The sequence below is a fragment of the Vigna angularis genome, chromosome 11, assembly GCF_016808095.1.
Source record: "Vigna angularis cultivar LongXiaoDou No.4 chromosome 11, ASM1680809v1, whole genome shotgun sequence".
NCBI lineage: Eukaryota > Viridiplantae > Streptophyta > Magnoliopsida > Fabales > Fabaceae > Vigna > Vigna angularis.
In genome coordinates this window covers 5,494,284-5,547,188 of record NC_068980.1, presented here as the reverse complement: position 1 = coordinate 5,547,188, position 52,905 = coordinate 5,494,284, and the positions used below count along the sequence as shown (strand labels likewise).

The 52,905-nt window shown below is 33.8% G+C and overlaps 5 protein-coding genes and 1 non-coding gene across 18 annotated transcripts; 5 read left to right on the top strand and 1 right to left on the bottom strand.

Moving 5' to 3' along the window:
- Window positions 1-762: 762 nt before the first annotated feature.
- LOC108334246 (protein TIC 100) lies at window positions 763-6,899 on the top strand. 2 transcript variants are annotated; one of them, XM_017569982.2, is made up of 12 exons: window positions 763-785; window positions 917-1,561; window positions 1,672-1,743; window positions 2,628-2,717; window positions 2,839-3,012; window positions 3,189-3,279; window positions 3,653-3,715; window positions 3,813-3,879; window positions 4,500-4,603; window positions 4,694-4,820; window positions 4,898-5,673; window positions 6,298-6,899. In XM_017569982.2, exons 2-12 carry the CDS (start codon window positions 942-944, stop codon window positions 6,691-6,693), a joined length of 2,580 nt encoding a protein of 859 aa, XP_017425471.1. In that variant the 5' UTR covers window positions 763-785; window positions 917-941; the 3' UTR covers window positions 6,694-6,899. The 2 variants fall into 2 exon arrangements, with proteins under 2 accessions (XP_017425471.1, XP_052726680.1); XM_052870720.1 differs by having other exon boundaries at window positions 768-1,561.
- Window positions 6,900-10,786: 3,887 nt separating this feature from the next.
- TRNAM-CAU (transfer RNA methionine (anticodon CAU)) lies at window positions 10,787-10,858 on the top strand. The gene has a single exon. It is a non-coding gene; the product is annotated as a tRNA-Met (tRNA).
- Window positions 10,859-12,999: 2,141 nt separating this feature from the next.
- LOC108334189 (actin-related protein 2/3 complex subunit 1A) lies at window positions 13,000-22,335 on the top strand. Of its 4 annotated transcripts, none has more exons than XM_052870639.1 (15): window positions 13,000-13,177; window positions 15,153-15,238; window positions 15,637-15,713; window positions 15,819-15,937; window positions 16,553-16,622; window positions 17,773-17,842; window positions 18,267-18,340; window positions 18,426-18,468; window positions 19,412-19,493; window positions 20,013-20,101; window positions 20,212-20,297; window positions 20,521-20,584; window positions 21,463-21,569; window positions 21,793-21,848; window positions 21,955-22,335. In XM_052870639.1, exons 1-15 carry the CDS (start codon window positions 13,108-13,110, stop codon window positions 22,011-22,013), a joined length of 1,152 nt encoding a protein of 383 aa, XP_052726599.1. In that variant the 5' UTR covers window positions 13,000-13,107; the 3' UTR covers window positions 22,014-22,335. The 4 variants fall into 4 exon arrangements, with proteins under 4 accessions (XP_052726599.1, XP_052726600.1, XP_017425381.1 ...); XM_017569892.2 differs by having other exon boundaries at window positions 13,003-13,177; window positions 15,843-15,937; XM_052870640.1 differs by lacking the exon at window positions 15,637-15,713 and having other exon boundaries at window positions 13,001-13,177; window positions 15,196-15,238; window positions 15,843-15,937.
- Window positions 22,336-24,811: 2,476 nt separating this feature from the next.
- Window positions 24,812-26,036, top strand: LOC108333508 (uncharacterized protein At4g22758). The gene is made up of 2 exons (XM_017568974.2): window positions 24,812-25,520; window positions 25,684-26,036. The coding sequence occupies exons 1-2, from the start codon at window positions 25,145-25,147 to the stop codon at window positions 25,872-25,874; spliced, it is 567 nt and encodes a 188-aa protein (XP_017424463.1). The 5' UTR covers window positions 24,812-25,144; the 3' UTR covers window positions 25,875-26,036.
- An 8,420-nt stretch (window positions 26,037-34,456) lies between these two features.
- Window positions 34,457-37,534, top strand: LOC108333092 (histone deacetylase HDT1). Its single transcript, XM_017568425.2, has 10 exons — window positions 34,457-34,608; window positions 34,922-34,995; window positions 35,074-35,291; window positions 35,497-35,519; window positions 35,609-35,647; window positions 35,733-35,902; window positions 36,650-36,730; window positions 36,842-36,932; window positions 37,077-37,200; window positions 37,287-37,534. Exons 1-10 carry the CDS (start codon window positions 34,596-34,598, stop codon window positions 37,345-37,347), a joined length of 894 nt encoding a protein of 297 aa, XP_017423914.1. The 5' UTR covers window positions 34,457-34,595; the 3' UTR covers window positions 37,348-37,534.
- A 2,295-nt stretch (window positions 37,535-39,829) lies between these two features.
- LOC128193320 (splicing factor U2af small subunit B-like) lies at window positions 39,830-42,777 on the bottom strand. 9 transcript variants are annotated; one of them, XR_001832637.2, is made up of 6 exons: window positions 42,232-42,777; window positions 42,066-42,147; window positions 41,807-41,933; window positions 41,022-41,466; window positions 40,192-40,247; window positions 39,830-40,101 (listed from the first exon to the last, which is right to left on the bottom strand). XR_001832637.2 is itself a non-coding variant. In XM_017569569.2 (5 exons), exons 1-4 carry the CDS (start codon window positions 42,553-42,555, stop codon window positions 41,040-41,042), a joined length of 960 nt encoding a protein of 319 aa, XP_017425058.1. In that variant the 5' UTR covers window positions 42,556-42,777; the 3' UTR covers window positions 39,830-40,904; window positions 41,022-41,039. The 9 variants fall into 9 exon arrangements, 5 of the variants coding, with proteins under 5 accessions (XP_017425058.1, XP_017425059.1, XP_017425061.1 ...); XR_001832638.2 differs by having other exon boundaries at window positions 39,830-40,038; XR_001832635.2 differs by having other exon boundaries at window positions 40,192-41,466.
- Between the last annotated feature and the right edge of the window lie 10,128 nt (window positions 42,778-52,905).

The following is a 52,905-nucleotide window of genomic DNA, read 5'->3' as shown; positions in this document are numbered from 1 at the left end:
GGTATAATGTGTAGTTTAAATTACATATTATAAAATGTGAAATATAAATTTGAGGCTAAGAATGAGCTTATCCTTTAAATATGTTGGAAGGTGACATTGAGATTTCACAATAATACATATTCTATGACACACTTCATTTTATAATAATGGAAGTACTTTTAGCATATATAGAACATTAAGTGGTCTTGCAAACTGGAGACATGGTAATGAAGAAGTTGCAAAATGTTGGATTGTTTTGTTAGGAGATGGAAAGAATGGAGAAATGGAGGTGTGTAAAGTGTGAGAAGGGGGTGAAGGAAGTGGATGCATAAGGGAGATGAGAAGTGAGAAATTAGGATTTTGAATATTTTTTTAATAAAAGACAATAAATACATTCCACTAATGTTATGGGGGTGCAGGAAGAAAACATGGGCATAGACTTTAGAACTGTAAGACCCATATAGTGGCCCAGTGAGAAAACCAAGAGGAATAAATTTTACTTTTGTGTTTTCGAAAAGAAACTTGATGCGTGGTTTTAAATTATTTTTTTAAATCTAAGAAAAATTATAAAAAATATAAAATCAATTCGGGCGGGAAGTTTACTGAAAAGAATCAACTTAATTTAAGTTATTTCATTTTTAAATTAAGTGGAAGCTATTAAATAGTAAATTAGAACATTATCCATAATAAAATAATGAAAGTAAAACCAAGCCTTCATATCAGATTGAGTTTATAGAATTGACTTCAACCGATTATATGTCTAAAATGAGATGAAATAATGAAACGACAGAGAAGGGTGTCGTATGGTAAGAACCCTCTTTCTCTTTTGTTTGCCTCTATCGTCGTTTGTAACGATAGGTAGCTGCTGGTAGGATTCATGTAATGTAAATGTGTTATCTCCTTCACTCACTCAGTAACTCACCTTATCCTTTCGCAGTACTCTCTAACCGTTCCCTTCCCAAATGGCCAATGACGAAGACCAACCGCAAGGCTCTCCTTCGGCCAATGAGCCCCAAAACGCCGCCTCCTCCGACTCCGATTCCGACTCCGACTACGAATCCGACTACTCCTACGACGAGGCGGAGGATGATGCCTTCCGCCGTGCCTTCGAGTTCCGTGACGACGAGGACGACGAAGTGCCGGAGGACGACAAGCGCAACAACCCAGAGGCCAACCTCCAAGACTTCAGCCGAGCGCTGGAGAGCCCGGCGGTGAAGGAGCTGCATGAGGAGCTGGACCCCTTGATTGCGGAGGAGGAAAACCCTTTCGACTTCCCCGAGGACCCCGAGAACTGGACCGAGCAGGACCTTCGCGAGCTTTGGGCGGATGCGGTCCCTGAAATTGGCGGCACAGGGTGGGACCCTGCTTGGGCCACTGAGGAAGAGTACAACTACGTTAACGAACAGCTTGCGGAGGGAGAAGACCCTCCCATTGCGCCGTTCTATCTTCCTTTCCGCAAACATTACCCCCCAATTCCCGATAACCACTACGACATTGCCACTCCCAAGGATACTATCGAAGAGTTGGATAGGATTGAGGAGTTCCTCAAATGGGTTAGCTGCGTTTTCGAAGATGGTAGCACGTATGTGTATCGTTCTATACTGTAACACTTACATGATTTTTTTTATGTTCACTTTAATGTGCTACATGTATGTTTGTTGCTGTTGGATAGATTATGCGTTTCTTTTTCAGCTATGAAGGGACCGTTTGGGATGACTATGCTCATGGGAAAGGAGTTTATATTTCGGACGATAGATTGATCAGGTTTGTCTTTACTCCGTTGAGGTGTTTCTTCTAATGGTGTGTTTGTTTTTTCATTGAGTTCCGGTGAACTCGAATGTCGTGAGTTATGGATTCTCGTTGTAGAAAACTATAATTAAGTAAAACTAACACACTAGGTGATGATAATGCCGGTGGTAAACTAACATTATATATGTGTTTGTGTGTGTGTGTGGATTCAAGCAATGTGATTTGAAAGAGGGGAGAATTTTGTCTAGCTTTTTGTTGTGCCGTTGGTCTGATGAGACAAAGGTATAACGGTTTTAATATTGGTTTGTGGCTAGAATTTCAGCCACAGTGTCAAGATTGTTGGGGTTACTAATGGCAATTGCAGCCACATCAGCTGCATTATTATGTAATTTCTCACAACAAGGATAGAGACGAATCCATAGCCACAATGTAAAATTCCCAGTTAACGTCAACACAGAAAAGCTGACTTGAAAAAATGGTGAGGTTGGCTGGTACCCTTTTGTTAAATTTGTAGGCATATGCTGTCTGTCATGCTTCTTTGTGAAAAACCCATTCAATGACTTGAAGCATTAACAGATTTGCCTTGGAAATTTGTGGGAGGTGACAATGACCAATTTTTTGGTATTTTGTAAGCAAAGACACTCTAAGTTCAACAAATTTCTATTGCCAACCTCAAATTGAGGAATTCAATTTTCACTCTTCAGGCTAACTGGGTCTGATGGCCATGTTTTTAGGGTTCTATTGCAGTCTATGACTCCCTGTTAGCTAAGTATTTCAGTTAGGGCCAGCATACCCATTTTCCCATCAGACAAATTAGCTCTTCATTTCTTGACATGTCCGTTTTCGTACAACTATTTTTTAAGGTCATTGATTTTCTGCAATGTATTATCTTTTCATAGGTATGAAGGTGAATGGTTTCAAAATGATGTAGAGGGTCATGGTGTACTTGAACTTGATATACCTGTCATAGAGCCTGCTCCTGGGTCCAAGTATGTATCTTTCTTTGAATTTCCCTGTTACATCTTAATGAAGTCTCAGATTGTGGCACAGTTTGAATATACATTCATTTTCTTGAGAACAAACTTGGGCTGCTTTTATCCATGCCCTCAGGCTTGAAGCAAAGATGCGAGCTGAAGGAAGGATTATAGCTAGGGATTATATGTCCCCAGAAGACAGAGAATGGCTTGAGAAGGATGTTGAAGATATGTATAATCTTGCAGATGGGGAGTATGAAATCCCCTATTATGAGAATGAAGAATGGATAAAGCAATTTGGAAGCAAGCCGTAAGTTTAATTGTCTATTTCTATTTAGTCTTTTGACTTTGAATCACTTTATAATCTTTAAGATAAGTGCCACTTTGCAATCCTTCTCTCTAGAAATTACTTGCATTGTCTCTTTATATCTCTCCGAGAACATTATTATTACAAGTACCAAAAGAGATTTTATATTTTGTGTCCAGGGAGAAAGGTCGATATCGTTATGCTGGTCAGTGGAAGCATGGCAGGATGCATGGATGTGGTGTATTTGAAGTCAATGAGCGTGTCCTACATGTGGGTGAATGGATTATACAAAATTTATGTTTCAACTTATTAACTATAGTCAACCTCTTGCCAATTTTTACTGAACTAGGCAGAGAAATCTGGACTCTGTAGTTGGAAACTAATTCCACAAATAACATGTTTTGCTTTAGTTTCCTGGAGTGTCCTACATTCCTTATGCTTATTGAGACCGTTATTTTTATCCAACATACTTCAATTTTGTGTTTATGGTGTATTATCTACATTATTCGGTTGATTTTTGCCACTTAATTAATTGGGGGAATTGCAGGGTATCTCAACATAAGGGATGATGTCATTTTTTTTTTCCAACACGCTTATGAGTAGACCTACTTTCTTTCCGGTTACATAATTTGTGTGCATGCAGGGTAGATTTTATTTTGGAGAATATGTGGACGAGTTTGAGGGATGTGATGAAGAAATTTCAGGGGTATTTTTTCATAACTTTTTCTTCTCTGTATAATGAAAAACTAATAATGAAGACCTGTGTCAATATCTTGATCTTTCTGATATTCTGTGAATTTCAGATGCATGCTGCTATAGCAGAAGTTGCTGCCGCAAAGGCTCGCATGTTTATTAACAAACCAGATGGAAGTATGTTATTGTTTGACCTTTTTGAAAATATTGGAAAACCTTATATGCATTTGTTTAAGTGGTGGGACCGGTTGTGGAGTGTCTCTGATTTTGGGTTTTGCCATTTCTTTGGTTGGTAGATCCATTTATTAGTGCATGTGCTATTGATTTAGTCATTAAATTTCATGTTCTATTCTTTCTTCTTTTTACATCTTATCACCATTTAGCATATGTTTGGCTGATATTTTATTATTAGAAAACCATTGTTTATTTTTCATAACTCCCTAGAAGCTGAAAAAAGTGGGCAATTTATTTTTCTAAAATTATTTCAGCTTAGTAAACAATTTTATATTTTAATACCAATTAAGATTTAGGAAAGGAACACTTATTGCAAGTGTTTTTTGTTTCACAATTTGTGCCTTCTGCATCATGATATAAAGATCGTGACCAAGTGTAACTTCACACTGCAAATATGTATGTCATTTGATTCTCCTTTTTGCCTCTAGACAAATGTCTCATCTAGTAAGTATGTGTTATTTTGGAATGGAAGTGTTTCCCCCCTCTTTTCCTGACTGGCGTGGTGCTGATTTTATTTTGTTTATCATTATTTGTTACACATCGTTTAACATTTTGTTTTGCAGTGGTTAGAGAAGAGAGAGGCCCTTATACTGATCCACAGCATCCTTACTTTTATGAAGAAGACGATGTGTGGATGGCACCTGGCTTCATTAATCAGTTTTATGAAGTGAGGCTTATTGGCAATGTTTTATCCTAATATATTGCTTATTGTCATCTTATGCAAGGAAGTTGAAACATGCATATGATTCTATCTCAGGTCCCTGATTACTGGAAAGTATACGTGAAGGAAGTAGATGAAGAAAGAGAAATGTGGTTGAACTCTTTCTATAGAGCTCCTCTGAGGTTACCCATGCCAGCTGAACTTGAGCACTGGTGGTCAAAAGGTATTTGTTCTTCCTGCTTTTCTATATGAACAAGTACAAAAGTTCTTAATTGATTCTTCCTTCAAATGCTTGGTCAGAGGAGAATAGCGAGCTTCCTGAATTTGTCCTTATTAATAAGGAACCAGAGCCTGATCCTGAAGATCCTTCAAAGCTTATATATACTGAGGATCCTTTGATCCTTCATACACCAACTGGACATATTATCAATTATATTGAGGATGAGCATTACGGCATACGTTTATTTTGGCAGCCACCCTTGAAAGAGGGTGAGGATGTTGATCCTGAAAAGGCTGTATTCCTGCCCCTTGGCTATGATGAGTTTTTTGGACATGAAACGGATAAAAAAAAGGAGAGCATATTGTTGCGTATTTTACTTGCAATTGAAAATGCTTGCAAGCCATGGCTTGATAAGCTGGATAAATGGACTGAAGAGCAGAAAAAAATCAAGGAAGAGGAAAAGAAAGAACTTGAGGAAGATCTTGAACTGCTGGAAGCTGAAATTGGACTAGAAGAGGCTGTTGAGGAAATGGAAAGGTTATTGCGCATAAGAGAGAAAGAAGAGGAAAAGAAGGCAGAGATGGGTTTGGTGGATGATGATGAAGAAGATGGTGACTATGATATGGCTTCCGTACCCAAACAAGGTGAAGAAGCTCCTGCAAAGGTGGAAGAGGAAGCTCCTGCAGAGGTGGAAGAGGAAGATGATGATGATGATGAAGACGAGGATAATAGTGCACAATCAAGTTTCGGGTCTGTTGACCAGGGACAGACAACAAATCAGCCGAAAGGAAAACCTGGGAAATCTCCATTTTCTACATTGTCACTTGCATTTGCTCGTAGTAGCCTTATCTCCACTGTGAGTTATTCCGAAATTTATTTAATGCAAGTATTTATACATGACTGAGTCTTGTATTCTAATTATATGCTCTTTTATGTATACCCTGTTTCCACTGAATAGTCAGGGAGCTGCGTTGTTCATCATACAAAATAAAACTATAATTTTCTCCTTTTGGACATCATTAAGTAATGGATTTATAAGACAGTTTTATACTTCATTTTATTATTCTTTGATAGAACAATTTAACAAGTTAACTGATATTATCTCTTCTCAGATACCACCCAGATATATATTTCAATGAGTTCATTCTTGAATAGTAGAACTACCCGAGTATTGAAAAATCTGGCAACCATACTCTTGTAAATATTTCTCATAGTTTTGAATAATCAGATAAAGTGTGATAAGAAATATGGGATAACTACCCCGAGCTCCCTTGGGACTAGCGGTAATTACAGCTAATGATGGTGTATTTGCTAATGTGGTTGCACCACCTTGTCTGGGAGCAACAATACATTTGTGCTATTTTGGTCATTTTAACTCTACTTCATTTCAATGTTTATGGGAGAAACTTGTTTGCTTGACTAGTTTGAATTTAAGACAAACAAGTTCATGAATGTTTTTCTCTCTCGGTTGGTTTATCAGGTTCCATCCAAGCTGCAACAATCATTTTCGTTCTGGAACATGGGAAGATCGAAACTAGAGTCAGGTCCTCTTCCGAGCATTGATCGCTCCAGTAATATGAAAACAGTTTGTTCAGTCAGTTTCCGTCCTGTGACCAGCCAGAAGGGTAGGTTGAAGACTCTGGGGAAAACTCATGGGAAAGTGAAGGAAATAAGCTCTTTAAGGGGGAAATTTCTTGAGGTGCACTCTCAGACTGGATCACATTCATGGGCTTCTTCAAATTCCATAAGCAACTTACAGAGACGAAGGTCGAGTAGTGACAGGTGGTTGCATGCAGCACCTGAGAGGGATTTAGACAGCATACTGTCTTTACATTCATCTTTGTATAATTTTGAACAACGTAGAGAGACTGTTTGATGATCTTGTTCTGTCCATTTTTCCCAAATAAGAGAGCTTTACTTGAAATACAAGTTTTGAAGGCCTTCTTGTATTTTTTGCCCTTTCTGTACCAAAAAGAAGCACACGTAGGATTTTTGGGAGGGAAGAGACATTAAAACTGTTGATGTATTTTTGTATGAACGTCGTTCTAAATCTGAAAATCATCTAGTGATAGAATTGTCGAATGGTGTTTGCATTTACTTTTTAATTTTCATCGAGTTTTTACACCGTTAAGATGCTGAGATCCCGGAAACCGCGCCACAAGTTTATTGTCTATTCTAGTCCCCCCATCTTTAACCATACGTTATAAACTATTCATAAGAACAGAGTTTAGATATAGTTTTTCGCATATTTTAATGAGTGTTTTCTATTTAGAGCTAAATCTTTTGTTTGATAACTAACTTGTTTGATTTTAAATATGAAAGTTTAATTACTAGTTTCTTCTCTATAAAAATTACTTTACTGATTAAACCGAAATTATATTTTTATTAGGTGGATTGCGGGATAAAATTTTAGTGTTTATTACATAGAATAATATTAAAAAAAAGCAAGTAAAAGATTCTATTCAAATTGTCCTATTCACACTATTACTATTTGCCACTTAAATTTGGTATGGTATTCTAGTTTTAGCAAATTAAAATTTGCAACTGGAAAGAGTTTTACAAGTTCATTATAATCATTCACGATAAGTCCATTTCACGGGGTAATGTAAAAAAATAAAAGGTAGTTATTTATCATCTAATTTGTCCACATGTATGAGAAGTTATTACCTTTTATTATATATCTTTTTAAAAGATAGTTGTTTTTTAAAATAAAAAATAAAATAAAAGATAGTTGTTACTTAAAATAAAAAATAAAATAATAAGTAATAATTACTCATTTACATTTATATGGACCATAAATAATTACTTTTTTATATTAAATTTTAAAATTATTAAAATACCCTTAGATTTAAAGTTGGTTTTTTTTAATAGGAACTTTTTTGTAACCTAAAACTTAGTAAACTTTGTTAAAATGTATCAACTAAAAAATTCCTTACGTAAATTAGTAAACCCTTATATAATATTTTAAATTGAGTTTTTATTAATTTTTTAATGAAAATAATGAAGGTAATTTATTGTTTTACATACAGAATAATATCATTTATATATTAACCACATAAACAACCTCATATATTTTAACACATGAATATAAATAAACAAGATAACAATTCCATCACATAATTAACAGAAAAATTAAAATATAAATATTTAATTAAAAAAATAGGAAAAATAATTTTGAATATTCAATTAAAAATATTTAAATTTATAAACTTATTTAAGCTTATAACTTTTAAATATATTATTTTCGTTTCTCAAAATTATTACTCGATATTTCTTACTAATTGCTTAACACATAAAAATTTAGTAACTTATATGTTACTACCTGTGTACATATTTGAACAAGTCATTCACGGAATAATATACTCATGAATCATGCTATGCTATTTCACAGTCTCATTTTCAACAAACACGATACCTACGAGTAGAAAAATAATCAATATTTAACTTGAAGGACCTAATAATGGATAATTAAATTTTAAATTATTGAATTTTATGCAAATAAAAAATGTCACTCAAAGGAAACTTTACACACAACATGAACAACAATATTTTTGTATGAACAATATAATATATCTGAGAATTTAATAAGAGAAAATTGGTAAGTTCTTTTCCTTGTTTAGGTGACAAACTAGTGTTTAAATGCATCACATTTTATTTACTAGTCCAATTAAAGTACACAACATTTTCATCATATTAACTTGAGATTTAAAAAATTATCATTCTAAAAATATTTATTCTAAACCCGAAAATTCGGTTCTTAAAGAAAACTAAAATCACATATAAAATGAAAAGAGAAACTAAATTTTTAATTTAACTCTAATTTATTAAATATAAACATTTGCCCACTAATAATACATAGAAGTTAAATTCTTTATATTGTTGTGTTGCTTGTGTTTTTATCTAAAATGCATATAGAAATATTTTAAATCCTAGATATTAGTAAAAATATTAATAGATTTGTCCTACTAATTCAAGTTTTTTGTCGAATTGGATCGATCTTCAATCAAAATTAAATGAAATTTGACTAAGTCGATCATCATAACCAAAATTCTCTAAATTTAATCTAATCGGTTTCTATTGAAATTTGACCGTATTCATATAACAAAAATTTGGTGAAATTTGACCAAGTCAAATCTAACTAAAATTGACAAAGACAACTTTAATTGATATTTGACTAAGTCAGCTATAATGAAAAATTAACCAAATTCAATTGAATCGATCACAACCAAAATTTGATTAAATTCAATCGAATTTGATCGAGTCAGTTCTAATTAAAATTTGATTGAATTCGGTCAAATTTTAATTATAATGAATTGTTTTGTTGTTTAATCTCGTGATTATGGTTGTTATTTTGAAATTTGAGTGTATTTTTCTTTATTCATTATATTTATTCAATTTCTGCAACTGAATTTAAATGTAAGAGAATATGTTTGGAATACAGTATTAGAATCTCATTCAATAAAATTTATCTACATTTAATATATTTTCAACCACTGTTAAATCTCTTTATATTTTGATGACACTTTTCGAACATGTCAAGGAATAAGATGTATTACCTACATTTCCCATGTTTTAAATGCTTTAGTCTTGAAGACTAATACAACAAAAACTTTGATGTAAAATGTCCTTGTTATTTTGCTGGAATATTCGTTTTGATTATTTTCGTGGTTATCATAAATATGTCTGGACTTGTAAAGAATACAGACCTTTATCGTTATTCTGTCTTTTTGTTTGTTTTAAGAGTAGTTGTTTAAGTTATTGTACTAGAGGTATCATTCTTCATTTTCTTTTTCTTTTTCTGTTTTTACTTTTATATTTTCTATATAAAGGTTTGGACAATCCTATTATTATTTTTTACTTCATATTCGTTATTACTTATGAAAAAAAATATCTTTATTCTAAATATGTTAGCTTCTTCCTTCTTCAAAAATATTTTGTCCTTTTTATTGCGAGAATTTGAATTCTGTTATACGTGATTTTCTTCTAATTTGATAATTTCTTTATTTATTTTTACTGGAGTCCTTTTTTTTTTTCTGTCTTCGTAATTACAATTTAAAGTGTGTATATTTTTGAGTATCATATTCTTGAAAAATACTAGTTTACCTTAGTTTGATAGAAAAACTTATTCCAACTTTTCTCAAAGAGTTTTAACTTCTAAAGTTGTTTTTTTACATAAAAAAGCATATATTAATCATGTATTCATATCCCAACGATCATATAGCTCCATCGAATCACATACAATGAGAAAAACATCACACGCATGCCAAAAACTTAAAATGACTCAACGAGAAAACAAATGTTGAACTTACTCTTATTACAAATTTGATGGGATAAATTTGTATTACTTCTAGCAAAGATTCATATAATATACTATGATCTTCAAAGAAGTGAAAGTAAGAAATAAATCTATAATAAATATAGAGAAATGATATAGAATATATTTTAGAAAAATAGTAGCTTTTATAAAATAAAATTTGATTAATTAATTTTTTTAATACGATCTTTTGATAATAAAATAATTAAGTGTTGCTTATAAAATTATTTTGATTTTATTTTTATGGTCTTTAATTCTAATTAATTTTTAAATTTTTTTTTTTACAGCTTGGGCTTTTCTAACATATTAAAGTTAATTAATATACATTAAATGTGAACATTTGATTAATATTTTCTTCTTCTTTTATAATGATTAAAATATAAAGAAAGAAAAATATTTTAAATAATTACGTTGAATTTGAAATTAAGGTGGGTTATCCGTAAGATGAGATAAAACTATTGAAGTACAATATGTTTATTTAAAGAAAATAAAGTTTAAGGATTCCTAAAAATAAATTAAAATTTAGGGTGTGCGCTTATAAGAAAAATAGACCTCAAAATTATTGTCAATTGCTTTTCGCAAAAGTAAATTCTTGGTTCTCAGTTTTGGCCGGTTTTCATGAATTTGAATAATTATTGCGAACTGTATTTTAATAATCAGAGTGGCGCAGCGGAAGCGTGGTGGGCCCATAACCCACAGGTCCCAGGATCGAAACCTGGCTCTGATAATGAGTGGCTTCTGCAATTTTTTTTGTATAATTTCTTTTATGTAATTTTATTAAAAACCTTAATGAATTTCTAATAAAAACTGGTACCTACATTACACACCACAGAAAATGTCTTTTATTTTAATTTCTAAAAAATATTTTTCTTCTTTTTTTTTTTCTCATAATTCCTTCCTTTTCTTTCTTTGATGGACTGTTTATGTTGATCTTTTTGTTTCTTAGACATTATAATATATTTATCCTTCTAAGGACATTTTAAATTTGTTGTCTTTAAAATTATTAATTTTGTCATATTTTCAACTATAAAACTTTAGCCATAATTTGATATTCACTTTGAGAAATACGTATCTACAAAATATAAGTCAAGAAAGAAAAACTAAAAAAACTATTTTTGTTAGAGAATTCTCACCATTATTAAGCGTTTATATTCAAAATGAGTATTTAAATTTTAAGAGAATAATTTATTTTTACGTCAAAATTAAAACATTTTATGATAAAATATGTTGTAAAATAATAAATTAAAACTTCAATTTTTTTATTCTAAGAGATTAACTAGATAACTTAAAATTAAATAAATTCAAATATTTTCTAAGAACAAATAATTTGAAATGATTCACATCCTTAAATTTATGTAATTGGTCTGTATATTATTTATTGAATTAAATTTTAGTTAAAACATTGTTAGCTTACCTAATATAAACGTATTATTGGCTTGATTGAGGTTTGAGTGTCAAAATCTTAAATTTTTTTTTATAAATATTGAAGAAAGTTTATTTCATACTAAAGTTGTCTGCGATTATTATTTTGACTGACACACCATTCATTAAAGTTATCTTATTTATCATATTAGGTGAGAATTATTCCTCATTTCTCATTTTCTTAAGGTAAGATTGTCTTGATCAATATTAACCTTAATAATGTTCTTTGATTGACTCAAAACATTTTTTTTAAAGTGAGTTTTTTTTTATTAGTTGGAGTTTCTCACAACAAATATTGAATATAGATATTTTTTGACAATATAGGTTGAAATTACTTCTCGATCAACATTAGCTAAAATTTGTATGACTAATATTAGAAGAAGTTTTATACTGATGTCAAAGATATTTTTTACATTTTTTATTGATGTTAATAAGAATTATTTTTTGTTAATATTATTATTATTGCAAATCATTGTCATTTTTATTAATATTAGTTCATTTTTTCCCAATGATTATTAGGGAGATTATTTTTTTAGTAAATATGAGCTGCATTTTTTTAATTGATTTGTCATTAATATCCTGGTATTCTTATCGTTGTATATAGTATTTTTTTATTAATAACACCACTATTAATATTTATTAGTATTTTTTAAGAGTGGTAAAGTTGGTTGGGTCAAACAGCGATCCGTCAACCGACAAAAAATAAGTCACTCTAGTTAAATGTCAGATAAATTTTTACATTAATAATTTGTCTAAATGAACACATTTAAATTTAGTAAATTTAAATTAATAATTACCGTATTCAAATAAACTATTTAAAAATAAAACAATTTAAATTTAATGTAGTTGAATTTGTTTATAAATTATGAAATTCTATATATAAACATAAGAATTACAGTCTAATAATCAGGTAACACCAACAATATTGTAGAAATTATTACAGTCTAATAATTTTCCATTCAAATTAAAAGAAATAATTTTCAATTATATTTGAGAGAGTGAGATGTTAAGATTCAAAGTGAGGTTATTTTTTTCTTAAATAAAAAGAAATAAGATGAATAATATATAGAAACAAAACTTACAAATTAATTATCTTACAGTTGAAGATGGTATTTTAATTTCTTAAATAAAATATCCGATATTTCTACTCTAAAATACCCAACAAAAAGAATTAATCACTAAAAGTAAAATATTTAATAAGAAAAAATTTAAAGTAAATAAATAAATACATAAAAACAAGAAATACTAAGAAAATAGTGTCAACAAAATATTGAAAATTGTTACTAAAAAAAATTATTTAAAGAATGCAAAAATCACGTTTGATAAAAAAAAACAATTGAAATGAACAAATAACCAATAATGCATAAGCTTTATATCTTTAAAAAGTTATAATCAAACCATTTTTTAAGTTTGAAGTAAACTAATTTTTGAACAAAATATTAATGAGTAATTCATACTCAAACAACCCCTAACTAACCCCGTTCACTTCACTCCAATTCACCGCCAGATCTCGTTCTATTCTGTTTCACTCACTGCACAAAAGAAAGAGAAATAATGGCGGTCATGGCGGTTCACCAATTCGCGCAATGTATCACTTGCCACGCCTGGAGCGCCGATCAATCTAGTAATTACTCTCTCTCTTTCTCTCTATATATATATGTTTGAATTTCTTTATTTTTTCAGTTTGGATTCCGACAAATTCACTGTTTCGAGAGAGAACAGAGCACCCTTTCGCTTTTTCTTTTACCAATTTTAGGGAATCCGATTCGGCGATGGTTTGAATTTGATATGTTCTGTTCGTCTATGGAATCTGGAGTTTTCTGATTTTGCAGATGCGATTTTGATTGGATCTGATTTTATGTTTTATTTTGAGTTTTTTTTTTTATTATTTGAAATCGAACGGAGGCTGTGGTTTGTGGAAATTAGAAACCTTCTGCACGAAGATTGTTCGATAGCGAAGCTGATAATCACCACGTGTGGAGTGTTGATGTTTTCTTTGCTTGAATTAGGAAGCTTTTTGTTCCTGAAGCTTGGACAATTGTTCATTTTAGTGTGTTTAATTTCCTGGGGAAATTGTGTAACTTTTTTTATTGTTTTGATGATCAGTTTGAGTAATTTCGTTTGTGATTTGAATTTGTTTGAGTTTTGCGCAAACAACTGCTTTGTGATGGTGGGAGAATGGTATTGTTTACGAAGGAAAATATACTTGGTTATATTATTGTGAACCTCGGTCGTGGGTGTATAGAAAACTTGAGCGAGAGTTACTAAGTCACTCTTATTATTTTGATATATTTATTCTTAGAAAGAGTTTTAGATCAACTTAATTTTACAAAACCGGTTTATAAGAGAGGATTGCATCATGCTTATACACTCTATTTTAGTCATACCATTAGTCTATATGCGATTTTCAACATACTTCTCTTACGCCAAGGATTGGACATTTTGAGTGTTAGACTAGATATTAAGAGGTAAGTCCACTACTTGCCTAATAGTGGATAACATGTTAAACCTAGCAACAATTGCTAAATTATGTTCTGAGACCATCTTGAAAAGGGTTCATGTCTAACACAATTTTACAAAATTAACTTGTAAGTTTAAACTTGGATGTCACTCATATTTGATTTTAGCCATACCACTAGTCGCTGCGAAGTCTCCAATATCTATCATTTTCCTGTTTGCTTTAGAATATGGAAAACCCTCCTTTTCGTTCCTATACAGTCATTTCTTTTTTACTAGCCTGTGATTGTCTCATCTACCCTCATGAGCTCAAGTCCATTGGTTGCTCGCAGTACCTATGGTCATTCCCAGCATTTACCAGTATTTCTGGTCACTGAGTCTTGTGTTATCTCAACCATGCATTTCCTATGCCCATCCGCACATTCTATTCTCTGGTGACCGAATCACATGTTGTCATTCAACCCCCCACTGTTCTATTCTTTTTGACTGTGACGTATTAAATAAGAATATCACTTTGCTTTTGAATATATATATATATATATATATATATATATATATATATATATATATATATATATATATTACTATATTTTTTTTTTGACAAGGGGTATAGTCGCCATCTCATAATCTACTATCCTTCTATAGCACCTTTTGTGGTTGACCTTTCCGTGTTACAGTCCAAGATTGACAGCTATGCTCATGACGTGTGTAATCGAAATATTTTTGGACTTGGAAGTTTGATCTCAACTAGCAAGATTATAGTGGGAATATTTTCTGACATTTAGTTCCTTGTTGCTAATGCATTAATATTAGGAAATTTATTCCAAGTTGCTGTTTTGGACCAAATTGGTAATTTTGTCTCAATACATAATAATTAATTGTTATAAAGCTCGTCAAACGGTGGATATAATTTAAGACGCTTCAACATTTTCCTTTCTCATGCAAATGTAATTCCCGACAGGACTTTTCCATGAATATGATATGCAAACATTTTAACATTTCATGTATCAGTATATTCTAAGATTAAGAGTACAGTTTATGGGTCTTACGATAACAAATCTATTTTTTATTGTATTTAAGGCATATTATTACTGCCTTTGTTGATTCTTCAAATATTATAATATGTTTATCTCCTTCTGTAGTGGTCGCTTTATGTCCAAACAATAATGAAGTGCACATCTATAGGTTGGTTGAAGACAAATGGGAAAAGGTGTATGTTCTTCAAAAGGTAGTATGCTAATATTCCTCCTTTTGTTTCTTTTAAAATAATGTTATTAATTATGTACTTTTGTTTGTGGCTTTGATCACAGTAATAAATATGTAAGACTGATCTTTTTGATGCTTAGTGATTAAAAAGTTAAATTCGACTGTCAGAAGTGATTGGAATGGCAGTAAGAATGAAGGCAATTTTCAAACTATAAGTTGTACTACATTTGTGGTGCATATCATATTGTTCTTTGAACTACTATACGAGTCTCCAGTAGCATTTGATTTTATTTCCATGAAGTCAACTCTGATGCCAATAATATAATGATTTTTTTTTCTAATCCAACTCTGTTTATGGTGGATTAACTAATTTGGTTGGAGATTTAGTGAATAGTTTCATTTCTTGGCTTTTTTTCTCAGCATGATCAGGTAATTTCTGGAATAGACTGGAGTGCAAGATCAAATAGAATAGTTACATCATCCCATGATCGGAATTCGTGAGTGCCTGTGTGATTTAGAACATTAAACTTGTCGTCCTAGGTCTTGGTGACTTTTTAACATTGCATTTTTTATATATACACAATACATAATAACAAGTTTAGATGCAAACCACGTGTTCTTTGTAGATATGTCTGGAACCTTGAACAATCAGAATGGGTGCCAACTCTTGTTATCCTTAGATTAAACCGTGCTGCTCTTTGTGTTCAATGGAGTCCAAAAGGTATTTAGCATGTTGCCGTGGTTCATTTTCTATATGCTTGTCTTCTTAAGTAGATATACGTCTATATCCATGAAACTTCATACACGGAAAATAATTACTCCAAAAGTTATGAGTTGTCTGCCTTCTAGAGTTAGAAAATAATTACTCCGAAAGTTGTTAGTTGTCTGCCTTTTAGAGTTAGATAAGCAATTTTTTGTTTCCAAGTCATCCCATAATTTAAATACATGTTTACGAGTAAAAGCTTTTCTTCCTTCACAACCCCTTGCACGATTAGATTGCAGTTAGTGTCTGTGTTGGAAGAAGTAATGACTAAGAGGCTATCATAAGCCAACTTTAGTTATGGCCTTGTCGTGCATGTCTGGTGCAATTTTATACTTGATCAAATTTTTACCCTCCCAAGTCTTGGGTGCAATGTTAATATTGGAGGTTTGATCCTCCAAGGTGCCACTTCCGTCCTTTCTTACTCAAGTGCTTTCACCTTCTTTCCAATATCCTTTTCTTTTGTGGTTTTCCTATAATAATTGTCTAAACCTTTTTTGTTAACTATTTTGTAATTTGTTGTTAAAAAAGTTATATGTTATGGTTACGATTCATTTCCAATTTTTGTTTTGGCAGAAAACAAATTTGCAGTGGGGAGTGGAGCCAAAACTATTTGTATATGCTACTATGAGCAGGACAACAACTGGTTTCTCTTTCTTTCGTTGCACTTTATTTCCCTGCTTCTTTAGCATCTTGGCTACAATAAAAAAGAAATGTATTTAACATGGTTATTTTCAGTGTTTTAACCTCGTTAGATGCGTTTACCTGCAGTTTGACTTCCCCTAGTAACACCACCATGACTAATAGTTTATTTATTTGTAAAGAGAAGCGGAAGCTCAAAACTAGCAGTAAAGAGAAATTTCTTAAATGTGAATTAGATGGCTTGTATGGTTAAAGGGGAAATGGAAACTTACCCAATAAGTTTACAATTTTTCAACTTCTAAAGAGAATTTACCGAGTGTGTCATCGTTAATGCAGTGAGACCCCAAAAAAGAAAAAACGTTTTTTAAATTTGACACTTCAACAGTGTCTGACACATCTTGTATATATGTTGTATTTGTTAGGACATGGAGAGTTTGTGAAAGGAGAAAGGTGAGGAAGAGTACTTAACGGCTAAACAGTTAAGTGGGCGGGGAAAGGGTCTTTATAAAAGGACCTCTTTTATTGTTTTGAGGAGAGGGTTATGATTCTTGAGTGTGTAGACCGGTTCAGAACCTGGTGAAGGAGGTTAAGCTCCTGGTATCCCATTGTATTCTTGATTCTTTTGATGTGAATACCATACAATTATTTACCCAATTCTTGCTTTGAGATTACTGAAGTGTGTGACTGAGTGAGATAGTTAGGATTCTTACCCAGATTCCTAACAGTAGTATCTGTGTCAGCATCAGACATGGGGACACACATTGAATTGAAGAGCTATGTCTCTGCTTCATAAAATGTCTTGGTCGTGTCCTTAACTTGTTCATAAATCTTGCCTTTGATAATATTTAATAATTCAAATTGGTGGAGTATGCTACTTTCTAGTTAATTTGGGATTTAAGTTGACGTTAGTTAGAGTTGTTTCTGTAATGTATTTTTCATTTTTTTATCTTGATATTATTTTAGCAATTAGCATGTTATATGACTCAATCCAATTCATTGCTTTCATGAGGAAGTTGGGTTAAAAAAATTCCTAAACCCGGCCATTCCTGTGGACACACAGTTGACATAATTGGAACATCGAATTTCATAATAGTTCATGGATCTTTCTTTTCTTTTCATTGTTTATTCATTTTATATTTGTATCTGCTTTGCAGGTGGGTCAGCAAACTTATCAGGAAAAGACACGATTCTTCAGTGACAAGTGTTTCTTGGCATCCAGATAATGTTAGCCTGTCTTTCTCATAGATAAATTGATATTCCGAGTGTTTGTTTTTATTTTATAGTAGCTACTGAAAGCCTTTTTTGTATACCAAGTCAGCTCTAAGTTGCATTTGCTTGGCTAGCTGAAGAATTCTATAATTTGGCTTCTTCTTTTTCATATGGCTATATTTGTTGATTGCTATTATAATTTATATGTTATCCTATATTTTAAGTATATGCCATTTATTTATCTCCTGTATTCTAAATTCCTTTTTCCTCTATTGTTTTACCCAAAAAACGTATTGGCCTGTTAAATTATTAGTTTCAGGCTCAAATTTCAGATAGTTGTGTTTTTCATGACATTGATAATTGTGTTCTGAAATATATTTTCTATGTGATGTAAAAAAAAATCCTATGCACAACATCTTTGTTTTTCTTTGAACTGCAGATTTTTCTTGCGACAACATCTACAGATGGGAAATGCCGAGTATTCTCCACCTTTATTAAAGGCGTTGATGCAAAGTATGATAAAAGGATCTTTGACTGGAGCCGACTTTTTCTGTTTATGTTTTTATATCATTCAAGTTTAAATGTTGAATTGGTACAGGGATTCAAAAAAGGGTACTTCATCAGATTCAAAATTTGGAGAGGTTCAATTTTAACTCTTATTCCACCTAAGATTTTTTTATATTTATGATCTACTTAATGTAAAATAAATTTGCATACATGTTGCAGTAAATACATTTCTTGTGAAGCCTGTTAAATATCCTATGGACGTATTATTTACCTGTTGGTGATTGTAAAGTTGAAATGATATTTAAAAAGAAGACTTTGTGAAGGTTTGATGTCTGGATTTATATATTTTAGCATACTGATCAGTGACTGAATGCAGCTGAAAGAATTGATTTGTATAAGATTATAATAATGAACTGAATATCTAATTAGCTTTCTTGTCAACATTTTTTCTTCTATCTCTTATAAAACAGAAGAAAATAGAGATATGGTTAGGAATAAAAGAGGGAAGTAACCTAATACCGAACGGTAAGGAAGGGCGAAGTGAAGCCGAACGGTTCATGAGAGGAGAAGTGAGGCCGAACGGTTCATGAGAGGAGAAACCAAACATTAAGGCAAGTGAGGCCGAACGGTAAGGACGGGGAAGTGAGGTCGAACGGTAAGGACGGGGAAGTGAGGCCGAACAGAGGGACAGGGGAAGCTAGGCCGAACGGTGTGAGAGGAGAAGCCGAACGGTAGAGGCTGACTGTTTTACCACTTAGGAAGAGGTGCGAGAATGAGATACTATAAATAGTCTTTCTGTAACTCTATTAAGGGGGTATTTTTCTTTTGGGTAAAGACTAGGCATATTTGCCAGTGGAGGAAGATAGGCTTCCTTGGGGGGAGATTACACTTGTAATTTTCATACTTTACAGAATTAATAAAATACTTATACATACATTTATCTTGTGTTAATTGAGTGTTGAGGTGAGAAGAGAGTATAGATTAGGTTATCGTCATAAAGTAACCTAACAGATATGAAATGAAAAGACATGTTGGCTAAGTGTATCTTGTGCTGATACTGTTTTTGTTGTCCAACAGCTCATTGTTCAGCTTGATCTCTCGTCATCTTGGACATTTGGAGTCAAGTGGTCACCAAGTGGCAATACTCTAGCATATGTAGGTGAGGAAATTCTTTCCTCTGAATGGTTACCCTCTGCTAGCTTAAGATTGTGACTGCAAGTTAGATGCTTTTGCTGAGGTTTAGTTATCATCTTTATGTTTTAATTAAAGAAGAATTTTATAGATAAATTTTTTGGTACTATCAGGTATTCATGGCACAAATGTTTTTATGGACACATTATATTAAAATAAAATATTGGGCTTCTATGTAAAATCACGGAATATTCTGAAATTATTTTATTTTATCAAGTCACGTTGTGTCTTTTACTTTTGAGCATGTTGAGACAGAGAGAAACAAGAGAGCATAGGTTAAATTTCGTGTGTCCAGACTACGACAGAGCTATTGAATCTACAGGGCAAAAACATATTTACAAAATATTGAGCACATAGTTACAGAATATTTAGTTACACTATATTAAGCTAATAACACTAATAGAATCAATTTAATTAATCTTAATATCCACCATTATTATATTTACAATGTTCTAACAGACCAACTATAATTGTTAATTTTATACAGGTCATAATTCTATGATATATTTTGTTGATGATGTTGGTCCTTCTCCTTTGGCCCAAAATGTTGTGTTCCGTGATTTGCCCCTCCGTGATGTGGGTCAGCATCCACCCTGTCTATCTATTTTTAGTTTTCCATTGTTTTTTTTTTTGCTTATTGACTAATATTTTTGGAACTGGGGGAACATTATATGACATGTTTTCAGGTACTATTTGTTTCTGAAAGAAAAGTGATAGGTGTAGGATTTGATTGCAACCCAATGGTTTTTGCGGCAGATGAAAGAGGAACTTGGTACGTGTAAATTCAGATATTTGTGTTTTTGAATTATCCTATCGTGACTTTGTCCAATTTGTATGCTGCAGTATTTCCACTTTCTAATCGAGCTAGAATTATTGTGTTTTTTAATCTCTACATAATGACTCTTTTAATTATCTTTCTAGGTGTAGGAAAAGTGTTTGTTTTGTCTCCTCATTTATTTTTACTAATATTTGAATTTTTTTTTTTTTATCTATAGGAGTTTTGTCAGGTATCTGGGAGAACGGAAAGCAGTATCTTCTGCATCAAGATATGGCTCACAGGTAACTGAGATTCTTGCAAAAGATTATTCAGTATTTAGCTATGAGAAACGTGAATCTCCTGCTGGAAATCAATTTCATTAATAGTGGTGGCTAACTTGAAAATACTGATGGAGTTGGGGCATGGCTAATAGAGAGAATTCCTTGTCCTCCTACGTTCCTAACGCAATTAGATTTTGTCAACTTGGAAAGATCAAACAAAAATGTGAGCAAAAAATTATGCTGTCAGCTTGAGGGAATCATAACTTCCATTTTGATGTCTGATGAAGATACTCTCATCGTGCCAGCATTTAGCTGAACCCCACAAATTAATAAAAGAAAGTTGCTGTTTTAACCTACCAAGGAATATGCATAAGAATCTCTACTTGACATAGTTTTATGAAAATAAAATTTTAATTTCGAGAAAATGGGAAAGTACAATTTAGCAGAGGATTTAGAATGGAACCAACTGCTAAAATGAGTATATTAGAATGTTGTTATGGTAAATTGTAACACAAGAGCTGTGAAAGGTTAGTCTTTTAAAATCTGCGACATAAAACGAACTGATCCAACCACCTTATCTGGTTTTCTGTGTCATCTACTCGTATTAATGCATCAATTCTAACTTTTTAATGCTATACCGGAACAAAAAAATAGCGTCGGTCATAATTTGCAAATTTGTTTATTTAGAGACAAAAAATGTAATTAAGTATTTTCCTCGTTATCTATACCTCATTGTAATGTGAACTTTGACAGCTGAATCAAGCTTAAAGATAGGTTAGCACAAGGTCATAAGTTGTAGGCTTGTAGATATTTCGTTTATTCTTTGTAGTATTTCTGTATATGCTAATAACTGGAGGTTTACTCTTTCCTTCATTTCTCAAATTATGTCTTTTAATCAGTTCTCTGAAGCATTTGGGAAGTTTTATGGTCAATCAAAGCATGGAGTGAACAACGATGCAGTTGAAACTTCAAGAACTCGTGGAACTGTTCATGAGAACTGTATAAAGTATGTATCTTCTTCATGAACTGTACTTTCTCGAAATGCGATTGGTTATGTTACATATTTTCTTCGTAAAATGCTAGTTTTCTCAATTCTACAATATTGTAGCGGTTTCCATTGTTCTGTTCAATTTTTATGCCTCTACTGCCTGCAACACCATGACAGTGGGATTCAGGCAACTTAGTTCATATAAAATGCTAACGACTGGGTTGATTTTTGGCCTCTATAGTTGTATTATACCTCTTGGGGATCGTGGAAAAATGATTAGGCGTTTCAGCACATCAGGTTAGCGGAGAATGATGATCGTCTGAAATTTTTGTTATTTTTTTGTGCTGATAATGTTAGTCTCGAGAAGGCTGCTTTTTCTAATGCTTACACATTGAATATACAGGATTGGATGGAAGAATTGTTCTATGGGATTTGGAAAATGAGCAAGACCTGTTAGAATAATAAGCTGATCAGTAAATCGTCACATCTTCATGGTAAAGCATCTGAAGTTGATTGTTGCATGAAGCATTATACCTTGTAAATTAATTTGGGTATGAGGGATTTAAGTGATCTCTTGTCATTATAATGAAGACTTGAAAGTGTCAGATATTTCAGCCCCTAGAGTATGTCTGTAAACTCTACCTCGATGTTAACGTATTCTCTTATTCAATATTCTGGCTGTTGTTTTCCATGCAATCACTCTCCGGAAAGGATATATAACCAGTAGTATTCTTGCAAAGGAATATCAGTTTTATTGTTAGAGGACTTAAATGTTTTTCCTTTATTCTATACGTGATAGACATTTTCATTTGTTCCATATTTAAAGTGGTTAAAGTTTTCATCGTAAAACTTTTATTTCTCATAAATCCTTATGTAAAATGGAAGTTTGTCCGTTAAGTATAATTTTCAAATTACTTTTTTGTACTTTTAAATACAACAATTTTTTGGTTTGACTTTATTTTTTTTGTGTTTTCTAAATAAGTATTAATGGCTTTTACTTTAGTCTTTGCTAAAGCTTTTGTGATTTTTAGACTGACTTTTTTAGTTTTAGTTATTTCAGTTAGTGTAGTTAGTTTAGCAATGACAACTAACAAGATAAAGAATAATAATTAAAATAATTAAGACGATGAAGACGAATTTAAATTAATATAGTTATAATATTTTTAACCTCATTTGGCTCATGTTTTGTGTAAAATTTATACTATCCTTGATAGAGGATGCTTACTAAATTAAATGTATACGCAAAGTTGTCAATTTTAAATTCACAACGTTTATCCAAAGTAGTAAACTTGAATGTAAAGTAAATTGGCTAAAAAAAGCATAACATATTATTAATATTAAAATTTTACATATATAAAATAAACTAATTTCCCGTAAACATAAAATTTTGAAAATCATCCACTCAATAATTTTACAATGTAAAAAACCTTATTCTTGAAGTTATTCATTAAAGGATTTAAACTCAAGATATCACAGTTTAATTCCTTTATACTAAAAATCATTTTATTTATTTATAAAGAGTTAAAAATTTTAGGTGATGCTGTTTCAATTTTTTTTATTGCATTGTTTGTTGCTTAATGAAAATGATCAAGACTAAGTTTCTCAAGGAAACTTTTAGAGAGTTGCTCCCTCCACCACCACCAACCACTCCCTACACCTCCCCATACCTTATTTGCCCTTCTATAAAACGGATGTCAACATCCGTTTCACCTTCAACGGATGTTGACATCCGTAACATTTATTTACATATTTTATATTTTAGTTTATTATTTTTATTTAAAAAAAAAAAACTTCAACGGATGTGGTTACATCCGTTAACGGATGTGCCACATCCGTTTAATAGATTTTTAAAAAGTTTTTTATTTATTATTTAAATAATAATATATAAATTAAAATAATAATAATTATTTTATTAAATAAAATTAATTTATAAATAATTAAATAATAATTTTTAAAAAATTAAATAATATTTATATATTAATTTAAAATATAAAAAATTAAAAAACTAAAAATTAAAAAACATAAAAGGCAACGGATGTGACGACATCCGTTTTCATATATTTATAAAAAAAAAATTAATTATTATTTAAATAATAATACATAAATTAAAATTAATAATAATTATTTTATTAAATAAAATAAAATTAATTTATAAATAATTAAGTAATAATTTTAAAATAATTAAATTATATTTATATATTAATTTAAAACAAAAAAGATAAAAAAATTAAACTAAAAAACAAAAATGCAACGGATGTCACGGATGTGGCACATCCGTTTTAATATATTTATAATAAATTTTTTAATTATTATTTAAATAATAATACATAAATTAAAATTAATAATTATTATTTTATTAAATAAAATAAAATTAATTTATAAATAATTAAGTAATAATTTTAAAATAATTAAATAATATTTATATATTAATTTAAAACAAAAAAAATAAAAAAACTAAAAGCTAAAAAACAAAAAAGGCAACGGATGTCGCCACATCCGTTAACGGATATGGCACGTCCGTGAAAGTATTTTTTCTTCAACGGATGTTGACATCCGTTGAAAAAAAGAGATGGGGTGTAGGATATTTTAAAATATAAAGGATAGTTTTAGAGTTTTAAAAAAATGTGGTAGTGGATGGAGCAAAGTGGGGGGTGGTGTAGGGAGTAATCCTCAAACTTTTATAATAGGATTTCGCAAGGTACTGTGATGTAGTAATCTACACTGTAGATCTTGTATACAAATACCCTTCTCCTGATAAGTTAATTATTACTTTTATGCATACAAACACCATCTAGATAATAAAAAATAATTTATGCCTTAAATTTCAACGTACCAAACTATGCTACTACACTTTAAATTACACACTTTTTTTTATTATGATTTAAAATGGTTTCTAGACCCTACCCTTGTCCGTATCCATCGTTCAGGAGGAACGAAGTTTCCTCATATTGGCACGTTCTTTTGGTGGGAGCGGTTAGACATATTTTCTAAAAAAAATTAATAAAAAATTGATATATATAAATTGTTTACATTTACTTATATTTTCTTATATTTTTTTTCTTCTACTTTTAAAAATATAAAGATTTTTTTTTATAATCATTATACTTTTACATGTAAAAGGAATACTCAAATTTCATTTATTTATTATTTGAACAGTAAAATATACCTTCCACACATTATCCCCGCCACGTGTCGGCTATCCCATTCTCACATCTCAACTTGAAACCCACAAACCACGGTGGAAACAGTAGAAAACCTCCAGAACATGTTACAGCCAGTGAAGTCTTGATCTTAAAAAGCCCTTTTATTCCGTTTGGTTAAAGTATAAATTGGCATCAAAGGAATCCAATCCCACTCTTCAAATCCCTCCTTTCATTCTCCCTTGTTTGGCTCATTGTTACACCTCTCTCGTTATGATAGCTCCCGGTCGGCGTCCACCGCCGATTGAGGTTAACCAAAAACCCAACAAACACAACGTTATACAGCGCAGCCAAACGTGGTGGCAACCATAACGAGCATCTAAAATTCCCACTCTGCCCTTCATTTCTCTGTTTATTTTTTTTCCTGGGCTGCTATCCGGTGAGGTTAGGTCCATGCCAGCCCCCAAGAGCAGCCGCAACGGCCAGTCCGAGAGTCACCGGCGGAGAAGGACAACCTCCTTCCATGGCCAGGCCGCCGTGTCCGTCATTCAGCTCCGCCGTCGGAGTTCGGTTTCCGACCTCCAGTCCCTCACGAGCATCGCCGGATCGGCGCCAGAGTTTCCTCCGAGACAGCCGCCGAAGATGCTGATGAAGGTAGCCGTGCCGAGAAGCCTCTCGCCCGTGCAGGTGCTGATGACACCGGAATCCACCGTCGGCGACCTCATAGAGACGGCGCTGCGACAGTACGTGAAGGAAAGTCGCCGCCCTATCTTGCCGGCCAACACAGCCTTCGATTTCGACCTCCATTATTCACAGTTTAGTCTAGAAAGTAGGTATCAACAATCTCGAACAGAAAAAATTGCTTGCAATTTTCAAAATAATTCGATGTTTCGTTTACGCTAATTTTTGAAATGATTTTTTAATGCTAGATCAGCTTTGAAAGTATGTATAAACTATTTCATCTTTGATTTGATGATTATGCGTTTTTTCAGGTTTGGATAGGGAGGAAAATCTGATGGAACTTGGATCTAGGAACTTCTTTATGTGTCCGCGAAAGCCTTGGACGACCTTGGAAGGTGTAACGACGCCGTTTGCGTCCTGTGCCAAAGAAGCGGAGAAGTTGAGGGAAAGTAGTGGTGGTGGTGGCTTTACTTGGTTCAAGCTCATGCAATTCATGATGTGATCGGTTGGTAGTTATTGTTTCTTTGTTTGGATTGATTTTATTATGACGTTAACTGTAAAAAGAATAATAGGTTTTGGAGTGAAAAAAAAAAACCAAATTTGTAAAATTGCATGATTTTCAACCCATTCATACCTTGGAAAGTTAAACTTTTAATTGTGTAAACTTTATGCGTAAAAACTTTTTATTTTGTAAATTGTGTAAGTAAAAGGTAATCATGACACCAATTTTATTCTTATTTTATTAATTAAAGATTGTATTGTTTACAATTATTAAAATATAAACACAATACATCAATGCGACTAATGCCTCTCGTGTACAAGTGTCGCTTCTTCATTTTACTATTTCGCTTACTTATTTTCTTTTATTATTATTTCGCCTACTTATTTTCTTTTATTACTATTTCGCTTACTTATTTTCTTTTATCAAAAAATAGTAGATTTTGTGTGATATGTTTATTAAAACTCTCATGATTACCTACACTTATGAAAATAAAGTGATGAAGTGGAAATTATTAAAGAGCTTGACGATGATATTATTTAAAAAATAAGATTGACAGTCTAATAACCTTTCTACCTCAAGATTACTGTTATTATTGTTTGGATAGTTACATTTAAGATATTGTGTAATATGGTAAGAATGATAATGTGGATTGAGTTACTCTTCCGATCCTTAAATAAAAGTGTGGGAGAGATTCAGTTTTGAGTTTATTATTCGCTTTAGTCAATTCTACATAATTTGCAATTTAAGTCAGCCAATGACGAGGTGGATCGACTGCATAGCCTACATAAATTTAAATAATAAAAATTACATGTTTTTAATATTAAATAAAAATACAAATACTCTAATATACAATATGATTATTTATAATTTATATATAACTATATAGAAGTTATTATTTAAGCATTTAAATAAATACGTTAATTTAATATTTATGATTAATGATATAATTGATATTTTATTTTAAATAAATTTTTATTTATTATATTTCGGTTTATAAAGTCGATGTTATAAGTCTTCAAATTTGTGTTATTGTTTGTTATAGTTATCACTCGTCTTTGTTCAATCACTAAAAAGTTATTTACAGAAATTGAAATTAGCTTTGAATTAATATCGGTTCAATTATAGTCTAATTGATAATAATTATGTTTTAATTTAAGTTAATTATCATTTATAATAAATATTATTTAAAGTTGACTGCTAGATTCATATTATCTCGTTAACTGATCTACTAGATATTCCTGATTAGTTGGGTCGCACTACACAATACGTATTACATTTAAATTACGGTTTTTTTAATTTTTTTTCTTTAGACTCTATGTATTATGTTTGGTAATTCAAAATAGTAATTGAAATTAAAAACAAACAATAATGTTATAAAAGAAAAAACCTTAATTGAGGTTTAGATAAATATTTATTTCCAATACATATTTTTTTAACAAATTCACATCCAATAACTTCAGATCATGCACAAGTACTAGTTGTTTCAAGTGACTCCACATCTGACACATGAAACGTCGATTCAAGCATGTTCTTACATGATTATAAAGTGTATTTGAAAACAAGTTCAACACATCAAATAGAATAAAATAAGCAAAATAATAGAAGAAAATAAGCAAAATAATAGTTAAATCTAACAACAATTAACTCAGTAAATGAGGTGATTGAACATGGAGGCACCCTTCAAGGCTAAGTCAGATTGTGGATACCAGCATCCTCTGTTTAGTCAATCTAAAATTATCTCAACAACCCATAACAGCACAATTATTCATTGAGACAGTTATAACATCCGGTTGATTTATTATAACTGTCTTAATGAATTGAGATAGTCACTCGTTAATTCTTTAAGAACATTATGGTGTTTTATTCTTTATCATGTTCTTGCACTTGTCTATTCATTAAAGTTGTGATGAACTATTTTGTAAGAACTGGGATATTGGCCCAAAAATAAGAAGCTCAATTATTTGGAATTAAAAATATTATAGAGAATTACCTAATTTAGCTCCACCATCCATAGTAAATATACTATTTAAAAGGACAAGTCAACTTTCAACACTATATTTATTAGCTAATTCATAGGAATTTCTAAAGTTACAAGAGAATAAAAATTATATAATAGATGATTAAATGAGTGATTATAAATGCGATTACTCTTTATAGTGAAAAAATATTCACAGACACAAAAAAAGTTTGTATTGGCATTTACAATAGAAAGAGAATAAAAATAATAAATTATAGGTTATACCGTGTGATAACATAAGAAAAAAAAAAGAAAAAAAAAGGTGTGTAACATATTAGATAAAATTAAGGTATATGGTACATGTATATGATTGTTTCTTTGTAATTTCTCGCTCTTCCTCTTCTTTAGTTATTTTTCTTTACCGAAGCGTGATATAGTTGTAGAGTAGTACTATTGGCCACAAATTTTCGATAGTTTAAAGAAGAAGAAGAAAAAGGGAGGTGCTAAAAAATAAGCAAACGAAACGGGGAATATCGGAAGCCGGAGAAGGAGGTGGCGCCACCAACAATGGAAAGACAAAAAGTACTATTTTTCAACTCCCCCTCATTAGATCATTTCCACCACCACCTTACGTTTACCACGGCAAAACTGTCATCCTCAAGAATGATAGCATTAATATTTGGAAGGAGAGTCTTTGCATGGAGCTTGATGTGACCAACCCTCGCCGTTTTTTTCTCACTTTCACCCTTGATGCCACACTCCCTTCAACCCAATTTCTCTTTTTTTTACGTACCCTAGATTCAAATGTTGTGCTGCAAAATCTTGGAGGTTTTGTTTGATCTTTCTTTCAATGGCACGTCAGGTACTGAATCTGAAGTCTCATGCCTTGTTTTAGTCTTTTTAAAATTTACGTTCATGACTGCTTAAAAATTAATTCATCTTTGTTAAAGAATTCGTTTCTGATAGATTTTCACTCTGTGTATCTGATATGATCCATAATCAAAATACGATTTCAAGATCCATCCTTTTCAGGAAATATGATAAATTTAAGTACCATGTAAAGTAAAAAAACCAAAAAGAATCGATCTTTTCGAACTACTTTCGCTAGGTTTGAGAAGAAAGAGATGGGTGAGTAGAAGATCCAAGTAAAGAAAGAGGTTATGTGGAAAAACAGTGCGAAGTATGAACTGTTGGAGATATATGGGATGGGTGGTGATGACCATAAATGTAGTGGAAAATGTGAAATTTATCTATCGGAACCATGAGAAATAGTTGTGCTTTGCACACGAGTTTATTCATTATCTTCTTGTCTTGCACCTTCTTGTACTACTTAGATTTAGTTTGGTGATTAATTTATTGATGTTTCAGTTGGTGCAGTATGTGATAGATACCCATCAGTGAGGTTACTTTAGGAACAAGAGGAATTTGAATTTGGGAGCAGCATTGCTCCCAGGGCTTTCTCCCTATTTTCGTTCAACAAAGAGGGGGGGGAGGGGAGGAACCGAACCAAACCCACTCCTACCCAACCTAACCCAACCCAACCTAAGCCAACTCAAGGCAACTTAAGCCAACTCAAGGCAACTAAACCGAACCCAATCAAACTCAACCTAACCCATCCCAATCCAATCCAACCAATCGAATTGAATTGACCTGAACCCGACCCGACTTGACCTGATCTAACTTGATCCAACTCAACCGAACCAAACCCAACTTAACACAACCCAACCTGATCTGACCTGACTTGACCCTACCCAACCTTACTGGGTCCAGCCCAACCAAATCCAGCCCAACCCAATCCAGCTCATCCCAACCCAGCCCAACTTAACACAGCCCAGCGCATCCCCGCCTATCTCAACCCAAATCACAATCTCATTCATAAATCATCCAAACATTTTATATAATATACCAAACACAATATCATTGTAATTATTATTTATATGAAAACAAGAGAAAATAACACAAATGTTATACAAGACGCTCATTGCGAGAATAGAAAATAAAGAATCTTTATGCGGGTTAAGCAAATCCACTCACCAAATGTTATACATAATGAGTAAAAATAATTAGCTTGTATTTCTTTTATACGGGAGGAGCCGACTCGTCATTCCCACAATACAATGTCAACTTCTTCACTAAAAAAGTTTACAGTTAGAACAAATATATATAAACATATTATGAGTTGGATACATAGATAATATAATAATGAGTTTTTGATATTTTAGAACACATTTTCAGTTAAAATTAAATGATAGTAATGATTTAGATTTTTTCAGTGGATATTCTAATTTTTAATTTTATTCATATTGCTAGGATTACCCATCTAGAAATGTTTTCATTATGACGTGGTAACATTAATCCTAAAAAGGAAAAGTTCAGGGCTTAGTGTACCATTATCTATTATCTTGCCTAAATCCATACAAGGATTTATGTAGAAGACATACATGTCTCTTCTCGATAGATTTAATCCAAGAGGTGCTTCCATGTAGACAGTTTCTTCCAAGTCTCCATGAATGCATTGTTCATGTCAAGGTGTGCCAATTTCCAATCTTTGGAGGTTGCAATGGCAAAAATGAGGCAAACTATGGAAAGTTTAGCAACAGGGGCATACGTATCATGAAAGTCCATGCCTTAATGGTGGGTATAACCTTTAGAAGCTAAGCGCACTTTGTGTCACTCAATAGATCCATATGCTTTATAATTCACATTTACAATCTATTGTGTTGCAGTTTGGTTGAAGATTGGTGAGTGTTCAATATTTGTTCTAATCTAAAGTTGTGAGTATAATCTTCATAACTTTTTGCCAATTAAAATCTTTGACAACTTAATTGTAGCTTTTAGGTTCAAATACACTATCAATATTCATAACAATATGTCGAGAAGGAGACAAACGAGCTAGGGATGTAAAAGATTGTATTGGATACTTGTTTCTCTCATCGATATTAGTGTTATTTACGTGATGGTCTTAAAGGTATAAGGGCAATCTTGTATTATGGTAGATTTTCTCACATTATCATTATTAACATTGTGGTATTGTGTTTTTACATCATCATTACAGTGAGTATCAATATTATCAAGCGTCTCGTCATGCATAGGAGAGCAAACCCATTCAGTAGCATCATTGTCTATGTCATGACATTTAGAGAAAATATCTTCATGAAAGACAACATTGCATAAAAATGTATTGTAAAGTATTCAATGTACGATATGAAAAAGCATGTACATCCAATGTCTGACCTGAAATTCTCAAGCTCGTCCCAAATGATTCGAAGCTTTGTATAGTATTCACTGATGTTGTAATCACCTTGCTTCAATTGCCCAACTTCTGTCTAAAGATTTGAGATATGCAACAAGTCTCCCTGAAAAAGCCTTACTTTTAAATCAATCCAAATTTCTTTTGTATCTTTCATCCAAAGGATGCTTTGCTTGATGTTGGGTGACAAAGAAGGGACAAACCTCAACACAACCATATAATTACATCGCTGCCATGCATTTTTCAAAGAACTTCCCTTTTATGATTTATTGGTTGAACCATTTACAAATTGAGACTTGTTCTTCGCACTCAACGTTGTGAGCATTGACTTACTCCAATAATGGTTGTTAGTAAAATAAAAAATAAGAGAAACGAGTGCCATAATTGGACATTCATTGGAATGAAGATAAAGGTGACTTTCACTGGTTAACATTGTAGTTTCTTCTTCCTCAACCATACGAAAAACACGAAGAAAAAAAAACAAAGGTAAAACGAGAAATATGCAGAAAGAAAGAACAACAATCAGATTAAAAACGCAACAAAGCTCTTCAATTGAATAACATTGATACCATCTTAAACTCCATTCATTGTCGTGTGTCTTGGGATGAAAAACATCTAAATACAAGTGTAGAAAACATATGGAAGACAAATTAAAAAGAAGATTTGAGAAAAGCAAGAAAAGAAAGAGTGTAAAACTAAAATTGATGTCATTATGTTAGGAGTTGGAAAGTGTATGAAAGGAGGAAGAAGAATACCGAACGGTAAGGGAATGATGGTCTGAATGGTAGGGGAATAACAACGAAGGCCAACCGGATGGAAGCCAGGCATTCGTAAACGACAACAGAAGGGCAAGACGAGAAGAAGAGAGACGGAACGGCCGGAAGGACAGTTCAATTGGAGGAAAAGGGTGGAGTTACCCGTGTTCGAAGGAGTAGACCCATTGAATTGGATAAATCGGACGGAGAGATTCTTTGAGTTACAAGGGGTGGCTAAAGATGAGAGAGTATGTCTAGCCTATGTCAGCATGGAAGGCAGTGCAGGATATTGGTTCAGGTTCTGGAGGAAAACGGCGAAGGATCGCACCTGGGAAGGCCTGAAAAACGCGCTAATCGGATGATTTGGGGAAAGAAAAAAGGGATCGATCTTCGAGAGGTTGGCGGCGAACAGACATACCAGAACAGTGGAGAATTACGTCCAAGATTTTGAGATCTTGGTGGGTCACGCAAGGCGTGTTCGACGAATAACTATTGGGATATTTTCTCACGGGTTTACAGGAGAACATCAGAAACCGTGTCAGCCCACACGATCCTCAAGAATTAATAGAGGCGATGCGGATCGCGAGGGATGTGGAAGAAACCCAGGGGGGAACGAAGGTCAGGAGCATAAACACGGGTCAAAGTCAAGAAGTGTTCATAAGAGAAGTTGTGAAACTACATGGCGTGCCCAAGTCTATAGTGAGTGACAAGGATCCTTTATTTCTGTGTTTGTTTTGGAGGGAGTTGTTTAAGCTGTAGGGGACCAACCTCCAGATGAGTACGGCGTACCACCCAGAGTCGGATGGCTGGACGGAAGTGTTGAATCTAGTGTTAGAAGGATATTTTAGGTGTTTTTGCTCGGAGCAACTGAAGGGCTGGAGCACTATTCTCCATTGGGCAGAATACTGGTATAACACGAGTTTCTAAGGGGCTGCTAAGTGCACTCCATTTGAAACGGTATATGGGAGAGCACCCCAGCTTTGGTTAGATTCATTCCAGGAGAGACATTAGTAGAATCTGTAGTTCAAGAACTACAGACTAGAGATGAGGCTCTACAACAACTCAAGTTCCATTTGATGAGAGCTCAGGACATGATGGTGAAACAGGCTAATCGCAACAGGAAGTCAGTAACAATCAAAGTAGATGACTGAGTGTATCTAAAGATTCGACCGCATAGACAATCTTCCATGCCATCAAGGATACATTCGAAATTGGCAGCAAGGTACTATGGACCATTCAAGGTGGTACAACGAGTGGGGGAAGTAGCTTTCAGGTTGTTACTGCGAGACACTGCCAGGATCCATCCCGTATTCCACGTATCACAACTTAAGTTAGCAGTCGGGACGAAAAAGGTAGAGAAGGAGTTGCCAGCGGATCTGCAGATGGAAGGGCCTTCATGCTGGCCGAATAAAGTCCTGGATAAAAGACTACAACAACAAGGAGGAGAAAAGCGTGAGCATGTTCTGATTGAATGACAAGAAGGAGGAACGAATGGTGCTATGTGGGAAGATAGGGTAACCATACAAGAGCAATTCCCTGAGTTCAACCTTGGGGACAAGGTTGATCTTCAAGGGGAGAGTAATGTTAGGAGTTGGAAAGTGTATGAAAGGAGGAAGAAAAATACCGAACGGGAAGGGAATGATGGTCCGAACGGTATGGGGATAGGAGTAAGGGAGTGGGGGTCTGAACGGTAGAGGGAGAAGAGTGAAAGAGCCGAACGATATATACAGTAATACCGAATGGTAGCTGTTAAGGAGGAGGGAGTGCATGATCGAACGGTATAAGGTTGCTAATACCGAACGGTGGATGACGAATAAAAAGAGTGGAAAAGTTTGTTAGGCTATTAGGAGGAGAGAGAGAGTATAAATATACATTTGTTATCTCATATAAAGGAGAACAATATTTTCTTACGTTTTGTAAACATGTCTTGGACCTTGTTGAGGGAGATTAGGCTCCAAAGTTGTATTGTTTTCGTTTTACAATTACAGTGAATACATACAATTACAGAAATTATACACATTTCCTTTGTTTTCTCTTATTTATTTGCTTTGGCATGAGTGGGTGTTGCGAGAAAAGTTAGGTCTCTTTCTCGTAAACCTAACACATTATTTGCTTATTGTGTACAAATCAATGAGATACAAGATTATATGGAGAAAAAGAAATGCAAAACTACGTAACAAATACATGTAATCATGCAAATATGTTAAATTAAATGGGTATCTTGACGAAAGGATGTATTGTTAGTTACAAATAGATGTTGAGATTTTGTTATATTTTAATATTGAAATGGGAAAAAACTAATTGAAATGGGAAAAAACTAGGTGAAAGAGAAGGAAAATGTAAAAGAAAGGTAAACTGGTGATTTAAACAAAACTATGAAAAAACTAAGTGAAAAAGAAGAGAGAAAGAAAATATGAAAAGGAGGAACAAGGTACTGAAACGCACGCAAGAAAGACCATGTGAGGGAGAAGAGAGAAAAAATTAGGACTAAATTTAAAAGTCCGAAAGGGTAATTATGGCATTGTAAACATTCTAGTGCTGTTGGTTGAAATATGCGGAGGTGCAAGAAGTAATTTTCAAAAATCAAAGGTTTGGGGTGAGAAAAAAGAAAAACCCTAGTTGCCACGAAATCAAACAACTCTTTTTAGGGCTATAAATATTCATAAAACCCTTAAAACCCTCTCTGTCTTCCCCGCCACTCTTCCATTTCTTTAGTCTTCTACCCTACTCTCCCTCTGCTTCATTCCATTTTTCTTCCAATGGAGTTTTGGGGTAATAATCCTATTCTTGGCCTTTTTCTCTTATTCCTTTATCTTCTTCTTATTTATATTTTCTTCTTCCGATTTGTTCTTTCTCTGATCGAAGTAATTTCCTCTGTCAACTATTGCTAAGCGTCCATTTTTTCAGTTATACGAAAATGGGTTCTTTTAAGTATTTGCAGTACTGATTTATTGCATCACTTTTATTTCCTTCTTCCTTGTGTCATCAATGATGGCTGATACTGCTATAAGCATTAGTATATATTATGATGGTTTATGTATTAGGGTTTTATGTAGTATCTGATATTTTGGTTTTGTCTATCTAGGTGCTGAGGTTAAGGTTGGGGAGTCTGTTAAGGTTGACCCAACTGAATTTGAGGCATGCATCCACCTTTCTCAGGTTAGGGTTTTGGGTTTTTGCCATGTCTTGTTGTACATTTTTGTGTGTAGACAAAGTTACTGACCTGTTGCTGTGTAGGCTGCTCTTGGTGAGGCAAAGAAAGACAAAACAAATGAGCCTGTTGTTGTGTACTTGAAGGTCGGTGAGCAGAAGTTTGTCCTGGGAACCCTGTCCAGGGAGAAAATCCCTCAAATATCCCTAGAATTGGTTCTGGAGAAGGAGTTTGAACTATCCCACAGTTCAAAGAGTGCCAGCGTACATTTCTGTGGATACAAGGCATATTACTCTGGCGATGAATATCCTTGGCATTATTGATCTATTTTTAAAATTTTAAATTGCTGGTTATAAACTAATATCTTAATGTTTGAGGTTTATTTGGAGCAACTGCTTTATCCAAATGAATGACTGGGAACACATTTGTTTCGCTATCTCGTGTTAGCTTTATATTTGTTATTCCCTTTTAAGTTTTTTCCTTGACTTTTGTTGTGTTTTGGCTGGCACTAGTGAAGACGATGAGTTTACTGGTAAGGCTCAAACGTTCACTTATAAAAATAGTAATTACATTTGGATTGAGTTGCTTGGTCTGACATTTGTTTCTTTTTTAATTGGACAGATAGTGATGAGGATATTCCATTGCTTAACGCAGAGAATGGTACCTGTTTCTTCTTAATCTTAGTTTTGTTGTTGCTTGTGCATGAGTCTACACGGTTAGCTAATTGACATGTATCTTATGCTAGGAAAACCTGAAAAGAAAGTTGAAGAATTGAAGGCACTTGCATCTAAAAAGCCTGATGCTAAGGCTGGTGCTGTAGCAAAAAAAGTCAAGGTTGTTGAGCCAGAGAAAGACAATGAGGATTCTGATGATGATTCTGATGAAGATGATGCTTTGGGAATTTCTGATGAAGAGGTATTAATTTGCTTTGTTTTGAATTGCTCTTGATGTGAAAAACTTTTGACTGTGTTTATAATATATGACCAATATGCTTAAATGGTTAGAGTGCGATACCTTTGTTGAAATTGTTTGCAGTTTTATCAAGGGTTTCATATAGTGCTGGCATTGTGGTGTGGAGCTGCCCCTAACATCTAAAGGGGCAGTTGTAGCTATGTGCTATTTTATAGATGTAATGACAGTTAATGATAAAGAAGACTTGGATTTAGACGAAATGACTAATAGTTATTATCTTGGAAACTTGTATTTGACATTTGTTGCTGTTTACTTGTATAATGACTGATGTTGCTAATTGAGTGATTTTAATTATTTTTTAGAATTTATTTGTCGATGGTATGCTGTATATATAAACAACAAAAAGTTTGAAATAGTGGTTATTGTGGAGTTTGGAATCTCTATTGATTGTTTGGTACTATCGCTCTACTTGACGTCCAATTTACCTTGATTTTGCTAGTTTAAAATATATTCAAAGTTTTTTATATATCAAAATCAATGTATTTTGAAGATGCAGTAGAGGTGCAATTTTTAAATAGGCAGTCTTGCTAGTTGTTTTAAAGATTTTTCAGTTGCAATTAGAATCTTGTCAGTGAAAGTAACTAATTGCTCTTGGTAACATTCTTGTTGTAACAATTAACCATTCAAGTATTCATCTTTAAAAGTTGGGTGTCTTATTTTAAGGTGACATTTTACTGTTTATCTGTGTAGATGGAGGATGCTGACAGTGATGACAGCGATGAGGAGGATGACAGTGATGAAGATGACGATGAAGAGACCCCTCCTAAAAAAGTATTGGATTTTCACCTGTCATTATTTGTTTTATTTCTATGATAGTGATGACTTAACAATTATTTTGTAGTTCTATGTTGAATTCTATTTTATAATTCATATGTTTTGTAGGCTGATTTGGGAAAGAAGAGACCAAATGAATCTGCATCAAAAACTCCTGTCTCCTCCAAGAAAGCTAAAAATGCTACTCCTGAAAAGAAGGGTGAGTCATATATAATCATGTATTTTTGTCAGTGAATGTTTTACATCATTGTAGTGAATGTATGCCCTGACTGAACTTGGAAGCTGAGGTATTCACTTGTCTTTAGTTCTGCACTACTAACCACCTCTTTAATTTGTGATTTAGATGGCAAGAAAAACATAAGAGCAGAAACTCCTCAATCCGTGAAGAAAGGTGGAAAGACTCCCAGCAGTGAAGCCAAGGACAAGAGTCCCAAGTCCGGTGGACTTATTTGCAAGAGTTGCAGCAAGTATGATATTTTACAAAAGGCCACAACCTTAGCTTTGTTAAATTGCATGATGACCTGATGTTAATATTGTGTGTTCCTTTGTCCAGGACTTTCAATACCGAAAGTGGTCTGCAACAACATAGCAAGGCCAAGCACGGCGGTCAGTGATATTTTGCAGTTCGATAGCTTATTCATGATTATTTTTTTATGTAAGAGTATTTTAAGGACGGTAGGTAATGTCCTTGTTTTTGCCCTAGTAAACCCTAGAAGTGTCATGGTGAATGCATTTGTCGGAAGTTTTGTTTGATATTTTTGTCGGAACTTCTATTAATGTTTAAAGTATTTTTCTTTGATATTTTTATGGGAATCTTTCATATCAATGATAACGTGACAGATATATATTACAAGAATAAAATAATTATATAAGAGTAAATAGGTATAAAAGAGGGAAGTTTGGGTAAAACATCATATATTCATTTGACATATTTTAATAATAAAATGATTATAAACAAATAAATTATTGTATTTTTTAAAAAGAGAAAGTAAAAAATAAGAAAAGTTCTGTCAAATAGACATAAAATATATATATGTTAAATTATTATTTTTCATTAATTTATCTAGTTTTTAATGTACAAAGGGTTATTTTGACACTTTATTAAAAATTATTCTTATTATTGTATATATGATTTTTAACATAACTATCGTGGTTAAGATTTTATTATATATTATATATAATCTGTAAATATGTTTTAATTATACAACCATAACACTGTTTTTATTTTGTTTTCTTTAATATTTGTGGAGTAAACAAATGGAAATAAATTATTTGATATTTTTTATAAGAAAATTAAAAAATAGATTAAAATTAAGATGAATGTATAATTAAAAATGAAAAAAAAAATCCAAATTAACATATGACATACATGGCCCGAGTGACACTAAAAATCAAGTTTGTTTTGACACTAACTCAAAACAGCATTAATGCTCTAAACACATAAGAAAAACAACATTAATGCTACAAAGACAAACACATTTTTTCATTTAGAGCTATAATAATCATAAATTTCAGTTATTCCCTACTCTTCCATTTCTTTTACACCTCGCATCATATTTTTCTATTGCTTAATTAAAATTTTCTGGTAATGATTTTATTCTTCATATTTTTCTCTTTTTCCCTTTATCTTCTATTTATTTATATTTCTGGTTGTTTCTTTCTATCTTTGGTAAGTCCATTCAACGTACTAATATGTAATTTGTGTGTTCTAATTTTTTTTTTCATCATGATTTTCTTATTAACTTTTTATTTTATTTTATATTCAAATACGTTTATACTTGTTGCAACTAATTACCTTTTACTCGTAACTAAACCATTTATGGTTTTTCTCTATTGTATGTTTTATTGTATTTTTGATTTTATTATTTGCCATCACTTTCTCTTAAGAATTTTTATAAGCAAAAATATTGAAAACAACTAAGATAAAAACATTTGGAGACAAATATTGCACGGGTCCAAAATTGAAATTGGTACGATTTATGGATCCAAAAATATTTAAACACTTATTTTATTTTAGTTTAATTTTATATGACATGATAACATGGAAAGACCTTATATAACTTTTTTCTAAAATTAAAAAATGTCTTTAAAATTAAATACAGTGATAAAATATTATTAAATAATAATAATATATGGTGGTAGACACCATATGATTACGTTTATATTGATAGAAATTAGATAAAGACATGCAACTTCTGTTTTCAAATTCAAAAGATATATTTTGAATTACATTTTAATATGTAATTTTCAGGATGGGTCTTAAGCAACTATTATTGTAAATGTTTGTAAGAATGCTCATCATTTTGTCATCCTAAAACATAAAGTTAATACGTGTTTTATATTAGTAATAAATTTTATGTTATAAAATGAATGACATTCGTGGAAAATTTATACTTGAACAACTATAAAAAGATTATAAACATAAATATTATTAATGATTTATACGTAAAATAATAGACCCATATAACAAGAGACATGACAACTAACTAATAAATCTATTCCTCGTCATCTAACTTTTAAGAATTAAAATGTAAACTAAAACTTGGGTATTTTGTTTTAGGTGAATTGACAGTAAAATTACACTAACAACTATTCAAGATTTAGTTAATTAAAGTTTGGCCTCAATTTTGAAATTCTTACAGTAACTGAATCTAAAAGCTTGCATTCCATTATTTTAGCCTACTTTTATTGTCTTAGAATAACCGACGCATAAAAATTTTGTTCATAAAAAATTTATTCTTAAAATTCTGGCGTGTTGATATTTCCAGAAAACTGGCTCGAATTACATTGTTATTTCTAATTATGCATTAGACATTTCCGTAAGCGGTATGCTACATTATAGTATTCTATGAAAGAAGATACTACAAAACATAAGAAAAAAACAACTGTCGTATAGTAATTACGCGAGATCCTGAAAAAAAAAATAGACATTTTCTAGACCTGAATGAAAATAATCGAATTATATACTGATCAAATTATTACTAAATAATAATTTATCATTTCATAGTCATAAAATTTATTTATTTTATAAATTCTATCCATTTTTACTCCAAGGAACATAAAAAAAGAAAAAGAAATAAAATAAGGATAGTCGTCTGGTAAAAGAAACAATTTTAGAAACGGGAAATCATGTTCAAAAGTCGGTAACCAATACACATACTAATATTCCATAAAAGAAAAGAAAAGGATCTTCCTCAGCCTGCAAATGACAGAAGTTTTCTCATTCATCCTACTCCTACACGATTAGTTGCCAGCTCAAAGACTCATTAAAACATCCTCCAAAGAGCATACCAAGAAGAATCAACCTGTACACATTCCATGGTAAACTGGAATTAACTTCGTTTCTTTATATGCAGGGATACCTGAACCTGCAAAACTCATAACAGCGTAACATCATACTGTTTCAATTTTCCACGGACCAAAATAAAAGAATAACTAATTGAATTAAAAACCCCTACGAAAGAGTTGAAACCGGTCGTTCATTAGTCTTCATGTATGGTGTTGATTAGTGTACCTGATAGTAAAATGATGTATACTGTGGATCAACAAATGCAAATGAACCAGTGTAACATGCATACAGGAACGAGACCCGTTGAATATTAATAATTAGCTAATTTCTAGTGACAGAAGATGACCACGGAAATAGTAACAAAACTCAAATTATCAAAGAGGATTAAAGAACTATATTAGCTAAGAACACCACAAGGCTATTTTTAAATCTGTGAAACAGGGAAGTGTGAAAAAATTACAAGACCTTTGATAAAATCAAAAGGAATGAAAGACAGAAAAACAATTTTTTTCACAGATCCTAAAGAAAATTCTTGGCTGGATGATTATTAGACACTTGTAAACAGCAAAAAGCAGGAAAAAGAACATATTCCAGAGCTTTTAGCTGATCTTCGATACAATAGAAACAAGAAAAAGGCTCAGCTGATCAGTATTTCTAGTAAATTCTACCACTAAAGGGTGATCAAACAAAGCAGAAGGATTGTTGAAAACATAGTTCAGAACAATGAAATGTTAAGAATAACCTAACATACGTAAGTTTCAAAACATCAATATGCAATCACATATCACGTCTAAATAAATGAAAAATCCAAAAAGTGTAAAAGAAGGGGAGGGAGGAAGAAGGAAACACATTCCATATATTAGAGAAGTGCACCTGCACCACCTGCACAGTGGAAAATGGGTGGTGAGCAGTATTTATCCTGTGGGTGGGTCTATTCCAGAAAAAGAAATCCTGCCTAGATCTAAATGAATAGGCAAACAAAAGGGACAGAACACAAACCATAATAACATATGCAGATCAATAAGCCTCATTTGGAGATTGCTGTTCCTGCTCTTGATGCTGATGCCCATGAAATTTGCTAGCCTTAAGAGAGTGCCCACTGTTACCATTGTCGATGTCCACAGCTTTAGTCTTGTTTCCAGGATCCTGCTCTTCCTTCTCCCTGTTCCACTGCTCAATTCTGGCACGCCTCTCCTCACTGCCATCTCTAACTGGACTACGGTGCCTCCTACGACCAGGACTTCGACTTCTTCCTCTCCTATGCTCAGGACTCGTGCTCTTGTGTCTCCTGCTTCGACTCTCGTGATGGTGGTCCCTATCATCGTGCTTTCTGCTATGACTACGATGGGACCGCTCCTCATGGCTCCGATGCCTGTAAGGACTCCTACTTCTGCTTCTGCTGTGCCTTCTATGGTGCTTCCCAAATAATTGGTGTCTCAAATCCCTGTAAACAGCATAGATCAGAAAAATATAAGTTTTAAATTTTTTAGCATGTTTGGATTCACACTAGATCCAGAATCACATTGAAATATTCGCTACCACGACCATAGGCAAACGTTTGCATGTTTAATTCGATGTTCATGATCAAGTCTATAATTAGTTTTGGGTTGAAGCGACTTTAATAGCTTTTGAATTGGATTTTTATACTGAGTTTTTCTACTAATTAGGTTTCAGAATAAAGTGTCATCCGAATTTGTGAAGGCTCCTCCGAACACATGTAACCAACACACACCACACCTTCAAGGAAAAAAAAAAGAACCTAAACACCAAAACCAAAGTTCTACCTGCTAATTCTCTTCAAATGCATGAAGTTGCAATAGCCACCGCGGTTGCATGTATTCTCCTCGTACTGCCTGCAAGTAGCTTCTCGAAAATCCGTCACCGGCGAAAAATCAACGATGATTGGCCTACCTGCACCCAAACAAACCACCAAAATAACTCAATATTCAGACTACGGAGACACAATGGCGTGCATTGATGAACCTCAGAAATACAGAATGAATGAGAAATTGCAGAGAACCAAAAGAAAAGGATATAACTAACCGGCATAAAACCTTCCAGTGAGGTTTCTAACAGCATTGGCAGCATGCTCCTCCTCTCTGAACTGAACGTATACATTCCCCACCTGAAAACGACAGCGGTCAATTGTAATACAAATGGAGAAAATGATGGGTTGGGATTAGGATTAGGTCAGGGTGAGGGAACATACCATGTGGTCGGCGAGGTTGTCGCAGACATTGAGGCTTTCGATTTCGCCGTACTTGGAGAGCTCCTCGAAGAGATCCTCATAGAACTCCTCGAAGTGGTCCTGGATCTTGCGAGGGTCGATGGGGTGGCCGTGGGCGTCGACGCCGGGAGTTATCATGTCGGGGCGCTGGTACATGTTGGAGAGCAGAATGGTGGGGCTTATGCTCGGCTTCGTGTGGAGGCGAGAGCACCGATCCCCGTGCCTACACGCGCCGATCTTGAAGTAGAACGGGCAATTCACCCGGTCCTTCTCCGTTCCGAATATCGATGCCAAGTGTTCCGCCATTGCCGCAACCACAAAGCTCAGATGCGGTTACACTTCTTCTCTGCTGATTAGGGTTTGAGTAATTGGGGATTTGTAGTGAAATGGAGAAGCCAAAATATGGTGGAGTAGAGATCTTTCTAGATACTTCTTTATAGTTTTCTTAAAATTTAATTTTGAACAAAAAATTAAGGGAGTGTTTGGATGTGCTTCCAATCAATTCAAATAGATGTTTGTTGAGTTGAATCCCTTTCTCACGCACTATCCATCAATGGCCTTAAAATCCCTGCAAACAAAAATTGAAAGTAACACATGTCAGTTCAATTGATTTGGGTAGAATTTCTTTTCTTTTTAATAATATTTTAATAATATTAATTTACATAATAATAACGATTTTTTTATTAAATATGGACTTTATGTTTCTAATTATTAGTTCATCCTTTCCATCGGTAAAATAATCTATCACGTCCATAAAATAATTAATAATTTTTGAATTCATTTTCTAGAAAGACTATATAATCTAGGAAAATGATACTTGAACAACTTCATTTGACAACATTTAGACACGGGACACGTGTCTAAATGTAAGCGGTCCACGTTTTTAATGAAAAAGCTGTTCAAATCTGACGTGGCAAGGGTCGGGCAGGGGTTAGAAGTTGCGTTTGAAATTTGAAATTCATTTCCAACATTGTAGAGAGAGAAGCGGCGCGAACATTCAGAGGGAGGCTGTGACCTAGAGAGAGAGCCTGAGAGAGTTGGAGAAAGGGAGTTCGAGCGAGAGAGAGACGGAGTGCTTGCCGGAGTGCCGGCGGACAACGTTTAAGGCCGTGTCGGAGATATTCAACCCGTCCAGCCGGTTCCGTTTCACGGCCGTCGCAGCTCCGACGTCGACCGCTTGAAGCGAACACGTCATCGTGTTCCGTCCGTTCCGGCCCAGCGACTTAGGGGCGCGTTCAAGGTGTCGCTTCGTCCCAGCTGCTCCGGCCTTGTCCCGGAGTGCCGTCGGAGTGCCGCCGGAGCATCGTCGGAGTGTGGACTGTTCGGTGGACCAAAAAGAGGGGTTTTCCGGGTTGTCAGTCCCACCCACACCTTAGGCAATCGTCTCTGTTCCAACCGCCACACGTCGTCTTCACTCAAGGTTGGTTTTTTTTTTGTTTTTTCAGTGGAATGAATGTTTAATACATGGATGATGTTGTTTGTGGATGGATTTGGTTATGTATGATACGTCTCCCAAGTGGATTTTGTTGTGTTATTGATTTGTATACATGTTCTTTGGTTAATCTTACATTGTTGTTGTAATTTTGTTGGATTGGTAGTCATGGATTGCACAAAAGAAGAAGGTTACAAGAATGTAAGTATATTTAATATTATCAAAACTTATAACTTTCTTTGAAAATAGGGTATGATGGTTTTATTGTTTGAAAATGAATTGTAGTTGCGGTTGCAGGCATGGAGTGACACAAAACCGATAGTGGACCTTAATTCTATACTACGCCAAAGTGATAGGACACGTATCGATGGATTCTTTCTCCTTGTGGCTGACCTTCTTTTTCCAGTAACCAGTCTCTGTTTCTCCTCCCTCCTTGGATTGATCTCTCTTGTTCCTAGGAAAAAAACCGATCCTCTCCTCCCTTTTTCGTAACCTTTAGTAAGTGCGTTCCCGCCCCCTTTCTTGGTGAGTCTCCCCTTTTCTGTAAAATCCTCTTCTCCCAGCATCGAGAGTGTTGTAGTGGTGTAGCAGGCTTTACAGATGGAATCTGTACAGAGGTGCAAGATGGGCACTCGTGTATGACAACCCAAAAGTGAAAGTGCCAGCAAAAAAAATGATTCTCTCTTTCAGAAACCCATACTCAGCCAAAAAATATTCTCTTCTTGCAGAAACCCATACTGTGAGTGGACATTTTCGGAGGACGGTTAATGGCAGACATTTTTGGCAGTTGAAAGTGGGAATCCTCGCTGTAATGCTCAGACAAATTTAAAAACAAATTTAAAAACGCAGCCACCACTACTTTTGGACGCTCGGGCAATACGGGATCTGCTACCGAACGCTGTATGACGAACGACCATACACAAACCTCTGATCCAGGTCGAACGCTTAAGAGTTACCAAAACGCCAAAACCGAGCGTTAAAATCACTAGCATATCAATATGCCAAAACCGAACGCTCGCCACCTAAAAACAAATATGATCAAACATTATTAAACCGGATACCACTGGGACGAACGTTTTGCACCCTGGCCGAAAGATCACAACACATGACCGATCGGTATCACATCAGCACCTAACCGAACAGTATCAAATCAAAGCCTGACCGAACGGTACCAGATTAACACCTATTATATACTGTTTGGAAGTACGCCCATCAAGATCGAACGTTCAACCGAGAGTAAGCATACCGAATGAGCGTTCACATAATGTGATTGAACGCTATTTTGCTGAGCACTGAACACTCAAAACCGAACGCTGAAGAGAAACATCATGGAGACCGAGCGTTCAAATGAGAATTCACCAAGACCGAACGTTCAAATGAAGACCGAACGTTCACTAAAACACTATGACCGAACGGTTGAAGCTGAGAATTGTCGAACGTCGTAAAGGAATTAATGGACGAACGGTCGAACAAGGCAATGGACGAACGGTGGAGGACGAACGCTCTTTTTTTTATTGTTATGTTTTAATTTTATTTTTATTTTATTTTTTTATTTTTATTTTACACTCATGAATAAAACAAATCTATTAGTCAATCCGGACGAAATTGGGTGTTGACAATTATCAGTTTAAATAGATTTAAAATATCCTATCTTAAATTGTTTAAAAATTGGATTTGATACAGTGCTGCTTCAACTTTCTATACCTGAAAATATAAAATTAATATTAGAGAACGTTCCAAGCTGGATGCAGTGCTGCTTCAACCTCTCATTCCAAGCTCTCCAAAGACGTTCCAAGCGAAACCATTTGCAGCTGGATGTGTACGTACGCGGTGGCTAGTGAACGTGCGCCTCCAAGTTGGCAACTGGATGCAGTCCTCCTATCTCCAAAAGCAACGTTCCAAAGACCAAGAGCCAATGGTGAGAGAGTCCGTCTGAGAAGTATATGGCAGCTGGATGTGTACTGAGGTGTGGGCTGGGTGCAGTTCTCCTCTCTCAAGGCAACATTCTCCAAGAAACAAAAACAATATGAGAGAGTTCTTCCGTCCCCATCTGCATGCTGAATGTCGTCCCCCTTTCTTCCAGAGCCCCTGGAAAAAAGATGAGAACCTAGAGTTGTTGTTGGAGAATCTCCCTGCTCCTGGTCGTCCACCTTCTCTTGTTCTCCACCTCTCTTACAAAAATAATTTCTCCACTCCTCTTTTCAGAGAATTCCTGAACCAAAGTGGCAGCAAGCGTGCAACTATTCTTTCTACATTTCTGGAGGTGGCAGTTATCAGTCCCCGAGCGTGAATGAGTGCAGCCTCTTTCTTTTCTATTTTCTTCCTCCGGACCATGCTGGATGTGTTTGTTATTCTCTTGGGGCGTCAGTGTGCAGGCCATGCGTCTTCCAGTTGAACCAAAGAAAATAATATCTCCCACGCTTCTTGTATGCTCTGCTGCCTCCAACGTGTAGTGTGCTTCTTATTCCAAAATGGAATGCACCGTGTCCATCTCTACATCACGTGTACACCACTTCTTGCTTTCTTCTGTTTTCTCTTCGGCTGGAGTGCTACATTCCCTTCTTCCGTGGGCCTCATTGCCTTGGTGCGGGATGTGTGATCTTGTGTTGGACCGTGGCTTCACTAAGCTGGACAAGCATCAGCTGTTTGGACCGAGTGCACCCTCCCAGCTCAAGTGAATTAGTAGCTGGTTCCTTAAATTGCCAAAGCCCAATTGTCCAATGTGAACCGTGGCAGCTGCGTGTGTTTCTTTCCAGTCAGTCTGCTACAGTTTGAATGTAATAATGCACTTTTGTTTCTCCAACAATTCGAATAAAATGTGAATCATTGTGCTACAGTTCTACACTTTTAATGATTCCATGTGATAACCCATGTGTCATGTCCATAGTATCAATCACCACATATTTAATTCATCTAACAAATACTATTAACAAACCACCTCCATCATACATAAACAACATTCCACCGTCATCGAACAAGTCATATTTTTACAGCTTACAAACAACATATCATACATAACCAAAATCATCCACAAACAACATCATACATAGATTAAAGCTTCATTTCACTGAAATAAAACAAACGAACCTTCAGTGAACACAACGTGTGCCGGTTGGAACACACAGGAAGAAAAATGTGTGGGTGGGACTAACAACCCGAAAAACCCCTCTTTTTCGTCCACCGTACAGTCGCCACTCCGGCGGCACTCAGGCGATGCTCTGGCGGCACTCCGACGGTGAATGCAAAGGTCCGGCACAGGGAGGGAAGCAGGTGGGACGAAGCGAGACTCAGAACGCGCACCTAGTTCGTTGGGCCGGAGGGAAGACGATGTCGTCTTCGGTTCGTTCGCCAACGTCGGAGCTGCGGCGACCGTGAATCGGAACCGGCTGGAGGGGTTGAGGACCTCCGATGGCCTTCAACGTTGTCCGGCGGCACTCCGGCAAGCAATCCGTCGGACCTCTCTCGCTCGAACTCCCTTTCTCCAACTCTCTCGGGCTCTCTCTCTAGGTCACAGCCTCCCTCTGAATGTTCGCGCCGCTTCTCTCTCTACAATGTTGGAAATGAATTTCAAATTTCAAACGCAACTTCTAACCCCTGCCCGGCCCTTGCCACGTCAGATTTGAACAGCTTTTTCATTAAAAACGTGGACCGCTTACATTTAGACACGTGTCCCGTGTCTAAATGTTGTCAAATGAAGTTGTTCAAGTATCATTTTCCTATAATCTAAAATAACTTTTTTTAATTTATTATCACGTGTGCTTCTACTCAATTGTGAAAAAAAAGTATTTTCACGATATATGTGTGTGTGTATATTATATCTGTAAAGGAAAATAGTGTTTGAATATTTTAGCTAAATCATCAAATATTGTATAAATTTTCTTGCAAAAAGTATTCAATAATAAAAGTTTAAGACATTTATTATTTTTATTATTAGTAGAAACATAATTATTGTCACTTTTAAATATTTATATTGTCAGAACTCATTTAAAACCACTAAAAAAACCCTACATAGTGGAAGCCAAATGTCAAGGAAGAGAACTGGAAATCAGAGAGTGAAAAACAGGTGGCAGTAGGAGGCTGGCCGTTCGCTAATGACGGTAGGAGTAAAATTCTAGGTTTTCAAAAGTTCACGCCACTTCTGCATGCTTACCTTCTTCTCCAAATCTCTGAAACCATTTTCTTCTCCTTCTCTCTAAAAAGCTCTTACTTCTCTCTAAGAAATCCTCATCTTTCCTTCCTCTAATCACCACTCAGGCACCATTTCTACTTTCCCGGTGTCAAGGGCGCCCGTTTGAACCGATCAGTTTCAGATTCTGGACTAGTAAGTTCATCTCTCTCAGTCGAGTGGTTTTTCTGTGCATGCAAGCCTAGTTTTTGGCTGCTTTAGTTGATCACCTTTCCATATTTAATTTTGATAGTGTGTTGGTCCTTTACTCTGGTATAATTTTGAAATCAGTGAGCTTTAAGGGTAGAAGAAACCATAGTGGTGAACCCATATTCTGCCTCTGTGAACGTTCGTTCACGCTTAGAGGTAAGGGAAGCTTATATAATTTGATTTAGATTCTTGCTTTGTATGGATGCATGTTCGTTGATTTCTGAATGAATATGAAAAATGGTTGTTACTGCATTGTTGATTGTATAAGGAACTGGAATGATATTGTGTTTGATAATTTGGTTGATGATGAAATATGGTATGTCGTTTAAAAGTATTGATGATTAATGAAAGCCATGAAATGGGTAGGGATGTTGTCGAGAGTCAGTATTGATCATTCAATTATACCAATGTTCGTTCTCAGTAGCGTTCGTTCTTAATAAGTGTTTGGTATTAGACCATGTTGTCGAGAGTCAGTATTGACCATTCAATTATACAAGTATTCGTTCTTAATAAGTGTTTGGTATTAAACCATGTTGTCGAGAGTCAATATTAACCATTCAATTATACAAGCGTTCGTTCTCAGTAGTGTTCGTTCTTAATAAGTGTTTGGTATTAGACCAGCGCTCGTTCGATATAGTGTTCGGTTTTCTTGTGGACTCGGTTGGAACTGGATTCTTTCATTTGGAGAGAATTCTAGTTGAAGACTAGCGTCTTCGTTTCGCTTTGTAATATTTGTACTTAAGCATTCAACCAAGGATATTCGTTCCTTGGTATTTGATTATAAACTTCAGTATACCTATATGTATTTGTATATTTCGTTCGTTCTTGAACATTCGTTAAATGATATCTTATATTTATCAAGCCTTTATTCTATAAGTTAAGTAGTGCTCGGTCTTACACCAAGCGCTCGTACTAAGTAGTGCTCGGTCTTACACCAAGCGCTCGTACTAAGTAGTACTCGGTCTTACACCAAGCGCTTGTACTAAGTAAGTGCTCGGTCTTACACCAGGCGCTAGTTCTCATTTTCGTAATCTATCTTTATAATAAGAGCGTTTGTCCAAACTCAATAGCGTTCGCTCTCTACAGTTCTCGGTCTTCGACTGACATTCGGTTTCCTTGATGTTTAACTCATTAAGAAGCTAAGTATTTATTGGCGTTCGGTTTCTTCATATGATTCCGTCAAGTGCTATTATTTGATGTCCTACAGTATTTGTCTTAATTAGTTTCGGCCTAGAGTCTTAGTACTCGACCTAGGCTTTATGGTGTTCGGTTTGAAATCTCAAGAGTCAGTTCATTAAATTGGCTCACTTGGAAAATAACGTTCGATTCTATTGGTCTCTGAGGAGTATTATTGTATTCGGTCCCTTTCACAACAAGTGAGTAACTCTCTCGATTTGATTAGTTTTGAGTTGGAGACATCTCGGTCTCACTCCAAGTTTTCAGTCTCGTTCTGGGTTAAAAACTAACATTCGGTATTTGGTATCCTACGGGATCTTTATTCAAATTGGTTAAGTTGAAGTTTTAATGATGAAAGATGATGGAATATGATATGGATGAAATGACTTTGATTATGAAAGAGTATTCTGGGGAGGAATATCTCATGAATGGATATTGGAAATTGGTAAAGTATGAATGTGGATAAAGCTAAGTTGGCGGTTCATCCTGATATTCTGTGATTACTCGTTCTCACGTAGAGAACGGTAAGTCATGTGTGCGAATGACAGGAGGTCCTAGTCCTTATGGTTAATTTGGACAGATAGGACTAACCTCGGGTGGCAGCTGTTGAGGGTATCCCAATTACTACATCACCCGGGTGCACGAACGTCGTAGCCACACAGAATTCATACAATCCGGACAGTCAGAGTCTAGTATTAGGCTTTGCATGAAAGAGTTAATGATTTATCTTGTTTAGTTGATTGTGTGAAATATATGTTGATACTTAAATTAAATTACATAAGCTTACCCTATTTTCTGTCTTGTCATGTATTCCCGTTCGTTCGACCTTGTCATTGCGATGATCACCCTGTGGGTGGAAGCAGGAGGAGAAGAGTTGCTGGAAGAAGCATTGGAAGAGACGGACGTGAAGGTCGAACCTTAGGACGCTCGGTCAGTTGTTGGCCTACTCTTTTGTAGGAGCGTTCGATCATGCGTTTATTTTATCTTTTGATTTGACCGTTCAGCATAGGAAGGTTATAAGTCGTTCGTCCTATATTTGTAGCCATTTTTGCAGTTTTAACTCCCTGCTATTTTTGTAAGGTCGTTCGGCCATAACCGTACATTCTATCTTTTGTAATAACTGAACTGTAATATTATTATATGTGATCACTCTATTATATGATTTTACAGTGTATTTTTGGGATGTTACATATATTATAACATAAGTTATAATATTTGTAAATTGATTAAGTTGATATGTAAAATAATTTTATTCATTATGGAATATAAGTATATCTTTACATAATAAAAACAAAAGAAAAAATAACAATTTTATTCAACAAATTTATGATGAAAAAAAACAGAAAAAAAAAGTCATTTAGTTCAACAAATTTTAAAATAAGGATTATTTTTGAAAAAGTATTTAACGACAATTATATTATAAAGGATAAAATAGATATATAAAATAGGAGAATTCTTTATATATAGATATAGTTTATTGATACTCTTATTTGTTATTATTACTGGTGTTATTATTATTGTGTTATTATTATTATTATTATAAAAATTATTATTATAAAAATTATTATTATAAAAATTATTATTGTTATTATTATTCGCTAATAAGAATGTGATTCTATAAGTGTAATTTTACAATAACGATATCAAAAATATGAGAGACATGTTAATATACGAATTCTATAAGAGTTTCTTTTGTTTTTTTATTTTGTTTTTCTTGTAAATGTGTCCTTTCCCTTATATAAATGTGGGACGGAGGCATGTCAAAGCAAAATCTACATCTAAAGTTTGCATGGTTGGAGCTACACTACTTAGATCAACTTGTCTCCATCTTTTTTATTTAAACATGTATCTAACTTTTAACTCGAATTTATTTATTACAACCTTAGAGTTAGAAAGAAAAATCACTATCTTTATCATAATCAACCTTTTATTTGGATAAACTAATCTTGATTTTTTTTTGAATGAGTTTGTCTCAATTTACGATCCTAGGCAACTTGTCTAAATCTTTGACTTGGGATAGACCATCTCGACCTTTAGCTTTAGTTGACCCATCTCAACCTACAAGCATGGGACAAGTCATCTCAACCTTCAATCAGTTAACAAGTTTCGACTTTCGATTAAAGTCAGTTAGTCTTGACTTTTGCATGGGTTGGCTCGTCTTGACCTTTGGTATGGACCATGTTTTCTCGACCTTTAATTTGACCCTTATTGATTTGTCTTAACCTTCGGCCCAAACTAGCACATTCCTTTAATTTGGATTGACTTGTCTTGACTTTCAACTTGGGCCAACTTGTTTCGACCTTCAACCCAAGTTTACCCATCTCAAATTGACAACTCTAGATGGAGCCATAAATGAGTAAGAGACACAATGATATTGAGTTTGTATTAAAGATTTTACTTAAAAGCTCATATAATTGTGAGACACAAGGGTATGAATATTACATCAAAAGTTTGTTTAAATGAGTGTGATTTTGCCAACATAGATGTGAGAGAGACACACTAAATATAAAAAGTATGATTTCTTACAATCTAATTTTGTTAATGAGATATCGAACACGCACCAATGTAAATTATTTCAACAAATTTAATTTTGTCAAATACTTATTTAAGCACGTGAAAAACGAGGTAGCAATTATGTAAATAGTCAACTATGATAAAAACCTAGGAAAACATATTAAGTTTATGAGATCAAACACTACCATGATTACAAATATATATAACCTTCTGAAATATCTTAAATGATTTTTGCATTTCGACGTTCATGAGAGATAACTACCACTTCAAATGATAAAGTTTTATCTTTTAAATGAATAAAGTGATTGTCAATGTTAAAAACCTTGAAATAATGTTTTGATTTTAATTTGAAGAAAAAAATGTAAGGTGTTAAAATTCCAAGTGTAAGTCTAAGTTTCACATTGGATAGAAATGAGAAAGTAAAACACTATGTAAGGTTGAAGATCCATTAACCCATTATCTTAAAGAACTAACATGTAAATTTCTCCTATATTGCCTTTTTTTGTTACTAGAAGGGAAAACATTCCACACCTTTTGTATTCATTTGCTAAAACAAGACTACTTCTAGTTTAATTAAGGAAGTAACGAAACAAAACTAGTTATAAAAACCAAACTAATAATAGATCTAGGAAGAGATTTGAAATTGAATAACACAATAGATCCAACAAACTTAACAATAATAAATTTTAAATAACTCTAACATGATTTTAAGATAATAAAATTAAAGTTTAACTTAATTTTATAAAATTCTCTTATAAAGATTTACATTCACTTATATATTATAATTGTTTTATAAAAATTTACATTTACCTATATATTATAATTTTGATCATGTGAGATATTTAACAGTTTTTCTAAATATTCTTTAACATGATTTTCTTGATTTTTTATTTAGATTTTGCAATTATAGAAAAATGATCAAATGTAGTTTTTGATTTGATTAAGTAGGATGTGGTGAAGAAAAGTTGGATGAACAATGAGTAATAATGAAAGAAAGGAAACCAAAATATTGATGCACCAACTTCAACCAACATTTTTCCAACTTAGCCGTAATGATTTTTTTGTCAACCAACCTTTTTTTCTTGCTAAGTCAGTTACAGGTTAGGTTTGTAGGACATAAATAAATGTCTTCAGGTCTCGTTCGGCGCTCAACTCCTGA

Coding starts and splice junctions, on each gene's coding strand:
- LOC108334189 (XM_052870639.1), top strand. CDS start 13,108: ATGGCGGTCATGGCGGTTCACCAATTCGCGCAATGTATCACTTGCCAC. Junction 18,469..19,411: donor CAGATTCAAAATTTGGAGAG/GTTCAATTTTAA, acceptor GTTGTCCAACAG/CTCATTGTTCAGCTTGATCT. Junction 20,585..21,462: donor CATCAAGATATGGCTCACAG/GTAACTGAGATT, acceptor TCTTTTAATCAG/TTCTCTGAAGCATTTGGGAA.
- LOC108333092 (XM_017568425.2), top strand. Junction 35,292..35,496: donor GCATATTACTCTGGCGATGA/ATATCCTTGGCA, acceptor TTTGGCTGGCAC/TAGTGAAGACGATGAGTTTA. Junction 36,731..36,841: donor AAGAGACCCCTCCTAAAAAA/GTATTGGATTTT, acceptor TATGTTTTGTAG/GCTGATTTGGGAAAGAAGAG.
- LOC108333508 (XM_017568974.2), top strand. CDS start 25,145: ATGCCAGCCCCCAAGAGCAGCCGCAACGGCCAGTCCGAGAGTCACCGG. Junction 25,521..25,683: donor TTCACAGTTTAGTCTAGAAA/GTAGGTATCAAC, acceptor GCGTTTTTTCAG/GTTTGGATAGGGAGGAAAAT.
- LOC128193320 (XM_017569568.2), bottom strand. CDS start 42,555: ATGGCGGAACACTTGGCATCGATATTCGGAACGGAGAAGGACCGGGTG. Junction 41,934..42,065: donor CACTGGAAGGTTTTATGCCG/GTTAGTTATATC, acceptor GTTTGGGTGCAG/GTAGGCCAATCATCGTTGAT. Junction 41,467..41,806: donor CATTTGAAGAGAATTAGCAG/GTAGAACTTTGG, acceptor TGCTGTTTACAG/GGATTTGAGACACCAATTAT.
- LOC108334246 (XM_017569982.2), top strand. CDS start 942: ATGGCCAATGACGAAGACCAACCGCAAGGCTCTCCTTCGGCCAATGAG. Junction 3,716..3,812: donor GTGATGAAGAAATTTCAGGG/GTATTTTTTCAT, acceptor TGTGAATTTCAG/ATGCATGCTGCTATAGCAGA. Junction 4,604..4,693: donor TCATTAATCAGTTTTATGAA/GTGAGGCTTATT, acceptor ATTCTATCTCAG/GTCCCTGATTACTGGAAAGT.